The sequence below is a fragment of the Aulonocara stuartgranti genome (genome assembly GCF_965226115.1).
Source record: "Aulonocara stuartgranti genome assembly, chromosome: 3".
In the NCBI taxonomy this organism is placed as follows: domain Eukaryota; kingdom Metazoa; phylum Chordata; class Actinopteri; order Cichliformes; family Cichlidae; genus Aulonocara; species Aulonocara stuartgranti.
This window is the reverse complement of record NC_138941.1, coordinates 70,966,040-71,029,984: the sequence shown is the minus strand read 5'-3', so window position 1 is coordinate 71,029,984 and position 63,945 is coordinate 70,966,040. Positions and strand designations below refer to the sequence as shown.

Below are 63,945 nucleotides of genomic sequence, written 5' to 3'. Positions count from 1 at the left end.
AGCCGGAAAAGGGTGGAGTGCCCACTCCGGGTCGGGGATGAGTTCCTGCCCCAAGTGGAGGAGTTCAAGTATCTCGGGGTCTTGTTCGCGAGTGATGGGAGAAGGGAGCCGGAGATCGACAGACGGATTGGGGCTGCAGCTGCAGTAATGCGGACGCTGCACCGGTCCGTCGTGGTGAAGAGGGAGCTGAGTGTAAAAGCGAAGCTCTCAATTTACCGGTCGATCTACGTCCCTACCCTCACCTATGGCCACGAGCTGTGGGTAGTGACCGAAAGAACGAGATCGCGGATACAAGCGGCAGAAATGAGTTTCCTCCGAAGGGTGGCTGTCCTCTCCCTTAGAGATAGGGTGAGAAGTTCGGCCATCCGGGAGGGGCTCAGAGTAGAGCAGCTGCTGCTCCACATCGAAAGGAGCCAGCTGAGGTGGTTCGGGCATCTGACAAGGATGCCCCCTGGGCGCCTCCTGGGTGAGGTGTTCCAGGCATGTCCCACCGGGAGGAGGCCCCGGGGCAGACCCAGGACACGCTGGAGAGATTATATCTCTCGGCTGGCCTGGGAACGCCTTGGTATTCCCCCGGATAAGCTGGAGGAGGTGGCTGGGGAGAGGGAGGTCTGGGCCTCTTTGCTTAGGCTGCTGCCCCCGCGACCCGGCCTCGGATAAAGCGGATGAGGATGGATGGATGGATGGATGGATCCTCCCAACAAGGTATGTAGATTTCTACAGAAGATGTATTTTCATAATACTGATGGTGCAATACAATTTATGTTAAGCTGTCTGTACTTTTGTACAAGGTGAAGTGTTTGCTATGTGCCAGGGAGCTGGGATATAACAACAACACCTCATCCATGCTTAGGCACTACAGAGCTTTGCATGAGAATAAGGAGAACACCGATTGTGGAGCAAGACCAGGTGAGCCATCAAATGCCATGATAATATAGGATGCAGTAATGTTACTAAATGATATAACAATATTATACAACTGTAATAAGTTACGTGTGTGATATTTATATTTGTGCTTTGTCTTTATTGTCTTTCCTCAGGAGAACAATCTCAAATAGATGAAGACCTGGTCAGCATGGTGATTGAGGACTCCCAGCCATTTAGCATTGTGGAGGACAAAGGATTCAAAAGATTTGTTAAATCATTAAATCCTAGCTACGTTCTCCCCAATAAAGGTTATAAAAGCAGTGAAAATTTAGTTTTTACTGAATAAAATGTGAACAGGCAGGACTGAGGCTCAAAGCCTCAGTGTGTAGCTGTCCATACCTCAACGTTACAAAAGCACAACCACTGTCCAGACCCCAACCACACCTCACCTCACAGTAAATGATCATTTCCATTTTAAGCATTTCCAAATAAGATAAGATAAGATAAGATAAGATAAGATAACCTTTATTAGTCCCACACGTGGGAAATTTGTTTTGTCACAGCAGGAAGTGGACAGTGCAAAAGTTATGACGCAAAAATTAGAATACAATAAGAATAAATACAGTACACAGCTGTACAGAATAGAATAAAATAATATACTATATACAGTAGAATAAAATAGAATAAAAATATACAATAAGATAAAAATAGAATACGAATGCTATATACAACTGAGTAAAAATACAACGATGCCAGAAAAGATTATTGCACTTAGTGTTATTTCACATGTGTGGATGTGTGTGTTTGTTCAGTTAAAGTCTTTGTTGTGGAGTCTGACAGCAGTGGGGAGGAAAGACCTGCGAAATCTCTCCGTCCCACACCGTGGGTGCCGCAGTCTCCCACTGAAGGAGCTGCTCAGTGCTGTCACAGTCTGCTGCATGGGGTGGGAGACGTTGTCCAGCAGGGATGACAGCTTAGCCGCCGTTCTCCTGTCACTCACCACCTCCACTGGGTCCAGAGGGCATCCTAGAACAGAGCTGGCCCTAATATATGGCCTATATATGGCCTAATATGGCCCCTAAAATAATCATTTTCCATACTGCCAGTATAAATATACACAGTATGCTGCCATCACTACAATATAGATGTTTTACACACTCCTTTTGTTGTTGACATTTACAGGCTGTGTGCAAAAGGCCACACTCTTCAAATTCATGCCAACTACTATTTTTACGTCCAGTAGGTGTCCTACTAGAGCAAATGAAGCTTTGCGCTGGGATGAACCAATTGGATGAAAAGCTTCAGTGCTTCATGAAGCTTCATGAAGCTTCATGCCCATCACTAGTATTTTCACTGAACAACTAAACCTGAGTTTAAACCTGAACACAACCTTTATTTAAGGTTTAAATAAAGCTGAAAGTCACTGACTACGAATCTGTGTCTGAGACGCTCATGCAGAGGCTACGCTTTCGATTTCTTCTTCTTCTGTATAGGGTTTATTGGCGGCAAAATGGTGCATTACCGCCACCAACTGGTGTGGAGTTTGGACCGAAATGACATAAATAAATAATAATAATAATGTAAATCTTTCCGAACAAATGCCTCAAAAACCAAAATACAGCCTGATAACTTTCACTTATAGAGCTCATGCGAAACAATCAATCAAGTCCAACTTCACTTTCATATCCTCCAGGTTTTGATCAGTTGTCTCCTTTCCATATCATACTTCTGACAATGCAATAAAACATGTTCTATTGTTTCCTGTTCCCTACTGCAGTCACACTCCTCTGTACAGTGTTTACTTATTAAAAATGTGCTATTTAAACCAGTGTGTCCGAATCTCAGTCGAGATATAACCGTCTCCACTCTCCTGTTTCGTCCTGTACTTCTCATTTCCACCACTTTGCTTTGGATTTCATAAAACCATCGCCCTTTCCTCCCTGCCTCTCTTCATTCTCACACCTTGGCTCGTGTGATTAGTTTTGATTAAAAGGCTTACATGGAAAACACATATTGGGGAAATGACTGAGAAATCTAAAAAGGTTTTGAATATTTTACATGTTTCAAAAGCAGCGAATGGGTTGCAGAAAAAACAACATGAAAAGCTTTATATATAAGTGTCATTAGATCATGGATTATGTATGTTTGGTCTATGGCTCAGCAGCTAAAAGATTGTTAAATCACTTGGATAAAACCCAGTATCAAGTGTTGAGGTTGTGTTTTGGGGCCATTAAAATGTTTCAATTGCAAGTCGAAATGAATGAACTACTGTTAGAAATAAGAAGACATCAGCTTTAACTTACTGGGCAAAGTTAAAGGGACATGGTGAAAAACACATAGCACATGATATAGTTAAACCTTGTCAAAAACAAGAAAAATAAAGGGAATCAACAGGAAGTTTTGGTTAAATTACAGGGAAAAATACGTTAGAAAGGAATTAGTAAGAAAAGCATTAGTTCAGCAGCATCATTTTCAGTTTTACCACCATGAACAAGCATGACACAGGGAATTGTGAATTCTGTGGACAAGGGGAGACATCTGAACATGTAATGTTAGAATGTGGTAAATAACAGGAAAGCAACAAATACTCAGATTTGAATAACAGAAGAATTGTATTCAGTTAAAGGTAAAATAAATATTTCAGAGGAATACAGGTGATGTAATTAATAGGACAATATTTGGGTTTTCGAGAGCAACTGCTGTTAATATGAGAAAAAGCTGTTCCGATCCACTAAGGCACCTGAAGTTGTCTGCGCGCCGCGATAAAAAGATAGAGGAAGAGGTAGTCGTAGTTTTTAAATAAACTTTATTTAGAACCGTAACAATGACAATCTCAGACAGACAATCGAATCATAATGTACACTCCCCTTTCTTTTCTCCCAATCAGAGGAAAACACATCATTGCGGAAGAGGTAGTAGTAGCGGTGTTGCCAACTTAGCGACTTTGTCGCAATATTTAGCGACTTTTCAGACACGTTTAAGCTGGGCTCACACTGTGCGATTTTTTCAGTCGTGTTGTTCAGCTTCTGCTCAAACTGCACGATTGACTCGCAGGGGTTAGAAGTTCAGAAGAAGGTCTCACACTATACGGCCCGATGCTCAGATGCGACCTGAGAGCTCACACTGTGCGTCCATAACATGAAGCTTATAACACAAAATCTGTCGCTCACTCCCTCTCTGTCTTTCACTGTCTTTTCACTCACTCACACAGACCACCATGAACTTTGCTGAATTGCTAATGAAAAACATTGATCAGGCAGCTGTGATTGAGCAGCAGTGTAGATCCAACTATTTTCACGGTTGTTGTGGTCGTGATGATTTTGTGAGGCCACATGGAAAAGGCTCGGATGAGCTTTCTAAAGTTCTACAAGTTGTGCCTCCATCGCTTGTGTCCAGATCACACGCTGCACTGCACGTGCTGCTCCGTCTGTTCGCTAACATTTCTTGTTTGCGCGTGCGCAGTGTGAGAGGCTGCGGAGACACCCTCACGACGGCCGAGAGGACTTCAAACAGGTTTGAAATCCTCCCGATTGATGGTCGTGAGGTGTTAATCGCTTCTCGTTACCCCACGTATACTACACGATGCACGACACACGATGAAGGCGAAACTCGGCCGATCCCCAAAACCGTCGCACGACTCAAAAATTGCACAGTACATGGCCAGAACAGATGTTCACCCTACGGTCCAAACTGCAAATGAATCTCTCATGAGCGACGCTGCCGTTCTGACTGGAGCAGCGCTAGATGTACAACATTGTTTTTGTCTAAAATAAATCGATGCACTGATTCCAATCATAAAGAAGGAGGGTTGGAGTTGTGCCATGAAAAGGTTGCAGTTCTAAATGTGTAGTAAGTTCTTTTAGGGTGTTTTTAACTGACTTTGTCTCTTCCACGATGTCATTTCTCTCTCCTACAGGATCTGTTACAATTATTCAAATTGGGTGATGACGTCATTTAACGACTTCTAGCGAATTTTAGGACAGCCAATAGAAATTTCCCTTACCGAGGAGTCGGCAAAACTGAGTAGTAGTAGTTAAATCGGAAGTGTGGAGTCAGTTGCTTAAATCTTTCAGCTTTTTTTAAACCTTAAATTTAATTGAATCTCATCAGGTTTTAAACTCAGGTTCAGTTGTTCGCTGAAATTAGCGACAGATTTAGACTTCAGAACAAATCAAAGAAGCGCTGGATGATCAGTAATAATGACACGGAAATGTCTGCTGTAACTGCATCACGCTGCTCCGCTTTGCTGTTTGCTGTCGTCGTCGTGTTCGTCTCTGCAGGTGAGGTTTACAGTTAGAAACTAAACTGAGTTTATCTGACAACAGACCAGCATCGACTAGTTTACATGTTGTTAAGAATAATAATAACAATGATAATAATACGGATTTAGTTTGTCTGTGTGGACACGTGGAAACATCTGTAATCCAGCTGTGACAGAGACAAAGAAGTGTAATGTGTGTGTCAGTGTGATGTGTTGTAGTGTCAGGAGTCAGTATGCAGCTACAAAGCTTCTTGTTCAGTGTATACAAACAGCTGTAGCTCCATAAAGGCAGCATGCAGAGACTCACAGTGTCTTATAATGAGAGGCTGCTTTCTCTCACACATTATGTTCACTTATTATCAGCACATGTTGTTGTTCTGTGGAAGCTAACATCTTGTAGTTTCTGACACTTTGCATGTTTAGCATGAGGCTAAAATTCCCCCTCAGTGGGTCACTGGTGACCTGCTGAATGTTCAGAGGTTCATTAAATCCAACATGACTAAAAACTCAAATGTCAAAGGAAATAAACAAAATATTTAAAGTCAATCATTCTGATCATAATTGTACTTTGACCTTTAACCTCTCTGCTCTGTGTTGTTTCCTCTTTCAGAGCAGAAAAACATCACAGCTGAGTCTGGACAGGACGTCACTCTGACATGTCGAGCTCCAAACAACAACATCATAGTTGTGTACTGGAAGAACGCTGACCTGAAGCCAGATTATGTGCTTTTGTACCAGGATGGTCTCTCTAATTCAACACACCAGCATCCATCTTTTAAGAACCGGGTGGATCTGCAGGACAGACAGATGAAGGATGGAAACGTGTCTTTGATTCTGAAGAACGTGACGATTAATGACGCTGGAACATACAAGTGTCATGTGTTCATGGCAGAAACAGACACATTGGAGATTCCCAGCATCATCCACCTGGCTGTTGTTCCTCCAGGTGAGTGAGTAGAGTTGAGTGTGTGTGTGATCAGAGGTGAAGCTGCTTCCTGGTTGTTGATGTGTGTTTGTTGTATGGATGAGCTGGTGGATGTCAGAGGTAGACAGATGTTTCCAGCTGTTGTCTTTGTGGCTGGTAGTCTAGAGTTGACTTGTTCTTACTTATTATCAGCACATGTTGTTGTTCTGTGGAAGCTAACATCTTGTAGTTTCTGACACTTTGCATGTTTAGCATGAGGCTAAAATTCCCCCTCAGTGGGTCACTGGTGACCTGCTGGATGTTCAGAGGTTCATTAAATCCAACATGACTAAAAACTCAAATGTCAAAGGAAATAAACAAAATATTTAAAGTCAATCATTCTGATCATAATTGTACTTTGACCTTTAACCTCTCTGCTCTGTGTTGTTTCCTCTTTCAGAGCCAAAGATCATCACAGCTGAGTCTGGACAGGACGTCACTCTGACATGTCGAGTTCCAACCAAGAAGATCAGAAGTGTAGTATGGAGCAGAACTGACAAGCCAGGATTTGTGCTTTTGTACCAGGCTGGTCGCTTTGTTACAGATCACCAGCATCCATCTTTTAAGAACCGGGTGGATCTGCAGGAAAGACAGATGAAGTATGGAGACGTGTCTTTGAATCTGAAGGATGTGAGGATCAATGACACTGGAACATACATGTGTCGTGTCCTCAATGAAAGAACCAGCTCATTGAAGATCATCAGTATCGTCTACTTGAGTGTTCCTCCAGGTGAGTGAGTAGAGTTGAGTGTGTGTGTGATCAGAGGTAAATGGTCTGTATTTATATAGCGCTTTACTAGTCCCTAAGGACCCCAAAACGCTTTTCACATCCAGTCATCCACACATTCACACACTGGTGATGGCAAGCTACATTGTAGCCACAGCCACCCTGGGGCGCACTGACAGAGGCGAGGCTGCTGGACACTGGCGCCACCGGGCCCTCTGACCACCACCAATAGGCAACGGGTGAAGTGTCTTGCCCAAGGACACAACAACCGAGACTGTCGGAGCCGGGGCTCGAACTGGCAACCTTCCGATTACAAGGCGAACTCCCAACTCTTGAGCCACGATCGCCCCAGAGGTGAAGCTGCTTCCTGGTTGTTGATGTGTGTTTGTTGTATGGATGAGCTGGTGGATGTCAGAGGTAGACAGATGTTTCCAGCTGTTGTCTTTGTGGCTGGTAGTAGGGCTGGGCCATATTATACCGTTCACGGTAATACCGGTATAATGTTAGGCAACGATAGGAAAATGAAATATCGCGATAGAATGGGAGTAAAACGCGCATGCGCAGTGCCTTTGTTTTCATACGCACATGGCCGATTGTTGAGTGAAACAGATGAACCAGAATTGGTTTGTAAAAATGGTGCAACTTCAGTGATGTGGAACTGGTTTGGTGTTTGTCCGTCAGATACACAACAAAGCACATTTTTTTGCAGAACATGCAAGCGGCCGTTGTCATTGTCATATTTGTCGGACTAAGATGCTCTTAAATCTGGGAGTAATCTGGGTCCTAAACTCCGTATGCTTCAGGTCAAACAACACTGCAGCATCACTTAGAGTTAAAAACTGTCTAAATTCTTTCATCTTTAATAAAACGATCAGCATTGCTGCTTTACCAGGTGTAACTATAAAGTTTAACTTCCAGGCATCCATGAAAACAAAAGTTATTACATTTAACGGAGTTAGAAGTTAGCAGGAAGCTAGCGGAAGTTAGCTCGCTAGTTTCGCTAGTTACCTAAGCATGATATAGCATGTTCTGACTGAGAGATTTCTGAAAAAAATCAAACGTACAGCTCTGCTATCACTTCCAACATAAATGAAGACAGGAAACTAAACAGCAGTGACGTTTGTAGGGTTACTGAAGTTGGGCTAGCTGGTATATAATGATGTGCTACGTGATCGCTAGCGACACAGCTATGTTAGCATAACATAAACAGTGAAGCTGGAGGACGAACACTAACACTTTTCCACTTATAAAAGTTAACGTGAAGGTTCTTCATGGTTAGAGACAAATGCAATCGCATGGCAGGATACTGTAAACGGACCAAACTTCAGTCAGGAGAACAACTGAGATAATCCATCCACAATACGAGGTTAGTCATTAATATACTGCAACAACATGGGAATAGAGCAGCTGCCAGAGAATTCAACATTAATGAATCAATGGTACAGAAATGGAGGAAGCAAGAAGAATGAGTTTAATAAAGTTTGATTTATCTGACTGCTTTGTTTCGCTTAATGTGCCTTATAATCCCGTGCACCTTATGGTGCGAAAAATACGTACTGCACACTGCAGTTTAATGTTGCAAAGCACCTCTTTTTAACTTCAGTGGATATTATACATGGTTATGCTCAGGATATGTCAGCCCATTTCTACTGGAAATGCCTTTTGGTTAAACTTTCAGCAAGGAATTTGCATTTGCACTGTTACATTTTTATAAAGCTTTAATGTACATAAAAACCAGCTTCTTGTTTAAGTGAATATAAATGGAAGGTTGTCTTTTTGCGCTAGTAATGTTGTGGAGTTGTATTTTGTCTCGCATCAATTATATCGTCAGTTATATCGTTATCGCAAATTTTCAAATATATATCGTGATAAATATTTTTGGCCATATCGCCCTGCTCTAGCTGGTAGTCTAGAGTTGTAGAGCAGCATTGTTTGGTTAGAGCAGAAACAAAGACATTTATGAATCCGTCTCTTCTTCTCTTGCTCTCTAACTCGTCTGTAAACATGAAACTTAGATTACACAGGAAACACGTGATCTCACCCAAAGAACAGTCGCCGTCCTGCTTTGAAACAACCAGAACAAAACAAAAGCACGTTTGCACTATTCCAGCACGGCTGGAGCACACACTGGCTGATGTGACAATTCATGGATATAATTTCCAATCTTTCTTTAGCTCCCACCACATCTTTAAATGGTAAATGGTAAATGGCCTGTATTTATATAGCGCTTTACTAGTCCCTAAGGACTCCAAAGCGCTTTACATATCCAGTCATCCACCCATTCACACACACATTCACACACTGGTGATGGCAGCTACATTGTAGCCACAGCCACCCTGGGGCGCACTGACAGAGGCGAGGCTGCCGGACACTGGCGCCACCGGGCCCTCTGACCACCACCAATAGGCAACGGGTGAAGTGTCTTGCCCAAGGACACAACAACCGAGACTGTCGGAGCCGGGGCTCGAACTGGCAACCTTCCGATTACAAGGCGAACTCCCAACTCTTGAGCCACGATCGCCCCAGAGGTGAAGCTGCTTCCTGGTTGTTGATGTGTGTTTGTTGTATGGATGAGCTGGTGGATGTCAGAGGTAGACAGATGTTTCCAGCTGTTGTCTTTGTGGCTGGTAGTAGGGCTGGGCCATATTATACCGTTCACGGTAATACCGGTATAATGTTAGGCAACGATAGGAAAATGAAATATCGCGATAGAATGGGAGTAAAACGCGCATGCGCAGTGCCTTTGTTTTCATACGCACATGGCCGATTGTTGAGTGAAACAGATGAACCAGAATTGGTTTGTAAAAATGGTGCAACTTCAGTGATGTGGAACTGGTTTGGTGTTTGTCCGTCAGATACACAACAAAGCACATTTTTTTGCAGAACATGCAAGCGGCCGTTGTCATTGTCATATTTGTCGGACTAAGATGCTCTTAAATCTGGGAGTAATCTGGGTCCTAAACTCCGTATGCTTCAGGTCAAACAACACTGCAGCATCACTTAGAGTTAAAAACTGTCTAAATTCTTTCATCTTTAATAAAACGATCAGCATTGCTGCTTTACCAGGTGTAACTATAAAGTTTAACTTCCAGGCATCCATGAAAACAAAAGTTATTACATTTAACGGAGTTAGAAGTTAGCAGGAAGCTAGCGGAAGTTAGCTCGCTAGTTTCGCTAGTTACCTAAGCATGATATAGCATGTTCTGACTGAGAGATTTCTGAAAAAAATCAAACGTACAGCTCTGCTATCACTTCCAACATAAATGAAGACAGGAAACTAAACAGCAGTGACGTTTGTAGGGTTACTGAAGTTGGGCTAGCTGGTATATAATGATGTGCTACGTAATCGCTAGCGACACAGCTATGTTAGCATAACATAAACAGTGAAGCTGGAGGACGAACACTAACACTTTTCCACTTATAAAAGTTAACGTGAAGGTTCTTCATGGTTAGAGACAAATGCAATCGCATGGCAGGATACTGTAAACGGACCAAACTTCAGTCAGGAGAACAACTGAGATAATCCATCCACAATACGAGGTTAGTCATTAATATACTGCAACAACATGGGAATAGAGCAGCTGCCAGAGAATTCAACATTAATGAATCAATGGTACAGAAATGGAGGAAGCAAGAAGAATGAGTTTAATAAAGTTTGATTTATCTGACTGCTTTGTTTCGCTTAATGTGCCTTATAATCCCGTGCACCTTATGGTGCGAAAAATACGTACTGCACACTGCAGTTTAATGTTGCAAAGCACCTCTTTTTAACTTCAGTGGATATTATACATGGTTATGCTCAGGATATGTCAGCCCATTTCTACTGGAAATGCCTTTTGGTTAAACTTTCAGCAAGGAATTTGCATTTGCACTGTTACATTTTTATAAAGCTTTAATGTACATAAAAACCAGCTTCTTGTTTAAGTGAATATAAATGGAAGGTTGTCTTTTTGCGCTAGTAATGTTGTGGAGTTGTATTTTGTCTCGCATCAATTATATCGTCAGTTATATCGTTATCGCAAATTTTCAAATATATATCGTGATAAATATTTTTGGCCATATCGCCCTGCTCTAGCTGGTAGTCTAGAGTTGTAGAGCAGCATTGTTTGGTTAGAGCAGAAACAAAGACATTTATGAATCCGTCTCTTCTTCTCTTGCTCTCTAACTCGTCTGTAAACATGAAACTTAGATTACACAGGAAACACGTGATCTCACCCAAAGAACAGTCGCCGTCCTGCTTTGAAACAACCAGAACAAAACAAAAGCACGTTTGCACTATTCCAGCACGGCTGGAGCACACACTGGCTGATGTGACAATTCATGGATATAATTTCCAATCTTTCTTTAGCTCCCACCACATCTTTAAATGGTAAATGGTAAATGGCCTGTATTTATATAGCGCTTTACTAGTCCCTAAGGACTCCAAAGCGCTTTACATATCCAGTCATCCACCCATTCACACACACCACACCACACACTGGTGATGGCAGCTACATTGTAGCCACAGCCACCCTGGGGCGCACTGACAGAGGCGAGGCTGCCGGACACTGGCGCCACCGGGCCCTCTGACCACCACCAGTAGGCAACGGGTGAAGTGTCTTGCCCAAGGACACAACGACCGAGACTGTCCAAGCCGGGGCTCGAACCGGCAACCTTCCGATTACAAGGCGAACTCCCAACTCTTGAGCCACGATCGCCCACAACAACCATGTGGGGTCAGGGGTCATGTTTGGATTGAGACTTTTGAAAAGTAAATCATCATGTGTTTGAAAACGTGCTTCTTTAGCATCAGGCTAAAACTCTGCTGTACCTGTGATCTGGTCAATGGTCACAGCTCTCTGTCCCATCCAACCAAGTTACCCTTTATATATATGAAGTGCATCAAACCGCATGAATGGAGACGAGCGTCTGACTGACTGCTGGAGTCCAGCATCCACCCACACTCAGATGGCCTCCATCAATTTTCTTTAGCACAGATGTGTCCTGCTCACTCTGGAGTCAGTGTTATCATCCTCATCTGTGACAATGTGAGACTCCAGCTGAGCTAGTTTGTTATTTATTAATTCACTGACTTCTATTATGTCCTGATAGTTTAACCGTAGAGTTTAATCCATGTGTAGCTGAGCAGACTCCCTGCATGTTGTTGCTGTTACAGAGAGAGGACGGCTGCTGTCACTCTGTCAGGTTTAGATCAAATCAAACTAAGCTGGCAGTTTATCTGAATACAGGCAGTGCTTATTGTAAAGTATATACAGTGGGGCAAAAAAGTATTTAGTCAGCCACCGATTGTGCAAGTTCCCCCACTTAAAATGATGACAGAGGTCAGTAATTTGCACCAGAGGTACACTTCAACTGTGAGAGACAGAATGTGAAAGAAAAATCCATGAATTCACATGGTAGGATTTGTAAAGAATTTATTCGTAAATCAGGGTGGAAAATAAGTATTTGGTCACCTCAAACAAGGAAAATCTCTGGCTCTCACAGACCTGTAACGTCTTCTGTAAGAAGCTTTTCTGTCCCCCACTCGTTACCTGTATGAATGGCACCTGTTTGAACTCATCATCTGTATAAAAGACACCTGTCCACAGCCTCAAACAGTCAGACTCCAAACTCCGCCATGGCCAAGACCAAAGAGCTTTCGAAGGACACCAGGAAAAGTATTGTAGACCTGCACCAGACTGGGAAGAGTGAATCTACAATAGGCAAGCAGCTTGGTGTGAAAAAATCAACTGTGGGAGCAATCATCAGAAAATGGAAGACATACAAGACCACTGATAATCTCCCACGATCTGGGGCTCCACGCAAGATCTCATCCCGTGGGGTCAAAATGATCATGAGAACGGTGAGCAAAGATCCCAGAACCACACGGGGGGACCTGGTGAATGACCTGCAGAGAGCTGGGACCAAAGTAACAAAGGTCACCATCAGTAACACACTACAACGGCAGGGAATCAAATCCCGCAGTGCCAGACGTGTTCCGCTGCTGAAGCCAGTGCAGGTCCAGGCCCGTCTGAAGTTTGCCAGAGAGCACATGGATGATACAGCAGAGGATTGGGAGAATGTCATGTGGTCAGATGAAACCAAAGTAGAACTTTTTGGTATAAACTCAACTCGTCGTGTTTGGAGGAAGAAGAATACTGAGTTGCATCCCAAGAACACCATACCTACTGTGAAGCATGGGGGTGGAAACATCATGCTATGGGGCTGTTTTTCTGCCAAGGGGACAGGACGACTGATCCGTGTTAAGGACAGAATGAATGGGGCCATGTATCGTGAGATTTTGAGCCAAAACCTCCTTCCATCAGTGAGAACTTTGAAGATGAAACGAGGCTGGGTCTTCCAACATGACAATGATCCAAAACACACCGCCCGGGCAACGAAGGAGTGGCTCCGTAAGAAGCATTTGAAAGTCCTGGAGTGGCCTAGCCAGTCTCCAGACCTCAACCCCATAGAAAATCTGTGGCGGGAGTTGAAAGTGCGTGTTGCTCGGCGACAGCCCCAAAACATCACTGCTCTCGAGAAGATCTGCATGGAGGAATGGGCCAAAATACCAGCTACTGTGTGTGCAAACCTGGTAAAGACCTATAGTAAACGTTTGACCTCTGTTATTGCCAACAAAGGTTATGTTACAAAGTATTGTTGTATTTTTGTTATTGACCAAATACTTATTTTCCACCCTGATTTACAAATAAATTCTTTACAAATCCTACCATGTGGATTCATGGATTTTTTTTCACATTCTGTCTCTCACAGTTGAAGTGTACCTCTGGTGCAAATTACTGACCTCTGTCATCATTTTAGGTGGGGGAACTTGCACAATCGGTGGCTGACTAAATACTTTTTTGCCCCACTGTATCTTTACTGCAGCTGTGTTAAAAACATGGCTGCCCTCTCGCTGTAATGAGACCAGCTGAGCAGAGTTACTGATCTGTAAGCAGTTTCCAAACTCCTGAGACTGATCACAGTGTGGCTTTGAACCTCTCATGCTGAAATCATCAGTATCTCTGTGACCAGCTGTGATAAACTGCTGATAAATGAACACATTATCTTTGTGCTATAAACTTACCTGCCAGAGCAAATACATAACAGCCACAATACACAGTTGGTCTGTGTAACAACTGTAAAAAACTATTGTAAGGAGCTGGACCTCTTCAAGTTTGTTTAAAACGTTTAATCCGAGAAGCTTCTTCAGTTCTAAGAGCAACTGGTGGATCTCCCAGATTTTTAAGCCCTATGGGAGTGTCCCCCAGGAGGGTCATGGAGCACCTGTTGATCCTATTGATTCCACCATTCTGATGGACATAGAAGAGCCACCTCCACAGGATAAAGGACACTCTTTCGAGGATGCTAATGTTCACATTTTGGACAGAGAGGACAGATGGTTTTAAAGAGGAGTGAAAGAAGCCATCTACGTCCACTGTGAGCGACCATCGTTGATCATCAGGGGGGTCCTTTTGTCCCTCTTGGGGGGGAAACTCCCACAGAGCTTGAATCTGAATCACAGGTTCAGATGTTTCAGCCTCATAATAAACAAACACAGGTTCAGAGAGTCGAGGATTTGACCTTCCAAAAGTCTCAGACATGTTTTAACGAACTCTCAGTCTGCAAATTATAAAGATCAGCTGGATCAGTTTTAGTCATATTTAGTCAGATCATCCGTTTCCTTTGTTAAATTAAGAAAAATCCACCAGTATTTTCTCACTTTATACATATTGTGAATAGTTTGTATTAATCTGTTGTCCTGAACTAGAAGAGGAAACAGATTCTGTTCTGTTCTTCACTCATCACCTACCTGACAGCTGACACCTCACACCTGTTTCTCACCTGCAGGTCACACAGGAGGAGACACAGAGGCTGGAGGGAAGGAGGCTGGAGGGAAGAAGGATGGAGGGAAGGAGGACGGAGGGAAGAAGGACGGAGGGAAGGAGGATGAAGGGAAGAAGGATGGGGGGAAGACGGACGGAGGGAAGGAGGATGAAGGGAAGGAGGACGAAGGGAAGGAGGACGAAGGGAAGGAGGATGAAGGGAAGAAGGATGGGGGGAAGGAGGATGGGGGGAAGGAGGACGAAGGGAAGGAGGATGAAGGGAAGAAGGATGGGGGGAAGGAGGATGGGGGGAAGGAGGACGGAGGGAAGAAGGACGGAGGGAAGGAGGATGAAGGGAAGAAGGATGGAGGGAAGGAGGACGAAGGGAAGAAGGACGGAGGGAAGGAGGATGAAGGGAAGAAGGACGGGGGGAAGACGGACGGAGGGAAGGAGGATGAAGGGAAGAAGGATGGGGGGAAGGAGGACGGAGGGAAGGAGGATGGAGGGAAGAAGGACGGGGGGAAGACGGACGGAGGGAAGGAGGACGAAGGGAAGAAGGATGGGGGGAAGGAGGACGAAGGGAAGAAGGATGGGGGGAAGGAGGACGAAGGGAAGAAGGATGGAGGGAAGGAGGATGGGGGGAAGGAGGACGGAGGGAAGAAGGACGGAGGGAAGGAGGATGAAGGGAAGAAGGATGGGGGGAAGGAGGACGGAGGGAAGGAGGACGAAGGGAAGAAGGACGGAGGGAAGGAGGATGGAGGGAAGAAGGATGGAGGGAAGGAGGACAGAGGGAAGGAGGATGGGGGGAAGGAGGATGGGGGGAAGGAGGACGGAGGGAAGAAGGACGAAGGGAAGAAGGACGGGGGGAAGGAGGATGAAGGGAAGAAGGATGGGGGGAAGGAGGATGGAGGGAAGAAGGACGGAGGGAAGGAGGACGGAGGGAAGGAGGATGGGGGGAAGAAGGATGGAGGGAAGAAGGATGGGGGGAAGGAGGATGGAGGGAAGAAGGACAGAGGGAAGGAGGATGGGGGGAAGAAGGACAGAGGGAAGGAGGATGGGGGGAAGAAGGATGGAGGGAAGGAGGACGGTGGGAAGAAGGATGGAGGGAAGAAGGACGGAGGGAAGAAGGACGGAGGGAAGGAGGATGGAGGGAAGAAGGATGGAGGGAAGGAGGATGGAGGGAAGAAGGATGGGGGGAAGGAGGATGGAGGGAAGAAGGACAGAGGGAAGGAGGATGGGGGGAAGAAGGATGGAGGGAAGGAGGATGGAGGGAAGAAGGATGGAGGGAAGGAGGATGAAGGGAAGGAGGATGGAGGGAAGGAGGTTGGAAGGAAGGATGAAGGGAAGGAGGATGGAGGGAAGGAGGATGGAAGGAAGGATGGAGGGAAGGAGGATGGAAGGAAGGATGAAGGGAAGGAGGATGGAAGGAAGGATGAAGGGAAGGAGGATGGAGGGAAGGAGGATGGAAGGAAGGATGAAGGGAAGGAGGATGGATCTGTTCGACTGATAGTTGGTCTGTCAGTTTCTGCTGTGCTTCTTGTTGTTGTTGCTCTTCTTATTAATCTGATCTGCAGAAAATATGAGAGGGGTTTTAGCACAACAAAACAAAACCTGAGAAAAAAACGTAAGAAAACAATTGAAAGGGCTGCAAAGTATTCAAAGCTGAATAATGCTGAGACTGACTTTCCATGAAGTCACTGTTACCCAGCGCGACGAAAAACATGATCAAGGACAGAAAGAAACTGATGATGCCCCATGTGACTTTTCCTCCTCAAGCCCAGCCCACTGGGAGACAGCTTGTTTTTGTGTTTGTGGTGTTTTGCACGGCTGTGCCCTTTTTAACACTGTTGTGTTTAACTTTGTTTTTTTTATATCTCTGGAAATAAAAGTTTGGTTTGTAAAGAAAATGATAATGAGTGAAATCAGTCTGTCTGTCTACATTTATGAAGAAAACAGTGATCAAAAACTCAAATATTTACTCAATAAACTGAAAAAATGTTAAGATTTAACATTCCTGTGAATCACTAAACTAAGATGTATAACCACTGTTTTTGAAAACTGCTTCACATCTGTGCTGCATGGAGTCGACCAACTTGTGGCAGCTGTAAACAGATATACCAGCCCAGGAGGATTTGACAACCTTCCACAATTCCTCTGCGTTTCTTGGTTTTGCCTCAGAAACACCATTTTTGATGTCACAAGTTTTCTATTGGATTAAGGTCCGGGCACTCTGCTGGCCACTCCATGACCCTAATTTTATTGGTCTGGAACCAAGATGCTGCTCACATTCTGGTGTGTTTGGGGTCGTTGTGATGTTTAAACACCCATTTCATGGGCATTTCCTCTTCAGCATAAGGCAGCGTGACCTCTCCAAGTATTTCGATATAAGCAAATTGATCCCTGATATGAGATAAGTGGGCCCGACACCATAGTAAGAGAAACAGACCCCATCATGATGCTTGCACTGCCATGCTTCACAGTCTTCAGAGAGTACTGTGGCTTGAATTCAGTGTTTGGGGGTCTGAGGGCTCAGGGCCGTCCTGTTGTCATGGTATCAAGTGCATGACGACTCTCTGCACACACTCTGAGTCCTTATGCACATTTTCTATAAGTCCTCATCAGAGGAATGCAGCTCATCTAAATATCTGTAAAAAAGTTTTTGTTAATGCAAAGAAATATCTTTTTAAAAATTTCTGTAAATACTGAAAAAAAAAAACAGGAACTTTCTGTCATTTAATTGTTTCTCCGTTACTTCATTCATTTGGTTTTGTATGAGTGGTCATGGCAGAGAAGTTCCTCCTTCACATTCTCCAAAAACGTCCATTGGGCCGATTTGGACTCTTTGCCAGCCTGATTCTGGGCCCCGGGCCTTATGTTTGACACCCCTGCACTCAACTCTTTATAGCTCTGAAAACTAATTTAAGAACAACAAAAAAACCCTCAGAAAATAAAGTAACTGACAGAAATTTTAAATATGAGCATAATTCCACCAAAGAGGCTTTTTCTTTTCAGGCTCTGGTTGTTTGAGGCTGTCAGACGCTCAGTTATTGACGATGATGCTTGAATTCAAACAGACAGACAACATGAAAGATGAGGAAATCCCTGAGCACTGTGCAGAGGACTCTGAGGATCCTCAGCATCACTGTGACACGTGCCTGTATGTGCACATCTTTACTTTTAATAAGACGTTTCAACATGGAGACGTGAATCTAACACAGTAACAGCTGCCTTTGTTTCAGATCCAGCTCATTCCAGTTCACTGACAAAGTTTTGGTGCTGCGATAACGACTCTGAGCCGATGAAGCTCTGATGACTCTGATAACATCTCCCTCCCAGTAATAACCTCCCAGCAGCAACTATGACAGACACGTCTCCTGACAGTGACACTCTTACAGATACACATTCAAGACTCAAGAGCTTTATTGTCAATACAGCAGTAGACACAGTATACAGCTTACCACATGGTGCATTTATAAGTATGCAAAAGATATCTCTCTCCAAGAGATGTAAAACTCAAAATTACAAATACATAACATACTAAACTTTGTGATGCGGCTGCTGCTGCTCCACATGTTAGTAAATCTGACCCTAAATCTTCCTGCTTCTCTTAGAGCACACAGGTAACGGCTGCCCTGAGCATGAAGGTGTGTCTGCAACACGATGAAGCTCGTCTAGAGCAATGATTACAATCTGCTCCGGGGCAGCTGGAGAGTCCTGTTTGCTGTTTGCCTCCTTTAGAAAATAGAATAAGAGCCAGAAACTTCTTCTCAACACAAAATAGTCTTTGAATGTGTTTTATCTTATTTTCTAGGGTCCATTAGAGTGACCGTGGATACAAAGTGATGTTAGTGGAGAATTAAAGGTTTTAGTAAAAAGTGTGAAGGTTGGCAGTTTGATTACAGCTGCTCAAACTGATTTCCTGTTCTTTGTATGTTTGTCACACTTATTAAATGTTTCAGATCAGGATGATGTAGCTTTGGATTTGTTCCCTTAATAACAAACATCTTCATTTACAAACTTCAGTTTGTGTTTTCTTTGTTTAATATTTTAATGTGTTTGATCTGAAACATTTAAGTGTGACAAACATACGAAAACCAGGAAACCAGGAAGGAAACAAACTCTGTTTCACTCTGTGTTTGTTTCCATCTTATGTTCTTATATGTTGTTTGTTTGAAACTTGTGATCAGTATTTTAAAGTTTTTAAACTGAACTCAGACACAAACTACAAACTGGTCAGACATTGAAATGAATTGTTCCTCTGAGTATCTGAACCTGCTGTTGTGTTGCTTTTGTGTGCTGCTGTCACTGATGGCTGCTGCTGTGACAACAGACACACAAACAGTTTGATGTCATCAGAAATCCCTCTGCATACACTGAGAGAAAAGCTGCTTTACTTTCACACTCCAACACTGTTGTCATGTCCTGCAGTCTGAGTGTAAAACAACACTGCCCCCGTGAGGTCAAACTGGAGCATTGCACATGATAATTCACATCCAGCAAACGTCTTGGACCTTCACACACATCTGACCCTGATTTAGTGGAGACTTTAGAAATTTCAGTGTTTCTAAAGTCTACCTCCTTTTTTGTGATAGTTTTTAATGAATCGGGACACAGCTGGGACACGTTGGTTATTGATTTCACTGTTTAAAGCTTTAAACAGATTAGAGAGACAGTCCAGGCAGATGGGATCATGTGGTGAGTGAAATAAATACAGAGGTGGTCACCTCTGTATTTATTTCACTCACCACATGACTTCTTCAGTCTGAGCTGACTGCAGGTTTCCTCAATCTTATAAACAGAACATTTGCATAATGACTGAAAGCAGCCCACTGAAGGAAGAATGGGCTGGGAGGTCAGAGATCAGTGGGCTTTGGTCAGTGGTTGTTGATCATGACCTGACAGATCTGTATCCTGTGTGTGCACCCACTGTGGGCCTTTCCTGTGCTTAGTGTCTGCCTGAGCTCCATGCAGGCCTCAAAGGCCAAGCAATTCAAAAGCTTCACCAAAACAAGGCACCACTCAAATAGCTGGACCCAGGCTCGCCGCCCTTATGGAGGAAAACATAGAAGATGATCTCTGTGAGTTATTTTTACTGTCATATTATAAAATGTGATGTTCTAGCATCATGTTATTCTTCTTAAGCCTTTGAAAAGCTTCCTCTGTGTCCATTAAACTGATGACTTTAGTGCTGCTGTCTACTTGTTACATTTAGTACTGTTTAATTTTCAACCTAGGAAGATCTGTAAGAAGGACTCACAATATAACATAATACTGTAAGATTACTTACAGGTAAAATACTCAGATTGTACTTAGATAAAAGTATGTAATCACAGACTCGCCCAGCCTGACTGCCTTGAAGCTCAGGTGTCTTCACTGCAGAATATAAAAGGACAAAGCTGGACAATTGTCATCACATTTCTCATTAGTTGCTGTTAGCACAAGCACACAAAGAAAGCAGAGCTTTAGTGTTATTACCTTCCTGTTACTTCATAATAGGATGACAGTTAATGGTAAAAGTCTTGAATAGTTTTGAATTCATTTTTCCATGATCACATTTCATTCAATCACTCGTGGACTTGTGTGAATGTTACATGTGTTATTTTCACCCGTGGATTTACAGACACTGTGTGAACACAGTTTTCATTTTATCCAAAGTTTTACTTGATGTCCAACTGATAAAATCACTGACAGACAACAGAAGCAGGAGCTCAGAGAGAAATTCAATTCAACTTTATTCATAAAGAGACAAATCACAACGTTTGGTTTTATTTTACAGAAACTTCAAACTAAACCAAATTCAGGACGTGTATTAAACCTGCAGCTGATCCCTGTCTGCTGTTCACTACCTTTGATTTCTGTTACCAGCATCATCTCATGTTCCCCAGGTTCACTGACAACGCTGAAACCACCAGCGGGAGACTAAGAGTGCTGATTTAAAAAGATTCAGACATTTTATTTTGCTGCAGCTCAACATGAGGCTGGATCCTGATTCTTTGTTGTTTTTGTTTTCTCTACATCAAGAAAACAGCAGCAACAAGAAGCACAGCAGGAACTGACAGGCTGACCTTCAGTCCAACAGATCCTCCTGTGTGACCTGCAGGTGAGAAACAGCTGTGAGGTGTCAGGTAGGTGATGATGAAGAACAGAACAGAATCCATTTGCTCTTCAAACTGCTGTCAGACATTATCTGCTGCACTCTGATCACATCACTCAGACCAGCTGCTTTCTACAAAGTCTCATCAGCAACATCTTTACAAACCAACATTGATTGTGTGTTTTGTGGTCTAAAGTTTTGTGCCTCTGGTTTCTCATTGGCTCACACTCTTGCAGAGCCGTAACACGCACATGAATGAGAGGTGGTGAGTGTAGTTCCTGTTAACAGGGTATTGCAGACCATCCTGCTAATTGCTGAATTTACTTTTGTCTGTCATATTTATGATGAAAAACAAATGTAATCAAATTAGATATTGATATTTTCATATGGGAATTGATCCTGCAACATGAAACGCTGGGATTGGAAGTTCAGCATCGCTCCGCACATCATACCTGTGAGATGACAGACAGCAGTGTGGAGGAGAGTGCGACACAAAAACACAGAAATATGACTGACAGCTGCAAACGAAGCAGCATCTGCTGCAGGTGAAAGATATTGGGACTAGCAGAGCAGAGTGGCTTCACTGTAAAACAAAATTAGCAGTGAGTGTGAAAAGTTTCTGTGTGTGGAGTTCAACACCGTCCACTCAGAAGCTGCATCACTGGATGGTAGATTTAAAAAGCTTGCATTCAGTGACAACAGAGCTGTTGATGAGGCACTTCAGAGAATAACTGCAGCAGCAAAGTGCACTCCCACCCAGCTCCACCATTACAGGGCCAAGTGAAGGAGGAGCCACAGACGTCTGCTGTGTGGAGCCTCTTTGATGAAAGAGCTGCAGGAGATGCTGCAAAGAGAAATACTACAGCTGATGTTATGATGGAGATGAAATGTTATCTTGAGGAGCCCCTCATCCAACAAGGAGAAGGCCCACAGAGCTGGTGGGAGGCCAAGGCCACAGTCTTTCCCTACCTGTTGAAGGTGATGGAGGGGAGACTGTGCATTGTGGCAACATCTGTTCCTTTGGAGGGTCTTCTCAAAAACTGGGCAGATACTAAGGAGAAACCACATCAGCCCATCCAAGCTGAGGCAGCTGATTTTTCTGAATGTCGACCTGCACTGAGGACAAACTGTTTGGCTGCTGAGTTTGGTTCTGTTCTGTGGATTTGTTTACAGTGGGGCTTTTTGTGCTGAATTAAACTTAAAGGTTTGATTAAAATATTAAACAACAGTAAGAATGCCTGCTTTTGTAACAGAACAAAAACACAGAATTAGGCAATTATAAGGCTTTTCATAAAAACACTACATGCAAAAGGGTTTGTCAGCACACAAAGCATTCACATTTGCCAAGTAAAGCTAAAGTATGAGGCTACAGAGGATAATAACTTAAGAGACATTTGGGAGCCACGAGACGTGCAAGATAATCCAGAGCTTAGATCTAAATAAGGAAGTCTTAACTCAGTAATGGAGAATATCCTCACACATTAAGAAGCACCGAGGGAGGGAAGTCCTTCATTACTCTGTCAGTCAGGTAGGTGATCAGTGAAGAACAGCACAGAATCTATGTACCTGCATGTTCAGCTCAATTTGTGGATGCAATAAGAAGTAAAGTGAGAGTGATCAGCTTACCAGTGACTGTGATATTAACCAGGTTACTGATGGCACCATTACTGGACTCACACCAGTAAACTCCGGTGTCGTGAGGCACCAGCGTACTGATTGAACATGATTGATCACGTTGCTGTTGTCCCCGCCCATCTCCACACTCAGCCCTCTGCAGTTTGCTTGTGTTTCTCCTCACAGTCCAATCAGAAAAGCTTTGGTCCTCCTCACAGATTACAGTCACAACATCTCCCTCAGAGACATCAGAGCTGTGAGGAAGAGGAGAGGTTAGATATCACTCACGACTGAACTTCTGGGACCGCTCCGCCCCCTGGTGGCCTGATTTGATAGTGAAAAATTATTTTCTACCAGGCTGATGTAATAAAGCTGTGGAATCAGGACTGAGGTTTCGGGCATTTCCCCTCGGCTATTTGCAAGTAAGAAGAGCAAACATCTGAAGAGGCACAAGCTCCAACATTTTAGTAATATGAAGAACAACTTTGTTGCCTGACCAGCACGTTGTGGCCTGCAGCCTTCATAGGTTTAAGGTTTAAAAACATTTTTAGGATTATTTGGTTCAGTGGAAACTACTGCTACTGACAGTGAAAACATTTGCAGACCTTTTCAGAGGATGAGCATTTGTTCGAGGGTCCACTTTCTGCCCTGAGCCTGGTTCTGCCGGAGGTTTCTTCCTGTTAAAAGGGAGTTTTTCCTTCCCACTGTCGCCAAAGTGCTTGCTCATAGGGAGCCATATGATTGTTGGGTTTTTCTCTGTATCTATGAAGCGCCTTGAGGCAACTTTTGTTATGATTTGGCGCTATATAAATAAAATTGAATTGAATTGAATTCTGCCAGCTCTTCATTTCTGTGTATGCACAGGATTCTCTCCCTTTCCTCTCCTTTCACTGGTGGGTGAGAGGAAGTGGGCAAATTCTACAAATGTCATTTAAAGATTAAACGACTCACTACATGTTAGCTAGATAACACACATGTCTTAAAGACATAAAGACCTGGATGGCCGCTAACTTTCTGCTTCTTAATTCAGATAAAACTGAGGTTATTGTACTCGGCCCTGAAAATCTTAGTAATATCGTATCTAAGCAGATTCTTACTCTGACATTGTTGGGGATCACTCCTGAATTTACTTAAGCCTTAGAAAAGTAAAGTAGCCTAACAAAGTAGCTAAAATCGTGGACGTACAGCATTTGGACAGAGCGAGTGATATTAATTTTCTTTGCAAACAAACAAGAATCTTCAGGGTGCAATGTGTGCTGGGCAGCAGCCAGGAGCGAGGTCTCTGGTGAACCAATCCCTCGCTACAGATTCTAGCGAAGGGATGAGGCGTGTCACATCTCTGGTGGGGATGGAGCCTCAGTGCTTCTTTTAATATCTCTGAGCTTTCCCAATCACAACTATCTCTACTGAACTTTGGCTCCGTCTAAACAGTTCTTTGAATTACTTACTAAAACAATATATGACAGTAATGAGAAAGTGGCCACTTTCATGAGTAAATCATGTAAGCCTTATAAGATTTACTTATATGTAGTCTATGTTGTGATTCTACTGGTGTTACTGGTTCTGCTGGTGAGACGATGTGTTCACAGGAAACTTGAAGGTTTGTACATATTCATTCTTATTCATCGTGGTATTTTGTTTCCATTCTGTCATCATAATTTGGTTTCAGGGTAGGATAGCAAAGCCCTCTTTCCCACGTCTTCCATATACAAGTTGCCCACAATGGGTGAAACTGGGGAGCCCACGGCACACCCACGTTCCTGCCTGTAGAACTGACCCTTGTATGTGAAACAGGTGGAATTAAGACACAGTTTCAAAAGCAAGCACACCTGGTCCAACAGCCTTGTCTTGTTCTAACTGCTTCAGACAGTCTGTCACCCTCGTCCTGTGACCACTTCCTGGGTCTCTTTCAGTCTTCAAATATAAAGTTTTTACAGCTTATAGATTTTAAGTTCTGCTCCAATTATTTGGGTAAAGATAATAAACACTTTGATGGCCTATAAGTGAAAGTGAAAATGTGATAAACCAATAATATAATTAATAAATAATAAATAATGATATTTTTTGATAAGTGAAGTTCACTGAACTGAAAGGAAATTTTGGTTTGATGATGGTTGACATGTTTTCCAAATAGAAGTTTTTCCTCTAGTGAGGAGATGCAGGTGCAGCAGAGCATTGCTGGAAGAAATGATCCCAAGGGTGGAATCTCCTGAGAAACCTTCAGAGACCCAGCGAGAAGTAGGGACCATAGCTGACAGCCCAGGCAGGGGTTGAGGTCAAAGGTCATGCTGTTTGGGGACCTACTGGTCATCATGAGAAGATTCTGGAACCACAGCAATGACCATAAAGCTGCACTGGATGGAGAGCTGTGCCACGGGGCTTTCCAGAGGTAATCACGAGGAGATTGTGGACAACAGATGGAGATCTGAAGGATGAGGGGAGCGTTCCAAGCTCCAATCGACAGTGCAGAGAGGAAGTTCAAGGATGGCATCATGATTCTGTGAACAGAAAGCAGAAGCTATGGTGGTGACGGGGAATGACTGACAGCAGTTTCCTATGAACATCACCTAATGCTGTGTCACTGTGCTATGCATGCTTTGACACTCTGAAGAGGGTCTTCCTTTGTGTCATTGTTGTTGTCATTTGCATCATGAACAAGACTGCTGAAGTGACTCAACAGGTGGGGTTACAACAGCAGTAAAATCATTGAATCCAATACCCTTTCCAAAAAAGGTTTTCTGCAGAGACGAAAGGACAATAGAGGAGTCATAAATATCCCCCCACAGGAAGAATGCATGAAATGAGGTGATGAGGGTTGATAGAGGCCATAAAACAGGAGTGCTGACAAAGGCCTGCAGCCTTGAAGATAACTGAAAGCCACATTGACAAACAGCAAAACTAACTGGTGTGTTTGTTATACCCATGTCTGCATACATTTGGACTCTGGTCATATGGACAGTGATAGAAACAACTGGAAGAGACATTTATGAAGCTCTGAGGAACTCAAACCACTCTGCATGTGTGATTTACACACCTGGAGGAGATGCACCACAAAGCTGGAACGATTTTGCAAATGTTAATTTCTATGTTTGACTGTTAACATTCATTTGCTTACTTGGAGGGTGTCAATGGAAAATTGTATTTAGTAGTCAGTATAATCTTTTAGTGATATAAGTTTGCATATGGTAGAATGCTGCATGTAACATTCTAGGGTGTTCACCCCACATCCTAGGAGCATGAGAGAGGTCGTACCTTGTCTTATTGTTTTATGGTAGGATTAACGTAGCTATGTCTGTTTTAGTCTAAGTGCCTTTTGGTTTGATGAACTGCTGGACTTTGAGACCAGCAGGTTTAGGGAAGATCTTATGGGGCCACACTCTGACACCCCCCCCCCCCCCCCCCCCCACACACACACACCCAATGAAGTATAAAATAAAGACCGGGGCAGTTTCTCAGGCGCGAGTCTCTCAGTCCGGAGACTGCCCTTGCTTGCAAGAAATTCTGTGTGTTTCTCTTCTCTGAGTCTTTGCTGAAGAAGTATTTTAGAATATATTCCTTAACAGAGAGAACGATGCTCGTCACAGTTCTCTCCCTCATGCACGAGCAACACAAAGAGCTCTGGTGACTTGCGTCTTGTTTTTGCCATTGTAGTAGAATTGTCTTGGCGTTCCAGCAATAGGTCTGTGCTAGATGAACGTATCAGCAACCTTCAAACACGTGTGGAGAATTCATTATTTCTTTGACAGATTCTTTAGTAAATAACAGAAAAAAGAAAGTAAGAGAAAAATCACCTGCACAAGTGCCGAGGTAGGTCTCCCTGCAGAATTGGTTTTCCCTTCATCAGGAGCAGCGCTGGGCTGTTTAAATCACGGACAAACAGGATCCTACAGTTGTTTATGTTTTTAAACCCATTTTGCACAGAGAGGCATTTTTTGGAAAATGCATTGATAGTAATGTTGAATATTATTACACATAAAAAAAATAACTACAGTAAAATAATCACATCGTGACGCCTCTGCCTTTCTAAATGGAGGGACAGTAACTGTGTGTGTATGTAAGCGTGTAAAACCTGAAGATGGTAAGATTAACAGTATTTTGTCTCTATCTGCCATTCTGCTATTCATCTCAACAATAACGTGGCGCACAGCGTGGCGTGAAAATAGCCACATGCAATGGAGCAAAATATGGGTGTGTGTGGTTGGAGGATGTGTTCATGCGCACAAAGGGGGGGTGGAAATTTTTCTTGTAAAACAAAGGGGGGCCCAGCAAAAAAAGTTTGGGAACCACTGGTTTAAACGATGTTAGCTCAGAAATATTAGCTTCTGTCATGACTGATGAAGTTACTGGTTAATAAAGTTTCCAGTAAAGTGTTTAATCGCAGCCACAGATTGACGGTAAATATCCCGTTTTTCTTTAGTGCATCTGTAATAAATATGTGCAAGTTTCAGTGCTTCGTTTAAACTGTATGATACTTATACTGACCCAGGGTCAGTGTAAAATACAATCCTAGCTGTGTGAACAAAGCCTGGCTCCTTTAATCCTGCATGACAAACCTCAGGATGCAGGTTATTATTACTCTTTCCTGCTGGCACACCTGTCACACCTGAGAGTCAGCTAGAAACTTACAGTGACGTGGACATCATGCAAAGACTGCCAGACTCTGTAATACTGCAAATGATCAGTGACTCAGGTTAACAAAAAAGAAAGTAAGAGGAAATTTAATTCTATAAAACGTGAAAAATTCCACACACATGTAACTCACCACTGTGTGAAGATCACAGGGGAGAAATCGTTTCTCTGAGTCAGAGATGAGTGTCAGTAACACAGAAGTTGTCATGGTCCCCGCACCTCTCCAGCTGACAGCAGTCAGGCGCTTTGTTTTGTTTATTCTCCTCTCTCGCCTCTGCTCTCCCTTTCTCTCTCGTCCTCTCCCACTCTCTCTTTCTCCTGCCGGGGCGGAGCTCAGTATGGGCTCCTGCTCCTGGCCCACGCACCTGGAGATGATCAGCACACCTGCCGCTGATTATGAGAATTGGAGTCCTACTTAAGATGGCGAGTCTGCTCTACTCGTCGCTGGATCGTTGAGCCATCAGCGTCAGTCGTCCTGCACTCTGCAAAGTTTGTTCGTGAGTGCGTCCAGGAGACTAACTGTTTCTCTGTCTGTGTATAGATTTCCCCTGGACCTGTTTTCCCTGTGCACGGTGACTGAGCGTGAGCAAGAGTGATGGAGGAAAGAAGAGGAGCTGTGTGTGGTTACGAGGGCTTTATGGAAATCTCCCCTCCCTGGACTCCTGCCCCTTTCACTCCCGGACCCTGGAACCCTTTTTCCCAGACACCGTTGTGTGTGTGTGTGTGTGTGTGTGTGTGTGTGTGTGTGGAGAACACTGTAAATAAATTCACTTTTGATTTGAAGAAACTTGTGGTCTGCGCCTGAGTCCGCTCCACTAATCGTGACAGAAGTAAAACTCAGTGTCATGCAGTGACTTTTACACAACCAGATCAGATGAACCAGCTCACACTAAAACATTTTGCTGCACTCTTCACACTTATTTCTTTTCTTTCTGCTCTTTTATATATTTTGTAAAACCACAAAAAATATTTTATATCAGCAGCAAGTTTCCTCAAACTGCTGCATCACAGCTTTCATGCTCTGACCTGCATGTGAAATGAGATAAAAGCTCTTTATTAGTAACTTTTACAACTTCTGGCAGGTTAATGTGTGAACTTTGGAGTGAAACACACCCTTAGTTACAGGAAATAACACCACTGTCTGTAACTAAGTGAATCCACCTTAACACCACCTGTGTGTGTGTGACTGCATTACACTCCCACTGCTGGGAACCTGAACAAGAACCAGAACAAAGTCTAAAATAGAAGCTGACAAACAGCTGCACCACCGAGTGACACTTTATTTTATAAACTTCACAACAGGTTTCATGTTGTGACCTGTGGAGGTGAAAAGACACAAAACCTGTTTTACAGCTTTTGAGCTGCAGGCAGGATTGAAACACACCTTAGTTAAAAGTCAAACAGCAACATTTGTCTCCTCCCCTCACGTCACTCAAATGTGACAAACCAGGAAACAGGAAGTTCTTCGTCCTCAGTGCAGAGAGACGCACAGACGATCAGACTGAGCTCAGACCAAACTAGCAGCTTCCTCTGAGTGAGTCCAGCTACAGGAGAGAAAAGTGGAAAACTCCAACACTGCTGCTTCAAGCTGCTGACGCTCCACACACTGAATGTGAGTTTGAGCAAAAACACGACTCAAAGGACGTTTCAGTGAAGGTGGTAGAGGAGGGAGGGGAGCCAGGACTGACTGTACTTCCTGTCTGCTGTTTTCAGCTTCACTCACAGACTCAATGGCTTCCAGATCAGAGGAGGATCTCTGCTGTCCGGTCTGTCAGGAGGTCTTCAGAGATCCTGTTCTTCTGTCATGTAGCCACAGCTTCTGTAAAGACTGTCTGAAGAGATGGTGGAGAGAGAGACCAACACACGAGTGTCCAGTTTGTAAGAGAAGATCTTCAAGGAATGATCCACCTTTAAATCTGGCTTTAAAGAACCTGTGTGAGTCGTTCTTACAGGAGAGAGATCAGAGAGCTTCAGAGGCTCTCTGCAGTCTGCACTCTGAGAAACTCAAACTCTTCTGTCTGGACCATCAGCAGCCAGTGTGTCACATCTGCAGAGACTCAGAAAAACACACCAATCACAGATTCAGACCCATCGATGAAGCTGCACAACAACACAAGAAGGAACTTCAGGAAACTCTGGAGCCCTTAAAGAAGAAGTTAAAGGTTTGTGAAGAAGTTCAAGTGAAGTTTGATCAAACAGCAGAACACATTAAGGTCCAGGCCCGACACACAGAGAGGCAGATTAAGGAGCAGTTTAAGAAGCTTCAGCAGTTTCTAGCAGAGGAAGAGGAGGCCAGGCTGGCTGCACTGAGGGAGGAAGAGGAGCAGAAGAGTGGGATGATGAAGGAGAAGATGGAGGCTCTGAGCAGAGAGATAGCAGCTCTTTCAGACACAGTCAGAGCCACAGAGGAGGAGCTGAGAGCTGAAGACGTCTCATTCCTGCACAACTACAAGGCTGCAGTGGAAAGAGTCCAGCGCTGCCCCCTGCTGGATGATCCACAGCTGCCCTCAGGAGCTCTGATAGACCAGGCCAAACACCTGGGCAACCTGACCTTCAACATCTGGAACAACATGAAGGACATGGTCTCCTACACTCCTCTCATTCTGGACCCAAACACTGCTCATCCAAAACTCATCCTGTCTGAAGATCTGACCAGTGTGAGAGGAGGAGGAGAGAGGCAGCAGCTTCCTGATAATCCAGAGAGGTTTGATTATTACATCTCTGTCCTGGGCTCTGAGGGCTTTAACTCAGGGACTCACAGCTGGGATGTTGAAGTTGGAGACAGTACATGGTGGAGACTGGGTGTGTTAGCAGAGTCTGTGCAGAGGAAGGGAATCATGCTGCCTGGATTTTGGAGAATATGGTTTGATGAAGGTAAATACTCAGCACTCTCACCATCAGCTGGTGTCACTGCTCTCTCAGTTCAGAAGAAGCTCCAGAGGATCAGAGTGAATCTGGACTGGAACAGAGGAAAGCTGTCGTTCTCTGATCCTGATACTAACACACACATACACACCTTCACACACACTTTCACTCACAGGATGTTTCCAATCATTGGCACTATTGATGGTGGTAAAGTGAAGGTGTGTCCGTTGAAGGTGTCAGTGTCAGTGCAGCAGATGAGTTGAGGATGATGATGTTTCTAATGTTGTTTCCTGTCAGTGAGTTGAAGCTGTTAAACTGCAGCTGTCCTCCTGCTGCCTCGTTGTTCCAAAGCTCTTTGTTTCTCTTTTAGTTTCACTCTTTCTTTCTGTTTCTGCTGTCCACCTTTTCACATGGAAAATCATTTCACTGTTTCTCACTGAATGACTCCCCAAACTAGATTTGAAATTCTATCAAGTTTCTAATCATTACAAGTGATTCATGTTTCTATTTGATGTGTAAATGGAGATGATTTAGTTTGCTGGGATATGGACTGACATGTGTTGAATGGGAGGAGCAGTTTGTTGTTGTCTTCTTGTCTGTTTATGACAACAATAAATATGTTGTTGAAACAATGATTCATGTTTAACTCCATATATGAAATGTTTCTGATCTTTGAATTCTGTTTGATTAAAGACTTTCTTCATGACACAAATGAGATTTCAGTGTATTAATAGAATTAAATAAGCTCAGAGTTGAAAGGCTGGAGTATTATGTACGTGCTTCACTGTCAGGATCTTCAGGGGGATTCAAAGGGAAACATCAAACTGCTGTAATGAGATAAACTAGTTGGGCTGAACACACTTATCTGTAGTTTGTCTCCATCCAGGATCATCAGAATATAATGAACATGTGTGAAGAGCCACAAAATGCTGCTGCCCTCTCAGCATGATGAGCTCCAGCCTTTGTTAGCAGGACAACAGGAAACATGAGACAACTTTCAGAGACAGTAACCAACTGTGGCCACAAGATGGCAGCAGCTGATCTGAGATCCTTTATTGGACAGAAGGACTCTGCTCTGTGACATCATCAGAGAGACGGCCTTCACTCTGATAGATCTGACGTCATGTCTGCACTGCGATGATGAAAGCTGATAAACACATTGTTATTGATCCATGAAATCACCTCTGTCCTCTCAAGTGTAGCTGTTTACAGAGCTGAAGAAGTCCTTCATCATCAAAACAGACAAACATGTATTTCCTGTATTAAGTGACGTCATCCTCACTCTGACCTCTTACATACATTCTGTTCAGTTTTCCTGCTGTAAGAAATAAACTGTGTGAAAATAGAAATGCAGGGAAACATCCATTAATTGAACAAAGTCCAAAGAAATAAACTTGGACTGTTTTTTGAAGTCTAAATAAAATGTGAATAAACTTTATAGATACATTTGAAACCAGCTACTCTGTGACTTTACACACTCACACAGTAACAGAGCTGATTCCTGATTGGAGCAGCACAGAGTTAGACTTCTTTTCTGGCTGTGGATTGGTTCGTCAGGATTTCCCCCTTTACAGGTTTAAAAACAATCTCTGTTTTTACATTTTTTGACCTCCTTCTTGTGTCTAAAGGTGAAGCAGCACCAGCCTCCTCTGATCCTCATGTTGTAGCTCTGTGTGTCCAGCAGGGGGCAGAACACCTCCAAACTGTGCCAGCAGCTCTCACTGTGAGCTCAGACGTTTGTGGACACTCAGTTTGTTTGAACATAGTAAATAATCAGAGCTTCTCACACTGTTTATGGGGACACCACCTGCCCGAGGGTGTACTGTGTCAGAGAGGTGGTGTATGGTGCTGGGTGTAGTCTCTCTGCTGGTTCACAGTTTTTACTGAGGAGCTGTGTTCATGTCAGGAAGGTTTCGTCTGATCACTGTGGTGCAGTTTGGTTTACTCTGTTTCTGAGTGTTTGTAGGATCAGTCTCTGCAGGTCACCTGATACCTGGCAGTGAAGTGTTTATGAATCAGCTCCGTCAGATTTAATCCAACAGAATAACATGTAAAACACTCCAGGGCTTTTACTCTGAAACTTTCTCCAGAGCTGTCTGGAGTTTTCTTACATTAAAATATTCTGGGATTACCAGACTGTCCACATCATGTGTCCTACCAAAACTTTCATCCACAAATATACCCTGACATTAAACCCAAATAGATCTGAGAGCGAGTCATTAGTATCAGTACTGTGTGTGTGTGTGTGTGTGTGTGTGTGTGTGTGTGTGTGTGTGTGTGTGTGTGTGTGTGAGAGAGATATTCAGGTAACTTACTGGGTTACTGCACATGCTCACACCTTTTCAGCACAACAGGTGCAGTTTGGTGTTTTACTGCCTCCTGCTGGAACAATGATGGCAGCTCTCAAGACTTTATTGGTTATTGTCATTTCGTGTTACACAGCCTGAAACGAAATACTGTTCCTCAGCAGCCTCTACAGTGCAATAACCAATATATTTTAAAAAGAATAAATACAGTTTAAAGGGAATAAGTTTAAAAAAGAGCAGCAAAAAAGGCATAAATAGCTTAAAATCTAAGTTCTAAAAAAAACCTCCAGTTTTTATTAATATTTTATTATTTATCAAATTATTATAAACTAAAAATATTTTTTACGTGATAAACGACTTCAGTGCTTCGTCCATGACCTCCTGAAGGTAAAGGGCCCAAAGAGCCAATCAGCAGCTCTGAAACAGGAAATATGACTCATGGAGAAGTTCACAACAGTTTCAGCTGCCAGTTGTACTCATCACCATGGAGACTGTCTCCATGGTGGAGGCAGAGTGACAGTGTTGTAGATGCTGCATTTTGAAGCCTCAGTGTTTATGTTGTGCCCTTAAACAGGGGAAATAGTGAGGAGAGGTGAAAGAGCGGCACAGACACGCAGCTCTCACTCTCACTCGTCTGTATTGAGTGAAGGAGGAAGCGCGCGAACCCACCTACTGGAGCCCTGAGGCATTAACAATGGATCGACGCACAATCAACCCAGGCAAAACTTTCACTACTTATCTCCCTCTATATTCCCACTGCATATTCTATTCGAAAACAGTCAAAGCAACAAATAAAACATTAATAAGGGCATGACATGAAATGTAAGGAACAGAGATGTACAACTTCAAAACTAATCAAATTTATGATCCACCACATTTATATTTTTGTTCACAGCCATGTACACATCAAACTCTCATCTTTCTGTCCAAAAACAAAACAAAAAGATTCCCTGTAAATTTGACCTTTTCCTTCAACTGTCCATTATAGCGTGGTCTTCCTACTTATCTTGACACAATACTCAGTCGCGTTGCCTGCTGCAAACTTAAAAGAAGTCTGACGAATGAAGTGACTGTGAGTGTGTCTGACGTCACGGTGTGTGTGAAAAGGTATCCAGCTGGGGCAGACATGATTCTGCAGGTCACCTGCCCAGTGGACAAAAAGAAATAAAATAGTTGTGTGGATGATATATGAATGATAATACGAAGAGCGTTTTGTGTCTCTCAGCCTGAAACAACTGTAATGCCACTTTCTGTTTTGGAGAAAGGACAGTTAAAAAAAGATGTGTGTTGTTTTAAGCAGTGATGAGAATAATGAAGATGTGATGAGAGAGCAACACAAAAGTATAAGTACAGGGATGATGCTCTTTACAGGAAGGGTCAGAGCAGACTCTACCTGCTGAGGCGGCTGAGGTCATTTGGAGTCCAGGGAGCGCTTTTAAAGACCTTCTATGACTCTGTGGTGGCATCTGTCATTTTTTACAGTGTGGTATGTTGGAGCAGCAGTTTATCTCCCACCCCATGCATGTAGATGTTGCTGAACTGCAGAGCTGCTTCAGTGACAGACTGCTGCATCCTCGATGCATGAAGGAGCGTTTCCACAGGTCCTTCCTCCCTGCAGCTGTCAGACTGTACAATCTGAACTGCTCCCAACAAACACAGATGTTTACATCAGCGCTGTATCGTGCACTGTTTTATCAACCGATTCACACTACAACCAGGGTTGCCTCTTATCTGTATTTAATTTTATTTAATTTAACAACAGTATGGTACTCAGTTTTTGGTAACCATTGTCCTTCATGTAAATATGTAAGAATTGTGTATGTTTCTGTTCTGTGTCATGTGTACTGTTTGTTTGTATATGTGTTTTCTTGCTGCTGTTACACCCAAGTTTCCCCTTGTGGGACAATTAAATTGATATAACAACACTCGTGGTAAAGTTGTGGACTGGAAGAATACCTGACCAAGATTATCTTGCAATGTTTTGCAGCCGCCAGTCAAGCCGGTAGATAAATGTCTGTGATTGTCGCAGGTGGCTGTGTGGCTGGCAGGAGCTCTTTCCTATCAGTTTGTCCCCACCTTCACCTATGGTCACGAGCTTTGGGTAATAACCAAAAGAATCCGATTCTGGATATGAACTGCAACTCTCTTTACATTGGCCTTTCCTCCACCCTTCTCGTTAGATTGCAGACTGTCCAGAATGCGGCGGCACGCCTTTTGACAGGTAGCAGGAAGTTTTCTTCCATCACTCCTGTTCTTGCTGGCTTGCACTGGCTTCCAATTAAATACCGTATTCAATTTAAAATATTACTTTTCACCTACAAAACCATTAATAACTTTGCGCCGAGCTACCTCAATGAGCTTCTCAGGTTACACACTCCTGTCAGAGCACTTAGCTCTGCTACCCAAATTCTTCTGGAGCAACCTCGTTCTCGGCTGAAGTCTCGCAGTGACCGCGCGTTTGCTGTAGCTGCCCCGGTCTTATGGAACAACCTTCCTGTCGCTATCCGGGCGTCTGACTCTATGCCACTGTTTAAATCACGGCTTAAGACTTATTTCTTTAATCTTGCCTTTCCACCCAGTTAACACTTGTGTGCGCTGGTACATTTTTTATGCTTGTGAACTACTTTTATATCTTATGATGGTTTTTATAATTGATACGTGCCAGGTCCTTTCTCTTTTCCCTCCCATCTCCCTTTTCCTATTTTATTTTTGTCAAGCACCTTGGTATACCCTTGTTTTTTTAGTGTGCTTTATAAATAAAGTTTATTTATTTATTTATTATTTGTTGCTGTTTAAGTTTGTCAATTTCAGACCTCTGTCTCTGAAGTTCAACGTTCTGCATTTCCAGGTCTTTCAGTTTTGCGACATGGTCTGACAGAAAAGAACATAAATAAGTCAATATGAATTTTATTTATCTGCATCATTTGAATCTTTTCATTTTTAGTAGGTTAGATTATTGAATAAATAATGAATAAATAATAAAAAAAAAAAATTAATGAGAAACGTTAGTGATAGATTCATGAAGTGACATTGATATCTCTGTAACAGGGGCTCATATGAAGGTTTCCTCATGCTGTCATTTTTCTCACTACCTGACATCATACTCTACCTTTATTCTCTTGTTTTAAGGTCCTGATTTCCACTTTCTGTTCAGCCACTGAGGCAGTCAGCTCTCTGAGCACAGCATGGATTTCCTGTGGACAGGGTTGTTGGTTTGAAATCTGCTGGTCAAGAATTTCATTATCTGCCTCTGTCTGATTTGTGGAAACAGAGCAGACCAGAAGCAACAGCGAGAAAAACAGCGTGATCTCCATTCTGTCAGTGAAAACTCAACAGTATCTGTGTGTCATCTGCAAACCTGACTGACTTTTATATTACACAGTACAGAGGGGAGGTCACTGTAGCATTAGATTCAACCTTATTCTAGTGAATCAGTGACTAATGTAATCTTTATGACTTCAGATGCAGTACAAGGAGAAGAACAAGTGAGTATCAATGATTGTCAACTGATAGTAAAACATGAGCATGTGTGTTTCCACCAACTGACCAGAGCTTAGAGGACAAATATCAAAATGTGTGCTCAGATACAGATGTTTAAGCAGCTGTGAAAGAACATATCTGGAAGTTTTTGGCACTGAGGAAGTAATTGCCTTTGATTATGGAATTCCTCTAATAACTCAGAGCAAAAATACTCTAAGCGACAAAATGCATAAAGTAATCTTTACAACTTTTACAAGGTACAAGACTACAAAGAGATAAACAAGTGAATGTCAATGATTATCAGCCGTTCATAAAATTAATCAGCACGTGTTGTTTTAGAAAATCCAATGTGAATGTAGGAACCATGAAGGTCACTGACATGGTATAACTTGAAGATGAACTTCTACTCTTCATGTGTAACATGACACTTGGTTGACCACCCTTCCCACTCCAGTTCAATAAAACCACAGCTGTCCTTTTTTGTTTCTTTCTTCTCTGACCACTTAGGTGAGAAAGCTAGTGTTCAATGCTTTTCAGAGAATGAATTAATCTCTGACCCTTCCACTCCAAGCACTCCTCCAGATGCAGTGAACAGTCTTATAAGCAATACAAGAGCATGCTGAAGAGTCTTGGTTGCTAAATACAGCAAAAGTATTCGGCCCCCTTGAACTTTTCCACATTTTGTCACATTACAGCCACAAACATGAATCAATTTTATTGGAATTCCACGTGAAAGACCAACACAAAGTGGTGACCACGTGAGAAGTGGAACGGAAATCATACATGATTCCAAACATTTTTTACAAATAACTGCAAAGTGGGGTGTGCGTAATTATTCAGCCCCCTTTGGTCTGAGTGCAGTCAGTTGCCCATAGACGTTGCCTGATGAGTGCTAATGACTAAATAGAGTGCACCTGTGTATAATCTAATGTCAGTACAAATACAGCTGCTCTGTGACGGCCTCAGAGAGACGGCCTTCACTCTGATAGATCTGACGTCATGTCTGCACTGCGATGATGAAAGCTGATAAACACATTGTTATTGATCCATGAAATCACCTCTGTCCTCTCAAGTGTAGCTGTTTACAGAGCTGAAGAAGTCCTTCATCATCAAAACAGACAAACATGTATTTCCTGTATTAAGTGACGTCATCCTCACTCTGACCTCTTACATACATTCTGTTCAGTTTTCCTGCTGTAAGAAATAAACTGTGTGAAAATAGAAATGCAGGGAAACATCCATTAATTGAACAAAGTCCAAAGAAATAAACTTGGACTGTTTTTTGAAGTCTAAATAAAATGTGAATAAACTTTATAGATACATTTGAAACCAGCTACTCTGTGACTTTACACACTCACACAGTAACAGAGCTGATTCCTGATTGGAGCAGCACAGAGTTAGTCTTCTTTTCTGGCTGTGGATTGGTTCGTCAGGATTTCCCCCTTTACAGGTTTAAAAACAATCTCTGTTTTTACATTTTTTGACCTCCTTCTTGTGTCTAAAGGTGAAGCAGCACCAGCCTCCTCTGATCCTCATGTTGTAGCTCTGTGTGTCCAGCAGGGGGCAGAACACCTCCAAACTGTGCCAGCAGCTCTCACTGTGAGCTCAGACGTTTGTGGACACTCAGTTTGTTTGAACATAGTAAATAATCAGAGCTTCTCACACTGTTTATGGGGACACCACCTGCCCGAGGGTGTACTGTGTCAGAGAGGTGGTGTATGGTGCTGGGTGTAGTCTCTCTGCTGGTTCACAGTTTTTACTGAGGAGCTGTGTTCATGTCAGGAAGGTTTCGTCTGATCACTGTGGTGCAGTTTGGTTTACTCTGTTTCTGAGTGTTTGTAGGATCAGTCTCTGCAGGTCACCTGATACCTGGCAGTGAAGTGTTTATGAATCAGCTCCGTCAGATTTAATCCAACAGAATAACATGTAAAACACTCCAGGGCTTTTACTCTGAAACTTTCTCCAGAGCTGTCTGGAGTTTTCTTACATTAAAATATTCTGGGATTACCAGACTGTCCACATCATGTGTCCTACCAAAACGTTCATCCACAAATATACCCTGACATTAAACCCAAATAGATCTGAGAGCGAGTCATTAGTGTGTGTGTGTGTGTGTGTGTGTGTGTGTGTGTGTGTGTGTGTGTGTGTGTGAGAGAGATATTCAGGTAACTTACTGGGTTACTGCACATGCTCACAACTTTTCAGCACAACAGGTGCAGTTTGGTGTTTTACTGCTGTAAGAAACTCCATTCTGGGTTTCTCTGAGGCTTTCATCATCAGAGTTCATCCTTTAACCTATAACAAAATTAAAATATTCTCAAGCTTTTTTTAAGTTTATTCTTTTGTGCAGCAGTTTTATAGGCAGACAACAAGTTTCAGTTTCAGACCCTGCCCACTGGGTGGGGCTGTGTCCTTCGACAGTTGGAATCCTTTGTTCTACAGATGCATTCTCAAGTCCTATAAATCTTATACAGAGGTCTCCTACATCCTGAGTTCTGACACACCCAGATGGTCTTAACATAAACATCTTCTGCAAGGGAGTGATAGGCAAAAGAGTGATTTGTTGGTGTTTTCCCTCCAACCTTAGCATCTACTTTCACACCATAAATCTTGAGTTGACAAGGCAAGAGAAAATAACGGTTAACATAAAGAGCCTTGTTAAGTCACAGAATCTTCCCTTCAGTCGTTGCATGGATCAGGGATTTATTCTGTCCCTGGGCTGGGATCCATGTGGGGGTCTCAGCCGAGTTCCCCTTTTTTTCCTTTGCAGAGAGCCTTTCCGACCTCCTAGGCTCTTCCGCTACAGCACACACCAGGTTTCGCCTTTCCCTTTTAGTCGGACCGCGTGGGAGGTCCTGGTTTCCGATCTGTACAAGGGAGAGGCTGAGAGAGACAAACTTTCTGATAGTTATTATTCAGCATTTCTACCAAATTGTAAACATAGTCGGACAATCGCTTTCAGTAACGCTGTTCCCCTCTGGATCTTTGTGTGTGTGTGTGTGTGTGTGTGTTCAGGATCCAGCAGATGTTTGTGAGGTACATTTTGGAAGAGCTGGATAAACATCGTCTAACTTTTCTTTGCTCTCCAGTATCATTGCAGGAAAATGCAGGTTTTATTAAAACTGTGACAATTTAACACTCAATCCCAAAAACAGACTTGACATGTTTCCATGAAGACTGCTTCATAAATCAACAGCTCTGAAAATCCATTAAAAACAGTAATGTAGAACATGATCGCTCTCACTCTGTGTCTCTAAAAAACCCAGCAAACTGGTGATCACTTCAACAAAATGGGCATAGTTTATGGCTTTATCAGCTGCAACACCATGTGGCACCTGGATCCCCACCCTGCAGGCCCTACGTGTCTGACCTCCAAGCCTTGTTGCCATATGTCCCTCTGAGGTGCTTGTGCAGTAGCAGTAGCTGTACTAGTAGAACAAGAAGTAGTGGCAGTAAGAGTACTAGTATTGTGCAACAACCAGGCTTCACGAGCAGTCACTCTTCTGGCTTACAAATGGTGAAAACATGTCATATGCACATGCCACACTCTTAACTGTAAATCAGAAATTTTGAGAGGCGAATTTGAAAAGCAGTTTAAAATTCTGACCAGAGGCGGAGCCAGACATTTGAAACACCCGGGGCTTAGCCCTAAAGGGTAGTATGCATGTGGGTTTTGTTTTTTTTTGTTTGTTTTTTGTTTGTTTTGGGGTTTTTTTTTTTTGGGGGGGGGGGGGGGGGGGGGGGGGTTAGAAATGACTGAAAGATTAATTGGCTCTGTTTTGAGTTTTGTTCAAAAAAGAATGACTTCATATCGGGAAAAATATATATCACATGTGCAGGACACCTTAAACTAGTTTTTTAATTAAGCAGCAAGGCAGAACAAAATCAGGGCTGCATCAAGACACGAGGACTAAACCTCAATTCAACCAGACCCAGAACTGATCCAGAATTAAAACAGGACTACAACAGTTCAAAACCAGGACTACTGAGGACTTAACCAAGACAGAACCACAATCAGAACTAGATGATAGTAGAACTAAAAATCATCATAGACCTGCACTACACTTATTTTTTAATTCTACCAAAGTACAATATTTAGATTCAGAAAATTTTATATCCGAGGTTCGACTAGCTGCCCTTTGTCTCCGGTTCTGTTCATAATTTTTATGGACAGGATTTCTAGGCGCAGCCAAGTGGCGGAGGGCTTTCACTTTGGTGGCCTCAGAATCTCATCTCTGATATTTGCGGATGATGTGGTTCTGTTGGCTTCATCGGGTGAGGGCCTCCAGCTCGCACTGGAACAGTTCGCAGCCGAGTGTGAAGCAGCGGGAATGAGGATCAGCACCTCCAAATCTGCATGGTTCTCAGCTGGAAAAGGGTGGAGTGCCCACTCCGGGTCGGGGATGAGTTCCTGCCCCAAGTGGATGAGTTCAAGTATCTTGGGGTCTTGTTCGCGAGTGATGGGAGAAGGGAGCCGGAGATCGACAGACGGATTGGGGCTGCAGCTGCAGTAATCCGGACGCTGCACCGGTCCGTCGTGGTGAAGAGGGAGCTGAGTGTAAAAGCGAAGCTCTCAATTTACCGGTCGATCTACGTCCCTACCCTCACCTATGGCCACGAGCTGTGGGTAGTGACCGAAAGAACGAGATCGCGGATACAAGCGGCAGAAATGAGCTTCCTCCGAAGGGTGGCTGGCCTCTCCCTCAGAGATAGGGTGAGTGGTTCGGCCATCCGGGAGGGGCTCAGAGTAGAGCAGCTGCTGCTCCACATCGAAAGGAGCCAGCTGAGGTGGTTCGGGCATCTGACAAGGATGCCCCCTGGGCGCCTCCTGGGTGAGGTGTTCCAGGCATGTCCCACCGGGAGGAGGCCCCGGGGCAGACCCAGGACACGCTGGAGAGATTATATCTCTCGGCTGGCCTGGGAACGCCTTGGTATTCCCCCGGATAAGCTGGAGGAGGTGGCTGGGGAGAGGGAGGTCTGGGCCTCTTTGCTTAGGCTGCTGCCCCCGCGACCCGGCCCCGGACAAAGCGGATGACGATGGATGGATGGAAAATTTTATATAATTATTTAGCCTTGTTGTGCAAACAAGCCTGCATAACTTAATAAAAAAAAGCAAACCTAAAAAGAAACATGAGTACCTGTGATACAGTGATACTTTTGGTAAACAACCATTTGACTAACATGTGTGTCTCACCTGCTCTTGTTCATCTCTGTTCTGTTCCTCTCTCTCCCTCTCTGTTCCTCTCTCTCCCTCTTTGTCCTGACAATCATCAAATAAACAGTTGAAACCAGATATTTATGTACTCTTCAGATAAAAACATTATTTATTTATTTTTTTCTCAAATCTCTTTATTTGGTTTTCCAGTGTTCTTTATCATAAAGGCTACTAAGATTCAAATATAAATGATTGCATATATACAATAGGAAAAAACAAAGTAAAAACAAAACAACAACAACAACAACAAAAAAAGGCAACAACAAACAACGTTGGACAGAGGATGCTATTTATCGAACTACCAATAAGGCTCAGTGACCATTTATATCTGTACAGTATTGAAGAAATCTATAAAAGGTTGCCAGGTTGAATGGAATTCCTCCAACCTCCCCTTTAGTAGGAGTTTAATTCTTTCCAGCTGCAAGTGTCTCAATACATCTTGTATTAACGCTGATGTGGTAGGAAGCACCTTTTGTTTCCAGTTTAATAGAATCAAACGGCGTGCCAGCAGCGTCACAAAACGTATCACATTATTTTGGGTGGCTGATAGGTCTACAACAACCGGCTTCACTCCAAATAAAGCACAGATTGGGTCTGGCTTAAGTGTTTTTTTTAGAATTTTAGACAAGATATGAAAGACATTATTCCAATATGTTGTTATACAGGGACAAGTCCAAAACATATGTGCCAGTGAAGCAGGTTGCTGTTTACATCTTTTGCAGGACGAGTTTACGTTGGGGAACATTTTTGACAGTTTCAACCAAAACGACATGGAACGAACATTACATGACCAATAATACAGACGGAAGCATGGTAACCCCATCCCTCCCTGACATGTCGGTCTCTGCAGGTAGCTTTTCTTGATTCTTGGATTCTTTCTGTTCCATATGAAATAGGATATTAAGGAGTCTAATTTATTAAAAAAGGCTTTATTAATCACAATAGGGATACACTGAAATAAAAATAAGAATTTGGGAAGAATATTCATTCTAACAATGTTTATCCTCCCTGCTGGTGAAATTGGTAGATTAATCCATTTGTCTGTTATTTTTGGTTTCATCATATAGTTTAGAGAGATTGTGTTTAAATAAACCACAATAATCCTGAGTGACATTTATTCCAAGATATTGGAACTGTTTAGAAACCCGGAATGGCAAGGTACTGAAACAACTTGGGTTACCTGTTGCTTTAGAGTTGTCATGGTCCTGAGTCTGAGGACTCAGTGTTTTGTGTTTCCTTATGCTTTTGTTCATTCCGAGTGTGTATTCTGTTGTGATTTTGCCATTTGTTAGGTTTCTGTTCTTTGCCTGCCTGCTCCCACTTCTCCGTGTTCCCTCTGTCTGTCCATGGTGTTATTGTGTCTGCTCATGAGTCTGCCTGTCAAGTTCAGTGTCCTGTCTGGTTCTGTGTCTGTTTCCTGTTTTATTCTGAAAGTTCATATCACATGTCAGTGTGTTCAGTTTTACCTCTCCCCTGTCTCGTTATGCCCATTAGTTCCAGCTGTGTCCCCTCCTGTGTGCCATTTCCTGATTACCTGGTGTGTGTATTTATAATTGGTGTCTGCTTCTCGTGGCGTCGTCTGTATTTCTCTGTGAACCTCCCGTGTAGTCTGCACTGTTCCATGTTTCTTCGTGTCTCTCTGCTCCTCGCTTCATGTCCTCCATTTTTGCATTAGGTTTCCCAGTTTAGGTTTATGTTCGGTTCTGCCCACACCTTGGTTTTGTGCACTGTAAATAAAACCCACTTGCACCTCCGCCATTGTCTGCTATTGGATCCTCCTTTCTCACCCTCCACACGACTGCCGCCCCAGCCGTGACAGAACGACAAATTAAGAGTGTAATATCTTTATTAAGTTGTTATTTATTAATGCATACATAATAATGTGCTCGGTGACATAAAGGTCCCCTTTCCAGAGTTTGTGTGCTGCGTAGTTTTTTTCTTTGTTTTAGTTGTTTTGTTTTTCCATCTTCTATTCACAACCCAGTGTTTAAAATGTTTAAAAGGTTAAATAATATGCTTATTTAATAATGTTCTACAAAGAGGTCAATGTGTTTGGGATCTTATTAGATCTCTCAGAAAAGCTGTCAGAGCAAAACTTTTTTTCTTTCATAATAACAGCTTAATGTTAAACCGCTGAGTCCATCTAAAACATGTTTGTGCATCAGGACCAACCTGATACATAGAGTTCTGCTGGAGGATGTTGCTTAGTGGCAAAACATTGGTCTGATTGAGCTTTTTGGTTGTTCAGAACTCACTCAGCCTTTGGAGTTAGTTTTTAGGACATCCTGATAATAATGAACTACATTAGTCCAGCCTAGAAGCAATAATAATATTACTTTAAGATAATAATAACAATAATATTTCAGGTTGTTAGAGATTTACAGTTATCAAACAGTTAGGTGAATAAACAACACTGAGACACTTGGAGACAGTTAACGTGCTGCACGGGTGAGAGCTCAGAGAGAGACTCACTCACACCGAGCTGCAGTAGTTTGTCTTTATTTATAGTAAGCAGGGTGAAACAAGCATAGCAGTTTCCTTTAATTTTGCATACGTGTGTGTGTGTGTGTGTGTGTGTGTGTGTGTGTGTGTGTGTGTGTGTGTGTGTGTGTGTGTGTGTGTGTGTGTTTTAATCTCTCGCGGTAAATGTCACAGGGTGAACTTCCTGTTTCTAGAGACAGAGCGAGTAGTACATTTTGTTCTTTTCCTATTAAGAGTAAAATATGAACATATACTTTAATGTATATAAAGTATGTTTGCTTGGTATGTAAACCAAGCAAACAAATCAGGAAGAGGAATCATTGATCAATGACTGCTGAACATAAACCTTATAAAAGCGTTTCTTCCTTAACACAGCTGAATACCTCATGAAGTTCCTCAACAGAGTGCCAAGAGTGTGCAAAGCAGTGATCAAAGCAAAGGTTGACTATTTAAAAAAATATAACATAAACATAACCAAACATATTTATTTATAGTTATTTCATTCTTTTTTCTTTACTACAAAATTACACATGTGTTCATTTAGAGTTTTGGTGCCTTCAGTAACAATCTACAAAATAAAGAAGTAAAAATAAAGTAAAAAGAAGTAAAAATGAAAAGCTGTGTCCAAACTGTGTGTATTATGTAGAAACGTCTCCACTAGTTTCACATAAGCATGATCTCACAAAATAATTTTTTAATCCAGCAGACCTAACGTTATTTTGTCCCTCCAAAGCGTAAAACACAACAAAATCATCCTGATTCCTGACAGGATTGTGGAATAATATTACACAGAATCTGACACCTCAGCTCTATAGAAGATGGATGGACTAAGCAAATTTAGTCCATCCATCTTCCTCTGCTTATCCAGGGACTGTCACTGACCAAACTTTTAAGCAGGAGAAAAAATAGCACTTTTAAGGACATGAAAAGCTTTATCGACAAAAACAAGGCACCCTGCCCCTGTAATCTTTTATTTACAATATTGTATTTGGTTAAAATGTTCTGATGGTTCAAATATTTTATATTATTTAGTTGTTGCAAATTAATGTGTGTGCCAGTCTCCAATGAGACATTTACAAGTGTGTAACAATATACTATGTCTATATACACTCAACAAAAATATAAACGCAACACCTTTGTTACTGCTCCCATTCCCCATGGGATGGACGTAGAGACCTAAAATTCATTCCAGATACACAATATAACCATCCCTCCCAAACAGTGGTCACAAATCAGTCCAAATGTGTGGTAGTGGGCACATCTGCTATATTGAGATAATCCATCCCACCTCACAGGTGTGCCACATCAGGATGCTGATCTGACATCATGAGTAGTGCACAGGTGTACCTCAGACTGCCCACAACAAAAGGCCACCCTGTAGTTTCTGACACTTTGCATGTTTAGCATGAGGCTAAAATTCCCCCTCAGTGGGTCACTGGTGACCTGCTGGATGTTCAGAGGTTCATTAAATCCAACATGACTAAAAACTCAAATGTCAAAGGAAATAAACAAAATATTTAAAGTCAATCATTCTGATCATAATTGTACTTTGACCTTTAACCTCTCTGCTCTGTGTTGTTTCCTCTTTCAGACCCAAAGATCATCACAGCTGAGTCTGGACAGAACGCCACTCTGACATGTCGAGCTCCAAACAACACAGTTACAGTTTTAAACTGGACAAGATCTGACCTGAAGCCAGAATATGTGCTTTTGTACCAGCATGGTCCCTCTGATCCAGACAACCAGCATCCATCTTTTAAGAACCGTGTGGATCTGCAGGACACACAGATGAAGGGTGGAGACGTGTCTTTGATTCTGAAGAACGTGACGATTAATGACACTGGAACATACGAGTGTCATGTGTTCATGAATGAAACAAGGTCATGGATGAACATCAGCTTCGTATACCTGGTTGTTCCTCCAGGTGAGTGAGTAGAGTTGAGTGTGTGTGTATCAGAGGTGAAGCTGCTTCCTGGTTGTTGATGTTTGTTTGTTGTATGGATGAGCTGGTGGATGTCAGAGGTAGACAGATGTTTCTCCAGCTGTTGTCTTTGTGGCTGGTAGTCTAGAGTTGACTTGTTCTTACTTATTATCAGCACATGTTGTTGTTCTGTGGAAGCTAACATCTTGTAGTTTCTGACACTTTGCATGTTTAGCATGAGGCTAAAATTCCCCCTCAGTGGGTCACTGGTGACCTGCTGGATGTTCAGAGGTTCATTAAATCCAACATGACTAAAAACTCAAATATCAAAGGAAATAAACAAAATATTTAAAGTCAATCATTCTGATCATAATTGTACTTTGACCTTTAACCTCTCTGCTCTGTGTTGTTTCCTCTTTCAGACCCAAAGATCATCACAGCTGAGTCTGGACAGAACGCCACTCTGACATGTCGAGCTCCAAACAACACAGTTACAGTTTTAAACTGGACAAGATCTGACCTGAAGCCAGAATATGTGCTTTTGTACCAGCATGGTTCCTCTGATTCAACACACCAGCATCCATCTTTTAAGAACCGGGTGGATCTGCAGGACACACAGATGAAGGGTGGAGACGTGTCTTTGATTCTGAAGAACGTGACGATTAATGACACTGGAACATACATGTGTCGTGTGTTCATGAATGAAACAGACTCATTGAAGATTCCCAGCATCATCTACCTGGCTGTTGTTCCTCCAGGTGAGTGAGTAGAGTTGAGTGTGTGTGATCAGAGGTGAAGCTGCTTCCTGGTTGCTGATGTTTGTTTGTTGTATGGATGAGCTGGTGGATGTCAGAGGTAGACAGATGTTTCTCCAGCTGTTGTCTTTGTGGCTGGTAGTCTAGAGTTGACTTGTTCTTACTTATTATCAGCACATGTTGTTGTTCTGTGGAAGCTAACATCTTGTAGTTTCTGACACTTTGCATGTTTAGCATGAGGCTAAAATTCCCCCTCAGTGGGTCACTGGTAGGGATGGGTATCGTTTAGGTTTTATCTGATACCAGGACCAAACTGGTACTTTTGAAACGGTGCCGGTGCTTAAACGGTGCTTAAAAAAAGGAGAACACAAAATTGGTCCAAAAACCTCTCATAAAAAGATAACAATGTTAGCCTTTTCTGCATCTACGGGGCATATATGGTATCACTCTTGGCTGGAAGCAGTGCTTAAACAATGGAAAAAACACAAACTTTGTCCAAAAACCTCTCATGTTTAACTGTTTTCCACCTTTTTTGGTCATTTTAGCCTTTATACCGGTACCCATCCCTAGTCACTGGTGACCTGGTGGATGTTCAGAGGTTCATTAAATCCAACATGACTAAAAACTCAAATGTCAAAGGAAATAAACAAAATATTTAAAGTCAATCATTCTGATCATAATTGTACTTTGACCTTTAACCTCTCTGCTCTGTGTTGTTTCCTCTTTCAGAGCCAAAGATCATCACAGCTGAGTCTGGACAGGACGTCACTCTGACATGTCGAACTCCAACCAAGAAGATCAGAAGTGTAGTATGGAGCAGAACTGACAAGCCAGGATTTGTGCTTTTGTACCAGGATGGTCACTTTGTTACAGATCACCAGCATCCATCTTTTAAGAACCGGGTGGATCTGCAGGAAAGACAGATAAAGTATGGAGACGTGTCTTTGAATCTGAAGGATGTGAGGATCAATGACACTGGAACATACATGTGTCGTGTCCTCAATGAAAGAACCGGCTCATTGAAGATCATCAGTATCGTCTACTTGAGTGTTCCTCCAGGTGAGTGAGTAGAGTTGAGTGTGTGATCAGAGGTAAATGGCCTGTATTTGTATAGCGCTTTACTAGTCTCTAAGGACCCCAAAACGCTTTTCACATCCAGTCATCCACACACTGGTGATGGCAGCTACATTGTAGCCACAGCCACCCTGGGGCGCACTGACAGAGGCGAGGCTGCCAGACACTGGCGCCACCAGGCCCTCTGACCACCACCAGTAGGCAACGGGTGACGTGTCTTGCCCAAGGACACAACGACCGAGACTGTCGGAGCCGGGGCTCGAACCGGCAACCTTCCGATTACAAGGCGAACTCCCAACTGTTGAGCCACGATCGCCCCAGAGGTGAAGCTGCTTCCTGGTTGTTGATGTGTGTTTGTTGTATGGATGAGCTGGTGGATGTCAGAGGTAGACAGATGTTTCTCCAGCTGTTGTCTTTGTGGCTGGTAGTCTAGAGTTGTAGAGCAGCATTGTTTGGTTAGAGCAGAAACAAAGACATTTATGAATCCGTCTCTTCTTCTCTTGCTCTCTAACTCGTCTGTAAACATGAAACTTAGATTACACAGGAAACACGTGATCTCACCCAAAGAACAGTCACCGTCCTGCTTTGAAACAACCAGAACAAAACAAAAGCACGTTTGCACTATTCCAGCACGGCTGGAGCACACACTGGCTGATGTGACAATTCATGGATATAATTTCCAATATTTCTTTAGCTCCCACCACATCTTTAACAACCATGTGGGGTCAGGGGTCATGTTTGGCTTGAGACTTTTGAAAAGTAAATCATCAGTATCTCTGTGACCAGCTGTGATAAACTGCTGATAAATTAACACATTAATCTTTGTGCTTTAAACGTACCTGCCAGAGCAAATACATAACAGCCATAATACACAGTTTGTCTGTGTAACAACTGTAAAAAACTATTGTAAGGAGCTGGACTCCTTCAAGTTTGTTTAAAACGTTTAATCCGAGAAGCTTCTTCAGTTCTAAGAGCAACTGGTGGATCTCCCAGATTTTTAAGCCCTATGGGAGTGTCCCCCAGGAGGGTCATGGAGCACCTGTTGATCCCACCATTCTGATGGACATAGAAGAGCCACCTCCACAGGACAGGACTCAGCAGTCCATCTGCATCTAAAGGTCAAAGGTCACTCTTTCGAGGATGCCAATGTTCACATTTTGGACAGAGAGGACAGATGGTTTGAAAGAGGAGTGAAAGAAGCATCTATGTCCACTGTGAGCGGCCATCTTTGAACAGAGGCGGTGGTTTACGACACCAACTCTCTGCCATCTATAATCCAGTTTTTAGATCCCTTCTATTGCACCCGATCCTTTTATTCCCTTTACTGAACAGAGACAACACGACTCAGTTGGTCAAAACTCTTAAATCATTCTTTTATTCATTTCTGGAAATGGAGATATGCTCAGGGCTAAAGCCTCCGCAAATCTGAAGCTTTACAAGCCAAAACATGTATGTAGTTTTGATAAAAACAACTCCTTCTGGGCTGACTAGTGTGTGTGTGTTACTTAGTTCCACTTTTTCTGTCTAGTTTCCTGTTCTTATCATATTGCCTCTGCAGCTCTGCACTTCCTGTATTTTTAAACTTCCACTAACTTAAGCCTCTGTTGCTAAGGCCTGTCACGCTCTGACCTAGTTCTCGCTCACATCTGGCCTTGCTTTATAGAGGCCTTTATTATTAAAATACATAAAATAAGCACTAAGAATATATGTTTATTCCGTAACACTTCCCAGACGCCTTAACACCCACTCACAACCTGGGCCACCTGACCTCAAGAAATCACATGATAGGGTGGGCCAGGTTTCACAATGAGCTCACCAGAAACCCTGGCTGATTGTGACCCACACCTGTTTTCACACCTTGGCTCATGTGATTAGGTAGAGGATCATCAGGGGGTCCATGTCCCTCTTGGGGGGGAAACTCCCACAGAGCTTGAATCTGAATCACAGGTTCCGATGTTTCAGCCTCATAATAAACAAACACAGGTTCAGAGAGTCGAGGATTTGACCTTCCAAAAATCTCAGACATGTTTTAACGAACTCTCAGTCTGCAAATAATAAAGAACAGCTGGATCAGTTTTAGTCATATTTAGTCAGATCATCCGTTTCCTTTGTTAAATTAAGAAAAATCCACCAGTATTTTCTCTCTTTATACATATTGTTTTATACAGTTTGTATTAATCTGTTGTCCTGAACTAGAAGAGGAAACGGATTCTGTTCTGTTCTTCACTCATCACCTACCTGACAGCTGACACCTCACACCTGTTTCTCACCTGCAGGTCAGACAGGAGGAGACACAGAGGCTGGAGGGAAGGAGGCTGGAGGGAAGGAGGATGGAGGGAAGGAGACTGGAGGGAAGGAGGACGGAGGGAAGGAGGCTGGAGGGAAGGAGGACGGATCTGCTCGACTGATAGTTGGTCTGTCAGTTTCTGCTGTGCTTCTTGTTGTTGTTGCTCTTCTTATTAATCTGATCTGCAGAAAATATGAGAGGGGTTTTAGCACAAGAAAACAAAACCAGAGAAAAAAACGTAAAAAAACAATTGAAAGGGCAGCAAAGTATTCAAAGCTGAATAAAGCTGAGCCTGATGTTGCATAAAGTCACTGTTACCCAGCATGATGAAAAACAGATGATCAAGGACAGAAAGAAACTGATGATGCCTCATGTGACTTTTCCTGCCTCATGTGACTTTTCCTGCCTCATGTGACTTTTCCTGCCTCGTGTGACTTTTCCTGCCTCATGTGACTTTTCCTGCCTCGTGTGACTTTTCCTGCCTCATGTGACTTTTCCTCCTTAAGCCCAGCCCACTGGGAGACAGCTTGTACTTTGTTCTCCGTGGTTTGTAAATCCATCGTATCAAATTTGACAGAGTGTTGCCAATTTAGAGACTTTGTTGCAATATGTAGCGAGTTTTCAGACACCCTTAGTGGTTTTTTCCGCCCCTAGCGACAAATCTGGCAACTTTTCTGGTGTTATTGGAGACGTATGACCACTGTTTCGCTCTTACAAGCAGCGGGTGCTGCCGTCTGCACGTCTGCCAAAGCGCTCACAGGCGGTCGCACACAGCAGTCGCCCCCAGCTGCTGTCAGCGCAGAAGATGTTCACGAGTCCAAACTACAAACGAATCGCACACGAAGCCGCTGCTTCCGCATTGACTGTGACGCAGGCCTGCAGCAGCGGTAGATTGGTTTGTGTCTAAACCAAATCGATGCTCTAAAATGCATCATTCCAATCATAAAGAATGAGGGTTGGAATTGTGACATAAAAACAAACAATAATTGCTAAAAGAAATGTAATTTAAATATGTATTAAGTTCTTTTAGGGTGTCTATTTTAAAAGACTTTATGTCTCTTCCACGATGTCATTTCTCTCTCCTACAGCGTCCGTTACAGTTACATACATTTGCTGATGTGATGACGTCATTTAACAACAGCCAATAGCGAGTTCCTTTACCGAGGAGTCGGCAACACTGAGTAGTAGTTAAATCGGAAGTGTGGAGTCAGTTGCTTAAATCTTTCAGCTTTTTTAAACCTTAAATTTAATTAAATCTCATCAGGTTTTAAACTCAGGTTCAGTTATTCTCTGAAATTAGCGACAAATTTAGACTTCAGAACAAATCAAAGATCACGCTGCTCCACTTTGCTGTTTGCTGTCGTCGTCGTCGTGTTCGCCTCTGCAGGTGAGGTTTACAGTTAGAAACTAAACTGAGTTTATCTGACAACAATAGACCAGTATCGACTAGTTTACATGTTGTTAAGAGTAATAATAACAATGATAATAATATGGATTTAGTTTGTCTGTGTGGACACGTGGAAACATCTGTAATCCAGCTGTGACAGAGACAAAGAAGTGTAATGTGTGTGTCAGTGTGATGTGTTGTAGTGTCAGGAGTCAGGATGCAGCTACAAAGCTTCTTGTTCAGTGTATACAAACAGCTGTAGCTCCATAAAGGCAGCATGCAGAGACTCAGTGTCTTATAATGAGAGGCTGCTTTCTCTCACACATTATGTTCACTTATTATCAGCACATGTTGTTGTTCTGTGGAAGCTAACATCTTGTAGTTTCTGACACTTTGCATGTTTAGCATGAGGCTAAAATTCCCCCTCAGTGGGTCACTGGTGACCTGCTGGATGTTCAGAGGTTCATTAAATCCAACATGACTAAAAACTCAAATATCAAAGGAAATAAACAAAATATTTAAAGTCAATCATTCTGATCATAATTGTACTTTGACCTTTAACCTCTCTGCTCTGTGTTGTTTCCTCTTTCAGACCCAAAGATCATCAGAGCTGAGTCTGGACAGAACGCCACTCTGACATGTCGAGCTCCAAACAACACAGTTACAGTTTTAAACTGGAAAAGATCTGACCTGGTGCCAGATTATGTGCTTTTGTACCAGGATGGTCTCTCTGATTCAACACACCAGCATCCATCTTTTAAGAACCGGGTGGATCTGCAGGACAGACAGATGAAGGATGGAGACGTGTCTTTGATTCTGAAGAACGTGACGATTAATGACACTGGAACATACATGTGTCGTGTGTTCATGAATGAAACAAGGTCATGGATGAACATCAGCTTCGTATACCTGGTTGTTCCTCCAGGTGAGTGAGTAGAGCTGAGTGTGTGTGATCAGAGGTGAAGCTGCTTCCTGGTTGTTGATGTTTGTTTGTTGTATGGATGAGCTGGTGGATGTCAGAGGTAGACAGATGTTTTTCCAGCTGTTGTCTTTGTGGCTGGTAGTCCAGCATCCACCCACACTCAGTTGGCCTCCATCAGTTTTCTTTAGCACAGATGTGTCCTGCTCACTCTGGAGTCAGTGTTATCATCCTCATCTGTGACAATGTGAGACTCCAGCTGAGCTAGTTTGTTATTTATTAATTCACTGACTTCTATTATGTCCTGATAGTTTAACCTCAGAGTTTAATCCATGTGTAGCTGAGCAGACTCCCTGCATGTTGTTGCTGTTACAGAGAGAGGACGGCTGCTGTCACTCTGTCAGGTTTAGATCAAATCAAACTAAGCTGGCAGTTTATCTGAACACAGGCAGTGCTTATTGTAAAGTATCTTTACTGCAGCTGTGTTAAAAACACGGCTGCCCTCTCGCTGTAATGAGACCAGCTGAGCTGAGTTACTGATCTGGAAGCAGTTTCCAAACTCCTGAGACTGATCCCAGTGTGGCTTTGAACCTCTCATGCTGAAATATCAGTATCTCTGTGACCAGCTGTGATAAACTGCTGATAAATTAATGAATTAATCTTTGCCAGAGCAAATACATAACAGCCATATTTGTCACGGTCCGGCTGGCAGACCGTGGGGAAAGGAGGACCCAGGCGCGGCGCTCTGTGTGTAGACAGTGCGTTTATTTACAGTGTGGTAAATATCGATGCACAATTAATCCCCGTGCTCCCCAAGGCTCCCGTGTGTGTCCATTGGCGTCCGTGTTCGTGCTCCCCGCTGTCGTGACTCTGCACACCCTGTGCGTGCTGTTCTTCCTCTCCACGTTCCTCCTGTAGGAAAACAATAGAGGCAGCCGTTAAACACTGACCCCGCAGGGACACTCACTCACTCACTCACTCACTCACTCACTCACTCACTCACTCACTCACTCACTCACTCTGACTTGGGAGTCTCACGCAGTAATCCCACATCTGTGGGAGCTCCAAGACTCTCCTAAGTAGCTCCCCCGGCGAGCCCTGATCAGCAGCAGGTGTGTGGCTTCGGGTGTTGCCAGTCCCCTAGCAGGGCCACACCCACCATACCTCAAGGTGCCTGTAAACAAGAGTTCAGACACACACACACACACACACACACACACACACACACACACACACACACACACACACACACACACACACTCATATCTACAAACATGGAGAAGAGGGGCAGCAACACCAAAAATACATGTAATATAACAGGTCCATAACTGCTCAGGGATCCTGGGTCGCTCAGACATAGGACCCTGACAATAATACAGTTTGTCTGTGTAACAACTGTAAAAAACTATTGTAAGGAGCTGGACTTCTTCAAGTTTGTTTAAAACGTTTAATCCAGTCAAATAATAAAGAACAGCTGGATCAGTTTTAGTCATGTTTAGTCAGAACATCTGTTTCCTGTTAAGAAGCTCGAAAAATCCACCAGTATTTTCTCACTTTATACATATTGTGAATAGTTTGTATTAATCTGTTGTCCTGAACTAGAAGAGGAAACGGATTCTGTTCTGTTCTTCACTCATCACCTACCTGACAGCTGACACCTCACACCTGTTTCTCACCTGCAGGTCAGACAGGAGGAGACACAGAGGATGGAGGGAAGGAGGCTGGAGGGAAGGAGGCTGGAGGGAAGGAGGCTGGAGGGAAGGAGGACGGAGGGAAGGAGGCTGGAGGGAAGGAGGACGGATCTGCTCGACTGATAGTTGGTCTGTCAGTTTCTGCTGTGCTTCTTGTTGTTGTTGCTCTTCTTATTAATCTGATCTGCAGAAAATATGAGAGGGGTTTTAGCACAAGAAAACAAAACCAGAGAAAAAAACGTAAAAAAATAATTGAAAGGGCTGCAAAGTATTCAAAGCTGAATAAAGCTGAGCCTGATGTTGCATGAAGTCACTGTTACCCAGCATGACGAAAAACAGATGATCAAGGACAGAAAGAAACTGATGATGCCTCATGTGACTTTTCCTGCCTCATGTGACTTTTCCTGCCTCATGTGACTTTTCCTCCTTAAGCCCAGCCCACTGGGAGACAGCTTGTACTTTGTTCTCCGTGGTTTGTAAATCCATCGTATCAAATTTGACGGAGCTTACAAACTGTTATAGACTCAGTTTGGGCTGAAACTTGGTGACTTTTCCTAAAATGACCCAAAATACACGACAATGAATGGATTGAAATATTTTCTGCTGTTGTACAGATGATGCAGACGTTCGTACACTGACAGTGTTTCGGGACAAGTTTGACTCGTGTCTGTTCAGATGGATTTTCAGATCCACCAGTTTGGCTAAAATTAAGGAACATTGTGATTTTAGGGAAAGTTGACACTGTGAAAACATTTTCATACAAACTCACAAACATGATGTACACACGCATGTTTGTGTATCTGTAATGAGACAGAACTGGGTCTCATATGGCTCACACGAGACCCAGTTCATGGCTGAAGCCTTTATGGGTGACATGATGTCCTACATGTCCTGAAGTGGATTCTGGATTTCTGACGTCCTTAATCACTACAGCAGTGAGGTCAGTGTGACGAACTGATGCTCTGTTCTCTGGCCTGACAAAGCTTTAACTCCAAACATCTCTCCACTGTTAGAGGATCAGTTTTTTATGGCCTGACAGTGTGAAGCCTCCACCTACATCACCGAACTGCTCCGCCTTGCTCCACTTCTGCACTCTTGAGTCTGTGACCTTCTTTAAACAGCTTGTTTTTGTGTTTGTGGTGTTTTGCTCGGCTGTGCCCTTTTTAACACTGTTGTGTTTAACTTTGTTTTTTTTTATATCTCTGGAAATAAAAGTTTGGTTTGTAAAGACAAAGAAAATGAGTGAAATCTCTCTCTGAGGATCCTCAGCGTCACTGTGACACGTGCCTGTATGTGCACATCTTTACTTTTAATAAGATGTTTCAACATGCAGACGTGAATCTAACACAGTAACAGCTGCCTTTGTTTCAGATCCAGCTCATTCCAGTTCACTGACAAAGTTTTGGTGCTGCGATAACGACTCTGAGCCGATGAAGCTCTGATGACTCTGATAACATCTCCCTCCCAGTAATAACCTCCCAGCAGCAACTATGACAGACACGTCTCCTGACAGTGACACTCTTACAGATACACATTCAGGATTCAAGAGCTTTATTGTCAGTACAGCAGTAGACACAGTATACAGCTTACCACATGGTGCATTTATAAGTATGCAAAAGATATCTCTCTCCAAGAGATGTAAAACTCAAAATTACAAATACATAACATACTAAACTTTGTGATGCGGCTGCTGCTGCTCCACATGTTAGTAAATCTGACCCTAAATCTTCCTGCTTCTCTTAGAGCACACAGGTAACGGCTGCCCTGAGCATGAAGGTGTGTCTGCAACATGATGAAGCTCGTCTAGAGCAATGATTACAATCTGCTCCGGGGCAGCTGGAGAGTCCTGTTTGCTGTTTGCCTCCTTTAGAAAATAGAATAAGAGCCAGAAACTTCTTCTCAACACAAAATAGTCTTTGAATGTGTTTTATCTTATTTTCTAGGGTCCATTAGAGTGACCGTGGATACAAAGTGATGTTAGTGGAGAATTAAAGGTTTTAGTAAAAAGTGTGAAGGTTGACAGTTTGATTACAGCTGCTCAAACTGATTTCCTGTTCTTTGTATGTTTGTCACACTTATTAAATGTTTCAGATCAGGATGATGTAGCTTTGGATTTGTTCCCTTAATAACAAACATCTTCATTTACAAACTTCAGTTTGTGTTTTCTTTGTTTAATATTTTAATGTGTTTGATCTGAAACATTTAAGTGTGACAAACATACAAAAACCAGGAAGGAAACAAACTCTGTTTCACTCTGTTTGTTTCCATCTTATGTTCTTATATGTTGTTTGTTTGAAACTTGTGATCAGCATTTTAAAGTTTTTAAACTGAACTCAAACACAAACTACTAACTGGTCAGACATTGAAATGAATTGTTCCTCTGAGTATCTGAACCTGCTGTTGTGTTACTTTTGTGTGCTGGTGTCACTGATGGCTGCTGCTGCTGCTGTGACAACAGACACACAAACAGTTTGATGTCATCAGAAATCCCTCTGCATACACTGAGAGAAAAGCTGCTTTACTTTCACACTCCAACACTGTTATTATGTCCTGCAGTCTGAGTGTAAAACAACACTGCCCCCGTGAGGTCAAACTGGAGCATTGCACATGATAATTCACATCCAGCAAACGTCTTGGACCTTCACACACATCTGACCCTGATTTAGTGGAGACTTTAGAAATTTCAGTGTTTCTAAAGTCTACCTCCTTTTTTGTGATAGTTTTTAATGAATCGGGACACAGCTGGGACACGTTGGTTATTGATTTCACTGTTTAAAGCTTTAAACAGATCAGAGAGACAGTCCAGGCAGATGGGATCACGTGGTGAGTGAAATAAATACAGAGGTGGTCACCTCTGTATTTAATCATTAGTTATTATTAATCTCTGGCTCTCTTCCACATCTTGTCTTGTCTCCTCCCTTTTCCTGGTTCTGCAAACAAACAAAGGTCAATCAAATGGATGATCCACTTGGTAAAGGCTAAAGAACCAATCAGGACAGGCAAAAATAAAAAGAACTAATTTCATCATTGGATGAGATGATCCAGTGCTAACTATATGCTTTATCAACAAGGAAAAAGGGTTTCTGTCTGCCTTTTAAGCCTAATCTTAAAAGTAGAGATAGTGTCTGTCTCCCGAATCCAAACTGGAAGCTGGTTCCACAGAAGAGGGGCCTGAAAACTGAAGGCTCTGCCTCCCATTCTACTTTTAAATACTCTAGGAACAACAAGTAGGCCTGCAGAGCGAGAGCGAAGTGCTCTAATAGGGTGATATGGTACTACAAGGTCATTAAGATAAGATGGGGCCTGATTATTTAAGACCTTGTATGTGAGGAGCAGGATTTTGAATTCAATTCTGGATTTAACAGGAAGCCAATGAAGGGAAGCCAGTCTCAGACCAACAGAATAGACCCAGCAGAAGAAGCTACTTCCATTTAGGAGTTTTCAAGGCCTCTGAGGATTTCCTCCAGTTTTTATCCATCTATTGGTATCAAGACTGCATCTGTGAGGATTTTCTGCCACAGAGGGAATTTTCCACGACTGCTACAGCTGCCAAACGTCTTGATGCATGCTCAATCATCCAGGTAAGTAAATCTCCAAAAGTTGATTCTGTTCATCTGGACGCAGCGTTTTGTGGGAGAAACGTTTCGTCACTCATCCAGGTGACTTCTTCAGTCTGAGCTGACTGCAGGTTTCCTCAATCTTATAAACAGAACATTTGCATAATGACTGAAAGCAGCCCACTGAAGGAAGAATGGGCTGGGAGGTCAGAGATCAGTGGGCTTTGGTCAGTGGTTGTTGATCATGAACTGACAGATCTGTATCCTGTGTGTGCACCCACTGTGGGCCTTTTCTGTGCTTAGTGTCAGCCTGAGCTCCATGCAGGCCTCAAAGGCCAAGCAATTCAAAAGCTTCACCAAAACAAGACACCACTCAAATAGCTGGACCCAGGCTCGCCGCCCTTATGGAGGAAAACATAGAAGATGATCTCTGTGAGTTATTTTTACTGTCATATTATAAAATGTGATGTTCTAGCATCATGTTATTCTTCTTAAGCCTTTGAAAAGCTTCCTCTGTGTCCATTAAACTGATGACTTTAGTGCTGCTGTCTACTTGTTACATTTAGTACTGTTTAATTTTCAACCTAGGAAGATCTGTAAGAAGGACTCACAATATAACATAATACTGTAAGATTACTTACAGGTAAAATACTCAGATTGTACTTAGATAAAAGTATGTAATCACAGACTCGCCCAGCCCGACTGCCTTGAAGCTCAGGTGTCTTCACTGCCTCCTCTGATAAGAGCTGGAGACCTGAGTAGGTTCGTCACCCATCAGCAGCAGATCACCTCTCGATCGGGCACGTTTTCATCTGGGAGGCTTTTAGAGCTCACTGCCCTCGGCGTCGCTGCTGGAACAACCAAGTTTTGCTATTGAATCTTTGACCTGCTGATCTCACAGAGGCAGGAGACCCAGAACATCCATGCCAGCTTCAGTTTATGCTCTGTCCTGTCATCCAATCAGATTTGCATGTAATACACTGATATTCAGCCCCAGCCTGGTGTTCTCTCCATCTCTGACCTTTCACACAATTTAAACTAACAAACTTTCTCTTTAAAACTGTTTGTCAATCACAATTTACTCGATTTATTATTATTCTATCACATATTTATATCAGTCATAATGAACTCAGTATGATCTGAGCTGTAAACCTGTATTGATCATCACAAACCTTTATAGCGCTTCAGAGCAGCTCCTTCAGTGGCTGCAGCACCCACGATGTGGGCGGAGAGATTTCCTCCCCTCTGCTGTCAGACTCCACCACAAAGACTTTGCAGCTGATCAAACACACACATGTGCAATAGGACTAAGTGTAACACTCTTTTTCTGACAACGTTGTATTTGTACTCAGTTGTATGTAGCATGTGTATTCTATTTTTATCCTATCATTCTATTCTATTCTATTGGGTACAGTTGTGTACAGTTTCTTATTCTATTCCAGTGTTCTCTCATGTTTGCTATGTAACTGCACTGTCCACTTCCTGCTGTAACAAAACAAATTTCCCACATGTGGGACTAATAAAGATGCTCTTATCGTTACTGTATAACCACAGGTTCACTTCACATTTGGTAGAATATAAAAGGACAAAGCTGGACAATTGTCATCACATTTCTCATTAGTTGCTGTTAGCACAGGCACACAAAGAAAGCAGAGCTTTAGCTTTAGCTCCCTACATCACTTTTAAGCCTGGATGTTGAGGCTTTTGCTTCCTCTCAGCTGTGATGACATCTCTGTCTGCTCCATCTCACCCAACATCATCCATCTGACCTGATGCTACCTGACAAACTAAAGATAAAATATTAAATTCATTTTGCATCACTTACATTTAAAATACATTTAAGGTGGATTTCTTAAAAGGGAAGGGACTGACCTGACTGTTGTGTCGAGACAGGTGTGAAGGGAGTTCAATCCAGTCTTATACTGCGGACGTGTTTGGTTTTGGTCTGTAATACGTTGAGTTTATTATCTATAAGTTAACATAGCAAATCCTCCATCCAGAGGCTAAAGTGATATCAGAGCTAGACTACTTTAAGTGAAAACAGATGATCGTCTGAGCCTTAAATGAAATAAGGTTAAAAAGAAATGCTGCTATCGACAGTGTGAGGCAGTGAGCTCTGTTATACCATATTTTTTAATTTTCTTTATTATTATTATATTATAGTGTTATTACCTTCCTGTTACTTCATAATAGAATGACAGTTAATGGTAAAAGTCTTGAATAGTTTTGAATTTATTTTTCCATGATCACATTTCATTCAATCACTCGTGGACTTGTATGAATGTTACATGTGTTATTTTCACCCGTGGATTTACAGACACTGTGTGAACAGTTTTCATTTTATCCAAAGTTTTACTTGATGTCCAACTGATAAAATCACTGACAGACAACAGAAGCAGGAGCTCAGAGAGAAATTCAATTCAACTTTATTTATAAAGAGACAAATCACAACGTTTGGTTTTATTTTACAGAAACTTCAAACTAAACCAAATTCAGGACGTGTATTAAACCTGCAGCTGATCCCTGTCTGCTGTTCACTCCCTTTGATTTCTGTTACCAGCATCATCTCATGTTCCCCAGGTTCACTGACAACGCTGAAACCACCAGCGGGAGAGTAAGAGTGCTGATTTAAAAAGATTCAGACATTTTATTTTGCTGCAGCTCAACATGAGGCTGGATCCTGATTCTTTGTTGTTTTTGTTTTCTCTACATCAAGAAAACAGCAGCAACAAGAAGCACAGCAGGAACTGACAGGCTGACCTTCAGTCCAACAGATCCTCCTGTGTGACCTGCAGGTGAGAAACAGCTGTGAGGTGTCAGGTAGGTGATGATGAAGAACAGAACAGAATCCATTTGCTCTTCAAACTGCTGTCAGACATTATCTGCTGCACTCTGATCACATCACTCAGACCAGCTGCTTTCTACAAAGTCTCATCAGCAACATCTTTACAAACCAACATCAGATTGTGTGTTTTGTGGTCTAAAGTTTTGTGCCTCTGGTTTCTCATTGGCTCACACTCTTGCAGAGCCGTAACACGCACATGAATGAGAGGTGGTGAGTGTAGTTCCTGTTAACAGGGTATCGCAGACCATCCCGCTAATTGCTGAATTTACTTTTGTCTGTCATATTTATGATGAAAAACAAATGTAATCAAATTACATATTGATATTTTCATATGGGAATCGATCCTGCAACATGAAACGCTGGGATTGGAAGTTCAGCATCGCTCCGCACATCATACCTGTGAGATGACAGACAGCAGTGTGGAGGAGAGTGCGACACAAAAACACAGAAATATGACTGACAGCTGCAAACGAAGCAGCATCTGCTGCAGGTGAAAGATATTGGGACTAGCAGAGCAGAGTGGCTTCACTGTAAAACAAAATTAGCAGTGAGTGTGAAAAGTTTCTGTGTGTGGAGTTCAACACCGTCCACTCAGAAGCTGCATCACTGGATGGTAGATTTAAAAAGCTTGCATTCAGTGACAACAGAGCTGTTGATGAGGCACTTCAGAGAATAACTGCAGCAGCAAAGTGCACTCCCACCCAGCTCCACCATTACAGGGCCAAGTGAAGGAGGAGCCACAGACGTCTGCTGTGTGGAGCCTCTTTGATGAAAGAGCTGCAGGAGATGCTGCAAAGAGAAATACTACAGCTGATGTTATGATGGAGATGAAATGTTATCTTGAGGAGCCCCTCATCCAACAAGGAGAAGGCCCACAGAGCTGGTGGGAGGCCAAGGCCACAGTCTTTCCCTACCTGTTGAAGGTGATGGAGGGGAGACTGTGCATTGTGGCAACATCTGTTCCTTTGGAGGGTCTTCTCAAAAACTGGGCAGATACTAAGGAGAAACCACATCAGCCCATCCAAGCTGAGGCAGCTGGTTTTTCTGAATGTCAACCTGCTCTGAGGACAAACTGTTTGGCTGCTGAGTTTGGTTCTGTTCTGTGGATTTGTTTACAGTGGGGCTTTTTGTGTTGAATTAAACTTAAAGGTTTGATTAAAATATTAAACAACAGTAAGAATGCCTGCTTTTGTAACAGAACAAAAACACAAAATTAGGCAATTATAAGGCTTTTCATAAAAACACTACATGCAAAAGGGTTTGTCAGCACACAAAGCATTCACATTTGCCAAGTAAAGCTAAAGTATGAGGCTACAGAGGATAATAACTTAAGAGACATTTGGGAGCCACGAGACGTGCAAGATAATCCAGAGCTTAGATCTAAATAAGGAAGTCTTAACTCAGTAATGGAGAATATCCTCACACATTAAGAAGCACCGAGGGAGGGAAGTCCTTCATTACTCTGTCAGTCAGGTAGGTGATCAGTGAAGAACAGCACAGAATCTATGTACCTGCATGTTCAGCTCAATTTGTGGATGCAATAAGAAGTAAAGTGAGAGTGATCAGCTTACCAGTGACTGTGATATTAACCAGGTTACTGATGGCACCATTACTGGACTCACACCAGTAAACTCCGGTGTCGTGAGGCACCAGCGCACTGATTGAACATGATTGATCACGTTGCTGTTGTCCCCGCCCATCTCCACACTCAGCCCTCTGCAGTTTGCTTGTGTTTCTCCTCACAGTCCAATCAGAAAAGCTTTGGTCCTCCTCACAGATTACAGTCACAACATCTCCCTCAGAGACATCAGAGCTGTGAGGAAGAGGAGAGGTTAGATCAGGGCAAGGCTGGACTGGGACAAAAAGTTGGGATGAAGATTGAAAATGTGACGTCATTCAGGGGTAAAACTGCAAAGGATTCTGGGAACTTGTGGCAAGAGGTACAAGCGCACGCAGGCTTTCAATTAAAATCAGTCACACAGCGATAAAAAGAAACCCAAAAAATGGCAAGAAGCTGTTGTATTATTAACTGCAACAGCCGGTCGCATGACAGCCACGGGAAGCCGACGGGTAACGAGATAGTTTTTTTTTTTTTATCGGATTACGTCGTTGAAGAGAAATTTTTTAAGCCATGTTTCCGAAGTAAGAGCTGACGGATGGTCTGGATATACCAAATATAACGTCCCAGAACTCTCCAGCTCACAGGTTAGTCTGCTCCAAGCATTCCCACAAAGGTCAGAGTTTTGTTGTAGTTAATGCGTCATTTTTCTTAACATAATTGGTGATATAGGTTACAAGCAAGTCTGGCGCTGAACAGAAATTGTCGCGCTATGCTCCTTTGTCTATTGTGCATAAATAGTGAATTGTCCTGACACAATATTGCGTTTCGCTTCTGTTATTATGGTACATTGACAGAAACATATACTTTTATTCACAGGAGAAAACAGTTGTTTTGTATCACTAATTGTCCAGTACGATTACAGCATACAATATTATTGTCACTGCTACATTTCTGTGATGAACCAGAAATTATTTCCACTACTAATTAATTACCGTTGAGCTCAAAGGTTATATTAATAAACGGTTAACGAATGTGTATCTATGACGACGATTTGTGAGACTGGTAAACTTACCTTTGTTCGTACGATGGTCTTTCGTTCTACACGGTGCATTTCAAGGTCCTGCACCCATCCGTCGGTAAACTGTACCTGGGCTTGTTGCAGTGACCTGAAGTTACTAAACTTCATGAGTGTATGCACTCACTCCAAGAACCGTATGATTATAAATATGAGCGTGGTGAAAGTTGGGCAGCACGCTGACGTCTTTGGTCCCTCTGTGTGCTCGTAAGGGTCTGACCCTTTCACTCCTTTGATTTTTTCCTCGTATCTTTTCTTTGTCTTTTCGTCGAGACTTTTTTGTGCGGCAAAGAAAAAACAAGAAGGTATTGGAACCGGAGAATGAACGTTTTGCGGTGCTGCAAATGCTTGCATTTGATGCGGTACTTGGATTGTTTTGCCACGAGTTCCCGGCATGCAATGCGCGAAAATCACGTGATTGCTAAACAAGGGGGAGGGTGCATCCGGCCTCCTCGGCTGTAATTGGTCCAGCCCAGAGTCGATCATGACCAATTGGCCAATCCAACACCTTTCATTATATATACCCTTCCTAAAAAAACAAAAAAAATCCATCGGCCCATAAAAACAAAAAATCGCCAGCTATGGATCAGGGGTGTCAAACTCAAATACACAGTGGGCCAAAATTCAAAACTGGAACAAAGTCGCAGGCTAACGTTAATATTTATTGAAATATATTTATTCCTCCAGATATAAGAATGAATCTTTTCTCAAACACGTTTTGCTGAAGAACTGAATATGGAACAAGTTCTGCTCCAATTATTTGGGTAAAGATAATAAACACTTTGATGGCCTATAAGTGAAAGTGAAAACGTGATAAACCAATAATATAATTAATAAATAATGATATTTTTTGATAAGTGAAGTTCACTGAACTGAAAGGAAATTTTGGTTTGATGATGGTTGACATGTTTTCCAAATAGAAGTTTTTCCTCTAGTGAGGAGATGCAGGTGCAGCAGAGCATTGCTGGAAGAAATGATCCCAAGGGTGGAATCTCCTGAGAAATCTTCAGAGACCCAGCGAGAAGTAGGGACCATAGCTGACAGCCCAGGCAGGGGTTGAGGTCAAAGGTCATGCTGTTTGGGGACCTACTGGTCATCATGAGAAGATTCTGGAACCACAGCAATGACCATAAAGCTGCACTGGATGGAGAGCTGTGCCACGGGGCTTTCCAGAGGTAATCACGAGGAGATTGTGGACAACATGTGAAATGAGATAAAAGCTCTTTATCAGTAACTTTTACAACTTCTGGCAGGTTAATGTCTGAACTTTGGAGTGAAACACACCTTAGTTAAAAGTCAAACAGCAACATTTGTCTCCTCCCCTCACGTCACTCAAATGTGACAAACCAGGAAACAGGAAGTTCTTCGTCCTCAGTAAAGAGAGACGCACAGACGATCAGACTGAGCTCAGACCAAACTAGCAGCTTCCTCTGAGTGAGTCCAGCTACAGGAGAGAAAAGTGGAAAACTCCAACACTGCTGCTTCAAGCTGCTGACGCTCCACACACTGAATGTGAGTTTGAGCAAAAACACGACTCAAAGGAAGTTTCAGTGAAGGTGGTAGAG

General features: G+C 42.8%; 3 protein-coding genes and 1 long non-coding RNA gene across 4 annotated transcripts; all 4 read left to right on the top strand.

Moving 5' to 3' along the window:
• Window positions 1–3,776: 3,776 nt before the first annotated feature.
• On the top strand, window positions 3,777–15,062 carry LOC309703189 (uncharacterized protein; the record flags this gene model as incomplete). Its single annotated transcript, XM_082527902.1, has 5 exons — window positions 3,777–3,992; window positions 4,784–5,147; window positions 5,739–6,074; window positions 6,493–6,822; window positions 14,650–15,062. Coding segments are annotated over exons 2-5 (1,173 nt in total), but the record flags the coding sequence as incomplete, so codon positions are not given.
• A 13,377-nt stretch (window positions 15,063–28,439) lies between these two features.
• Window positions 28,440–30,521, top strand: LOC309693939 (nuclear factor 7, ovary-like). The gene has a single exon (XM_082513615.1). The coding sequence runs from the start codon at window positions 28,692–28,694 to the stop codon at window positions 30,087–30,089; it is 1,398 nt and encodes a 465-aa protein (XP_082369741.1). The 5' UTR covers window positions 28,440–28,691; the 3' UTR covers window positions 30,090–30,521.
• A 15,108-nt stretch (window positions 30,522–45,629) lies between these two features.
• LOC309703188 (junctional adhesion molecule-like) lies at window positions 45,630–50,236 on the top strand (the record flags this gene model as incomplete). Its single annotated transcript, XM_082527901.1, has 4 exons — window positions 45,630–45,987; window positions 46,714–47,043; window positions 49,335–49,472; window positions 50,067–50,236. Exons 1-4 carry the CDS (start codon window positions 45,849–45,851, stop codon window positions 50,234–50,236), a joined length of 777 nt encoding a protein of 258 aa, XP_082384027.1. The 5' UTR covers window positions 45,630–45,848.
• Window positions 50,237–50,707: 471 nt separating this feature from the next.
• LOC309696719 lies at window positions 50,708–53,355 on the top strand. The gene is made up of 3 exons (XR_014273629.1): window positions 50,708–50,732; window positions 51,325–51,657; window positions 53,334–53,355. It is a non-coding gene; the product is annotated as an uncharacterized lncRNA (long non-coding RNA).
• Window positions 53,356–63,945: the final 10,590 nt, after the last annotated feature.

What these genes read in the sequence shown, in the direction of transcription:
- LOC309693939 (XM_082513615.1), top strand. Translation starts at nt 28,692, where the DNA reads ATGGCTTCCAGATCAGAGGAGGATCTCTGCTGTCCGGTCTGTCAGGAG.